At 43.3% G+C, this 59034-nt stretch overlaps 1 protein-coding gene across 1 annotated transcript; it reads left to right on the top strand.

Moving 5' to 3' along the window:
• The first annotated feature begins 8817 nt into the window (after positions 1–8817).
• Positions 8818–58711, top strand: ITK (IL2 inducible T cell kinase). Its single transcript, XM_059699042.1, has 17 exons — positions 8818–9097; positions 25598–25702; positions 27225–27306; positions 28471–28599; positions 32252–32292; positions 35224–35375; positions 37969–38034; positions 40416–40470; positions 46144–46226; positions 48117–48250; positions 48679–48753; positions 49126–49297; positions 49685–49901; positions 50816–50880; positions 50971–51089; positions 52984–53141; positions 56195–58711. Exons 1-17 carry the CDS (start codon positions 8951–8953, stop codon positions 56264–56266), a joined length of 1872 nt encoding a protein of 623 aa, XP_059555025.1. The 5' UTR covers positions 8818–8950; the 3' UTR covers positions 56267–58711.
• The last annotated feature ends 323 nt before the right edge of the window (positions 58712–59034 follow it).

The raw sequence follows: 59034 nt of genomic DNA on the forward strand, positions 1-59034 counted from the left end.
CTGTTCCCCAACTATTATTTTGAAAAACAAGGCAAGCAGACAGCTATAAATAGCCTTTTCAGTGAATATGCCTCCTGAGAGGGCACTGTGAGCTAGGCAGGATGTGAGGGTGGGGAGATTTCCATACTGTACACAATATGTATGTGCTGGGTAAGTCCCCGGGCCCAAAATACAATCCACAGTCCTTTTATGTTGATGCTGCTAAGCCGAGGTGGCGTGGGATGAGCTGCGGTTAGCCTTGGGCACCTAAGGACTTCAGGAAGCCAGTCTGATTTCTGCCTTACCTTTGGCTGTCAGAAAAAGACCACAGTCACCTAGACTCTTCCCCTGAGAGCCATTATGCAAATCAATTTGCTTCTGCCTTGGGTTTCAAAAGAAAATGGGCTGGAAAGAAAAAGAAAGAAGATGGGCTGGGATACATCAAAGAAGTCAGACAGGTGATCAAAATAATTGTATTTCTCAATTTGCTGGTCTGAGTAGCGGGGCCCCTCTTCACCTCCTACTCTCTTTCTGCCCCCTTGTTTGTGTTCTGCTCAGCCATATCTAGCCCGACTCAGAGCCAAAATTCTGCCCTGCTCATCAGTCCAAGGACTATTTCCTTCTCTCTGGTTCCAATTTTGCTATGTTTCTAAGCCATGAGATGTCCCGCCTCAGTTTATATATTTATTTCTTTGATGTTGTACTGAAGAAGCTGGAACTGGAAAAGTTGACGTTGGTGCTACCCGTCACCACCAGGACCACTAAGTAGAGACAAGGATTGAATCTAAATGGACACTTTATTCAGAGGGCTGGTGGGCTGAGAACAAGGCAGGTTATGTGCTTTAAAAGGTGGTCATCTTACATCTCATCTCAAGCCAACCCTTCTTATAAGGATAAGAGAAGTGCAGGTAAAGGGTTTGGAACTCAGGAGAAAGTAGGTTAATCAGATAAAAAGTGCAGCCTGGTGACTTTCTGAGTATCCCTTCGTCTGCTGACTGGTGATTCTTCATCTGCATCCTGGGTGGCGGACACTCTCTCCCTGGAGCACAATGGTTCAGGTACTGCCTTGGCCACTCGTGGTCCTCCACAAAGGTCGAATTGCTTGCAAGTCTTCTGAAGTCAGGACAGGTCCAGTCATACACTCCAGTCCCTGGACCAATAGCTTTTCACATGCATTAGCTACCAAGCCTATTAACCATATAGCTAAAGCTACAAAAATTTTAACTTCTTGAGTTTCCCATGAAAGCTTGTAATGGCCCAGCCAGTGTGGCTCAATGGTTGAGTGTTGACCTATAAACCAAGAGGTCACAGTTCAGTTCCTGTCTGGGCACATGCCCGGTATTGCGGGCTCGATCCCCAGTGGGACATGCAGAAGGCAACCGATTAGTGATTTTTCTCTCATCATTAATGTTTCTTTCTCTCTCTCCCTCTCCCTTCCTCTTGGAAATCAATAAAAAAATATTTTTAAAAAAAAGCTTGCGAGAAAATAGGCACACAAGTAATAATACAGTTAACATCGAAGTTCAAAATAAAGATGAAAACCTCTATACAGGTAGAAGGGAGTAAATGATCCAGAAGCTGGGATAAGATGATAATTGCAATTAAATATTAAATTTAACTCTAAAAATATACTGGAAGAATGCAAAATAAATGTTCACATTGGTTTTCTTTGATGGGTGAGACTGGAAATGATTATTATTTTTGTCTATTTGCTGGTGTGCTTCTCCAACAAGAATATATTTCACTTTTATAACCAGGAAGATATATATTTCAAAAAAATAGCTCTAAGCTTCTGGCCACCTCAGTGATCACTGTCTTCTACTAATCAAACCAATGATTTCTGACAAAAGACTTATTTTTATTTTTTTATCTTTTTAAATTTCTTTATTGATGAAGGTGTTCTGTCCTTTCAAAGGTATTACATATGTGTCCTTATCCCCTAACTACCCCTCGACATATTTTTATTTTAAATTGGAAAGTAAAAATATTCTCCCACAATATTACCTTTTTGAATTATATAAATTTGGAAATGCAACATTGCTCCGGCTGGTGTGGCTCAGTCAGGAGGAGCGTCAGCCCATACACTGAAAAGCTGTAGGTTCTATTCCTGGTCAGGCAAGTGCAGGAGGCAAATAATTGATATTTCACTCTCACATCGATTTTTCTCTCCCTCTCCATTCCTCTCTCTCTCAAATCAATAAAAGCATATCCTCTGGTGAGGATTAAAAACTTAAAAATAATGAACCAACTTTAAAAAAAAGTGAAACATCTCTCTACCTCTCCAGTTCCACTTGCTAGAAGTTTGATATGTAACCTTCCTGACATTGCCCTATGCATATACATTAATATAAACACAAAATGCTTTTATGTAAAAATGGATCATACCTATTTGGAAAAATGTAATGGTGAAGGCTTATGGAAGAGCTGTTTACTTGGTGCCAAAAGGAGAAGGGGCTATCCTGGGGCAAGAGGTGCATCTATTAACCGCAGGCCAAGGATGCCTGAGATGGGCCAAGGGATGCCAACAGAGATGGGGGAGCAGGAGGCACCCTGGAGGTGGACAAGCAGAAGGCCAAGGGCTGAGGGTTGGGCTCATCGGCCAGTCAGAGCGGCATCTTCCAGGCCAAGAGAAGTACTGGCAGGCCACTCTGAAAATAATGACAACGACAAATCTTTCCCGTGAAAGAAAAAGCAGCAACGATGCATCTACATTCAGGAGGCATCAACCGAGATTACACCTCTTGCCTCATTAAATGCTGTGCCTTTTCCCTTCTTCCTCCCCTCACCTGAGCCTGAAGGGGTAGGTTGGGAGCCTGGCTAGGATGTGTGAAGAAGGAAGAGTTCGGACTCAGTGGAAAAGACAACATGCTTCAAAGCCTGAAGCAGAACCATACTTAGCTTAAGGGAAAAAGCATTAAATTGAATGCAAGTTTGGAGTTTTGATTTACACTGAATGGACCGGCCTTTTTCCCCCTTAACTTTTCATTATGGAAAATTTCAAACATATAGCAATGTAAAAAGAATAGAATAAAGTACTCCCACCTACCCACCACTCAGCTTCAATTGTCAACTCATGGCCAAACAGTGTTCATCTCTTACCCTACCTATTTCTCCCTCTCTACTGGACTATAGCAAAGCAAATCTCAAACATTTTACTACTGGATCAATAGTTATTTCAGTATGTTTCTGTGCAAAATAAAGACTCCTTTATCATAACAACAGTGCTATTACCACACCTTTAAAAATGAATTAAAAAAATTTGATTAATGAATGATTCATTAATAACCAAATATGCAGTGTCCTGATTTCTAATTGTCTCATCATATTTTTCTACAATTAATTTGTTTGTTTGACTCTACATCCAAACAAAATAATCACATGCTTGGCATGTCTCTTAAAGTCTCTTTCAGTCTATAGCAGTGGTTCTCAACCTGTGGGTCGCGACTCCTTTGGGGGTCAAACGACCCTTTCACAGGGGTCGCCTAAGACCATCAGAAATATATAATTACATATTGTTTTTGTGATTAATCGCTATGCTTTACTTATGTTCAATTTGTAACAATGAAATTGGGGTTCACCACATGAGGAACTGTATTAAAGGGTCCTGGCATTAGGAAGGTTGAGAACCACTGGTCTATAGGTTCTCCTTAACCTATTTGCTGTAGACACCGGTCACTTGTCTTTAATGTTTTGTGTATTTTGGACTTACCCAATTACATCTCCATGCTTTTGACATGTTCCTCTATTTCCTGTATTTCCTGCAAACTTGGATATAGATCTAGAGATTTAATGCAAATTCGTGTTTGATTTTTTTTTTTTTTTTGCAAGACCTCTGTGTAGGTGGTTTTGTGCGCTTCCTATAGCATCAAATCAGGAAACAGAATGTCTAGTTGTCTCTCTTTTTGTGATGTTAAAGTTGATGAATGTATTATAGTATTATCTGATATATAAATTATAAACTTTCCTGATGGCTTTTTACCTAATGATTTTATTTTTTAAAATATATTTTTATTGATTTCAGAGAGGAAGGTAGAAGGAGAGAGAGATGGAAACATCAATGATGAGAGAGAATCATTGATCGTCTGCCTCCTGCATCCCCTCTACTGGGGATCAAGCCCACAACCTGGGCATATGCTCTAGACCGGAATCAAACCTGGGACCATTCAGTCCTCAGGTCAACACTCTATACACTGAGCCAAACCAGCTAGGGCTCACATAATGATTTTAGCAGTCATTGATGATGATTGCACAGGCCCATTATGTTATTGGGATTGCAAAGTGGTGATATTCTATCACTTTTTCATGTATTAGCTGGAATTCTTCTCTAAAGGACTTTCCCTTATTAAATATTTGATTACTAAACTGAGAGTTCCTCAGGAAATTTCCAGAATAATAAATTGGTTCTCCAGCATCTTTCAAAAATGATCAATAAGTTGGGATTTTTCTTCAAATATCTTATGAACTTGTGATTTTAACATTTTGGTTGTTCTTCAGTTTGTTTACATTATTGTTCTTTTTGATGCCCAAATTCTTCCATCTTTGATGAGCAGGAGCTTCTTGAAGTTGGCTCCTGTGAATTGAACTTTGTAAACAAAAGCAAAGGGACTATTCATCTTCACGTACATGTTCCTGAAAGTAAGAGGGAAAATATTGGGACCTTAAGGTTACAAAGACAAATCCCAGTGAGTGAGTTTGAAGGTGCTATGAGAGAGGAAATAAAATTACTTATGACTGTACTCCATGGAGACTTGGCAAATGAAAGGTTCCTATCACAATCCTATATAATAAAAGCCTAATATGCTAAGTGTCCGGTCATCTGGTCAACCATTCAACCAGTCAAAGTGTAATATGCTAATGATATGCTAAGGCTGCTCAACCACTCGCTGTGATGTGCACTGACCACCAGGGGATAGACAGTTGATTGGTCAACCAGTTGCTATGACATGTGCTGACCACCAGGGAGCAGATGCTCTGACCGGTAGATTAGCTTGCTACTAGGGTCCAGCTGATTGGGACTGAGACGGGCTGCACACTCCCTAGAGTCCTCCCGCAGTTCCTCCCCAGCCCTGATGGTGCACCAGTGGGGCCCCTCGGCCTGCCTGTGCCCTCCTGCAATCTGGGCTGAGGGATTCCCCCCAAGTGCACAAATTTCGTGCACCGGGCCTCTAGCCTCTAGTACCTACATAAGATACTTTGTGAAGCCTGTACATCTTTTAACTTGAATAAACCAGGTATAAATCTCTCCTTCTCAAAGGAGTTTACAGTCTAGTTTGGAATAGAGCAGTGTATTAGTTAGAATTGGGTTTGTGTTTATGACAGTATGTCAAAATAACAAGGGCCTAAAATTTTATTTCTTTTTGTTAAAAAAAAAAAAAAGTGCTCCCAGGCTGGCATGGAGGACCCAAGGTCACCAGGTCCCAGGCTCCCTCTATTTTATGTGTCATTGTCCTCAACATAGAATTTCTACCTCATAATATAATGCAGCTGCTCTAGCTCCAACCACATCCACATTCTAGTCAGCAAGAAGAAGGAAAAAGAGAATGAATATGGTCTGATGATTGCCCTTAAGGACATTCCTTAAAAGTCATGCTCATCACTTAGGCTATGTTCCATTAGCTAGAAACCAGTTACATGACTGAAAAATGTAATCTTTTTAAATAATCCTCACCCGAGGATATTTCCATTGACTTTTAGAGAGAAAATATTGATGTGAGAGAAACACTTCAATTGGTTGCCTCCTGCATGTGCCCTGACTTGGGCCCAGGCCAGGGAGGAGCCTGCAACCTAGGTACATGCCCTTCATCAGAATCAAACTGGGGACCCTTAGGTTTGCAGACTGACACTCTATCCACTAAACCAAACAGACTAGGTCTGAAAAATGTAATCTTTATTCTGGCTAGCCAGAGGTCCAGGTAACCTTTAGAGAATCAGTTACCTGGGAAGAAAGGGAGAGTAGATACTTGTAGAAAATAGAAATCACTGTCTCAAACACATTTCAAAAGATATATATATATATATATATATATATATATATATATATATATATATTTCATTTCTTCTTCTGAGAATATGTCTTAAAACCTCAGAATGGGGGAGGGGGGTCATTTAAAGTGCCCCCTTCCCCACCATTCTGAGCGCCTTGATTATGCAGGGCAGCCAATATATGAAATAACATTAAGCTGTAATCTTATAATTTACATTTTAAAATTAATTTTTTTACATTTTAAAATTAATTTAGATAATTGCATTTCTATACAGCAATAATGATCATCTTGTTTCATTATTTATCTCTGTACAGTATATGCCATCTCTGTCTACACTGCGATTTCTTGTCTATTCATGCTAGACAAGGGCTCACGTATTATACTTCAAATATGTACTAATTCTAAGGCGAGATACATAGCATCCACCATTCACAGATTCAGTTCTCAAAAGGCCCCTCACAAGGAAACTAAAGAGCAGACAAGGTAAGGGGCTCACTGAGATATAATCAGCTCAGTAAATGACAGAACTGGGATTCCAACACACCTTTGTCTACCTTCAGAGCCAATGCAGGCCTTGTTCATTATGCCATATTGAGAGATTTACTTATTTTCTGTTTTTCCACTAAATTTTGGAACAGAAAAGTAATTATCTACCTGCAGTGTAGAGAGATTTCAATGGGTTTTTATTTAAATTATTTAAAATAAAAAATTTCAATATGTTTTTCTTAAGTGTTTTATGCTTCATGTCTCTTTTAATTGTCTGACCCAGTTTGGTGATTATTCACTCAACACATCCTTTTTTATGTGCTAAGCACTGTGATGGTTGCTGAGTATATAATGATGAGCAAAACTACACATAATCCTGACCATGATGGACCTTTTAGACTTGGGGAACACAGGCATTAACCCAAAAATCACCCTCCAAAATGTACAATTGCAACAGTCACAAAGAGGTAAAAGACAAATGTATAAGGTGTCATCTGGGTATAATTGGTGGATCTGAGTTAGGAAAGCCAGGAAGGCTTCTCTGAGGAGGTGACATGCAGGCTGAGGCTTGCAGTATAATTTAGAGTTAACCAGGCAAAGTAGGGAGAGAAGGTGTTTTCAGGCAAGATGAACAGATGTTCAAAGCAGCATAAGGAGCATGCATGAGGGCTGGAGTGAGAATGTGTGAGCGAGGTGTGAGATGAGACTGGCAAGGAAGCCGGAGGGGAGCCCTGCGGTACCTTATGTAGGGGCACTGTTATTCCCTTTTACAGATTAGAAAAAATGAGACTCAGAGCTCTTGAGTAATTTGTCTCATCTCACAGCTAGTTAAGTGGTGGAGCCAGATTTCAAGCTGTGGTAGGTAGAATAATGGCTCCCCTACAGATACTCATGTTCCGGGAACCTGTGAATATGTAAGGTTACATGGCAATGGGGAATTAAGATATGAAATGAAATTAAGGTTACTAATATTTGACCTTAAAATATGGGGGTTATTTTATTTTATTTTTTATTGATTTCAGAGAGGAAGGAAGAGGGAAAGACAGGAACATCCATGATGAGAGAGAATCATTGATCGCCTGCCTCTTGCACAACCCCTATTAGAGCTCGAGCCCACAATCCAGGCATGTGCCCTGACCTGGAATCTAACTGGTGACCTCCTGGTTCCTAGGTTGATGCTCAACCACTGAGCCACACCGGTCAGGCAGGGGGGTTATTTTAGATGATTCAGGCAGTACCAAGGCAATCTCAAGGGTACTTAAGTATGAAAGAGGGAGGCAGAAAAAGGGCTTACAGTTGTGTAACAGGAGTTTTTAGGGGTGAAAAAGACAGGTTTTAGGGAATTTTAGAAATTAAGGGGACCATGGAAGAAACACAGGGCTGCAGAGCAGCAGAAGGTATATTTCCATAGAATAGGGGAGCTGAAAAGCTGCAACAAGTATATTTCCATAGAATGAGGGAGCTGGGAACAGCAAAATGTCTATATTTACAAAATAAAGAGAAGGAAGCCCTTCATCCAGAAGGAGAAGAAGAAAGCCCAAAGGGACTAGGAAAACAATAAGGAAGGAGGGGGGAGAGAACCTCACATGTCCCATGTCCCATGTGAGGTTCCACCTTTGAGCCCAGGAGTTACTCTAGTAACCAGTGAGGGACTAGTGACCAATCAGAGGGGATATCAAGGCACAAGGATCTGCAGTCTTTATAAGCCATAGGGAAAAGGAACTCAGTGGGACCCTTTCCCCCTACCCAGGTGGGTCTCCGTTCTGTGAGACTCTTCCCCCTCCCTACATGGGAGTCTGTACTTATTCTTTAACAAATTTCCACCTTTGCTATACCATCTTCTGTCCGTGGATTCATTCTTCGACTCCAGCAGACAAAGAATCTGGGTTCCAGTCCAAAAATTCTGCATCACTAGAAGCTGGAAAGGGCGAAGAAACAGATTCTACCCTAGAGATCCTTCCTGGCTGACATCTTGATTTTAGCCCAGTGAGACCCATTTTGGACTTCTGAAGAACAGAATGCTAAAACAATAAATCTGTGAGTCACTGAGTTTGTGAAAATTTGTTACAGCAGCAATAGTAAACTAATACACAAACTATGCCTATTGACTATGTTCCTACCCTTTGTGCTACATGCCTTAACTGTTGGATAGGCTAAACCAAGAACTCTAAAGATTAAACTCTAATCTTTCATGTCATTGAGTCTAAAGTTTTTCAGATATCATTTTCAAACCATACAGCAAAGAGTGTGAGTATTTTATTTACATATGCCTCTTAGTTTTGTGAATTTCGAAAGGATGTGGTTATGGCCTTTGACATCAGAGGGGAAGCTCAGCGATGTTGACTGAACACTGATAGAAAGATAACGCTGGAGGCAAGTTGCCTCTGAACAACTCTCTCAAGATCAACTGCCTCCCCATTGCATTCCTTGCCCTGAAGCTGTTTCCTCTGGTTGTGCTGAGGGCTGATGCCCAAGGTGCATCACTTTTCAAGAACTGGATCATGAACAACTCAAACAACTCTATCCTCCTAGAAGAACAGCTCATCAAGAAATCCCAACAAAAGAGAAGAACTTCTCCCTCGAACTTTAAAGTCCGCTTCTTTGTTTTAACCAAAACCAGCTTGGCGTATTTTGAGGACCGTCATGGGGTATGTGAGAACTTTGTGTTTTGGGGTTGTTTTTTGTCTTTTTTAAAACAGTATTTTCTACTTAGACTGGGCTGAATGAAGATATACATGGAATAAAATAAGGACACAGGGGACATGCTCATTATAACAGCCTAAAAAGTACAATAAGAGTAATCAGAAGAAAATATGGAAAAAAGTCAAGAGATGAGGTGGTTGTATTAGGTGATTTTAGTCCTAAAATCTATACAAGAGTAAATTTAACATTCATTAGCTTTTTCCCCCCTTCAAGTTAGAGTTCAGTGTTTAAATTCTAATATTTCATGTGGCAAATGTTATGATTGGGTAGAATTTAAACTTCATTTGAAATAATTACTTTTATGGAATGTAGATTAATAAAATATTAGCAGTCACTGTGACCTAAGTGATGATCTTGCTCAGTTTCCTTAATGTATACTGGATGAAATTAGTACTTGGAATGGCTAAGTGATGGGTTCAGCGTCAACATTTTTATGAATTCAAATCAATTTTGTTTCAATGGTCATCGCTAATCTGATATCTTGGAAAAATATTCTCTGGGCATTTAATTGTCTCAAATTTGCAAGGCACAATGGTCAACCTTTTCATCCCTTATAAACTTTTAGGAGACTAGGATTACCATGCAGTGTTAAGTGTTAAGCAGTACAGACGGGCGATTCTTATCCAGAAGATTACAGCTGCTTAGCTAAGTTAGTCTTTTCATATCTAAAGACATTCTTATATTCCATAACAATAATAATAATAAGAGCAACATAAATTATCAAAACTATGTAGTTTGCCATTTTTAGCAAATTGCAGCATGTTATAAGCTTGGCACTAGATTTATGACATCCTGTGAAAAATAGTCCTTCTACCTTTTCAGGAACAAATTCTATAATTCTGTATGTTAAATATGTTTTTATAACTTTAAATATCCATTGTCATATAATGCTGGTTAAGCCTTTTATTTTAACATGGATTTAGCTCATGGATTCATGTCTGTTTCCCTTATTGAGATGTGCAAATGTTTTCAGCAGAACTCTGTCTCCCTGCTGGAGCAGTGGGCCAGAAAGAAGCATAGAGTTGGCTCACCGGTAGACATGATTTCAGATGCTCCCCTGTGCTTGCAGAATTTCTTTGCTAAGTAGTCACTGATGCCTGACATTTACTGAGCACTTACCACATATCGGACGCTGTGCTTAACAGAAGACAATGAAAGATTAGGGGGCCTGGTGGTATGTTGGTAAATGTTTAACAGCCATTGTAGTGGTAGTGACAGTAGAGTATTGGGGAGCTCTACTTCAGAGTGTTTGCTGCTTCCTCTGGTGTAAATACTCCCGTTGTGGCCAATTTCAAACTACTGATGTAATGTCTACTGGCTCACAAAATTCCTGAAAATTTAACAGTCAGGCCCTAGCTGGTTTGGCTCAGTGATTAAGCATTAGCCTGTGGACTGAAGGGTTAAGGGTTCAATTCCAGGCAAGGGCAGGTAGCTTGGTTGCAGGCTCAATTCCTGGCCTCCTTTGGGGCACGTGTGGGAGGCAACCAATCGATGTGTTTCTCTTTCTGGCTCTCCCCCTCCCTTCTACTCTCTCTAAAAATCAATGGAAAAATATCTGCTGAGGATTAACAACAACAAATTTAACAGTCAGCTTTCATGAGCCAGTATAAGCCATTTCTAGCACACTGGCAGCTACCTACAAATAATCTCTGGAGAGGTAGACATCACTAAGCAAAATGTTTAGTTGCACGTGACTGACATCAGATCCTGTTCAGGAGCGAAAGAGAGGGCCTCAGGGACTGTGTATAAGCATGGGCTGGAAGGGGCAGCATAGACGAACAAGCCTCACAGCTTGGGGAGGCCAGGGTAGCCAACTAGAGTTGAGTTCGTATCCTCCCTCTATCACTTGCTTGATGCGGGTGAAATATTTAACCTCTTTAAGCCTCTGTTTCCTATTTGTAAAGTAAGAGCCCCAATACTACCTACCTCAAGGGATCTAGAATATTTCATGAGAAAAGTATGTTATAAGCTTGGCATGATAATAGTACCATCTTCTGAAAGGCCCTCAGGGGAAATGGAAAAGTTTCCCTATTTTTATGACTCTGCACCTTAGGAATCAAGCTTACTGTGCTCACTATGGCATGGAAGCCATTACCATTTACGTGGGATGGGATGAATCCTCAAGTTCATCATTCTAGTCACTTTCTGGAAAGGGTCATCACTCCTCATGGATGCTTCCCTTTAGCCTACAGCTGATCTAGCAACAGAGCCAGCTCTTGTAACATGCGTCCATCCTAAATGAAAAATGGCAGGTGGGGGAGGTGGTCCCCTTTTCTTGCTTTTCTGGCTTTGACCACTGCATAGTGGTCAAAACCACTTCTGGTGCTAGACAGATCTGTGTCAAAGACCAGCTCCCCACTTAAGAGCTGTGAGTCTATGTAAATTGTTTAATGCTGTATGACCCTCAAGAAAGCTATTTATGTCTTTTAAAATGATTAAACAGTTCTTCTTGATCTTGTTTTCTTTTAATGAAATGGAGGTCACAATTATTTTAATAATAGTAGTAACTAATATTTACTGAGCACTTACCACGTGTCAGTCACTGTGCTAAATGTGGGTTGTTTCACCTAATCCTTACAATCACCCTGTAAATTAGGACCTATTATTACCCCAGTTTACAGATCAGGAAACTGAGGCAAAGAGAGTTTAAGTAACCTGCCTGAGGTTTCCTATGTCTCCGGAGCCTACACAGACTCCCTGATGAATGGCGCTTATACTATTAGCAGTTGTTACCGTAGGTAGTTTGGGACTCCACTGGGTTATTACAAAGTGCAATGCCTTCTTGTTCTGAAGTCCTCCAAGTAAGGGCAGTCCTGAAAGTCAGAAACCCATGCCAAATGGTTCTTCTGCAACGAAGTGTATTCTGAGCGCTATCATTTCCACATAGACTGCGGAACAAATCCTTGTCTTCACTTACTTCAAGGAGCCCTACTATGTGCCCATAAAGAAATGAGATCCTTGGTAAACGTTGCCTCCTAAGTGCCTCTAGAATCTGTTCACTTCTCTCCATTTCCTAAGGTCCCCTTCCTCGTGAAAGCTGTCAGCATCTCTTACCTGGGACTGCTGCCACCTCCTAGCTGTGTCTTTGCACCCACTCTACCTCCCCTAACACACTCCATTCTCCACACAGGAGCCAGTGTGAGCATTTAACATGGTGACAGTGATCATGTCCTGATGCCTCTCATCAGAAACTGACTTGTGCCTTCAGCGGTTCTCTCCTTTGCCCTGAATGTGGACACCAGAATCCACAACATGGGTTCTCTTGTCTCAGCTCATGCCCCTCTTTCTCCCATCTTTCAAGATTTTCTTCAGCTTTAGGCCTCCGCTCTAAGTGGCACTTATTTGGGACACCCTCCTTGATTGCCCTAGACTAAGTCATCTCCTTTTGTTAGGCTCTGCCACAGCAACACATATGCATTATTCAGAGCACATGCCAAAGTTGTAGTTGCCCACTTATTAATCTGGTTATTGTACCAATGTCATCCCTCACCCATCTTCTGTTAGATAATAAGTGTCATGAGAGCTGGCACCCAATTGGCTAAAGATGGCACCACCAATGTCTAGGACAGTGCCTGACACATATTATCTTATCCATTAATTATGTGTGGAAGGAAGAAAAGGAAGGAGAGAAGGAGGAAAGGTGTGAGGTATAGATACATTTGAAGAGGCTAGAGTTACACAGATGAACCCTAACAGAACCAGGTTCAAGGACAAAAGTGTAGAAAACAAAGCAAGTGATATAGGACTTTAAACAGGAAATTCCTGCGTGTCTGAGTAAGTAAACAAGACTCCCTGCAGATAGAGTTTATGGCTTAGCCTTGAACTGAGGAAGAGGAGGGTCAGGAGGTTGGACTTTTAAGAGTTGGGTGGGAGAGACACATGTAAGAACCAAGAGGTGGGCCAGCCTCCCCCACCACAACTCCTTTTAAAAGAACCAAGCAACTCTGCTCTCTTTTTCCCTCCATCTTGTCTTCCCCTTCCTCCCTTGCTTCCTTCCAGGTAAAGCTTTGTGGGTAATATTCTTAAAGCTGCCTGAGCATGTTTGCTTGAGACCTTCATCAGTCAAGCACTCTCTCCACCTCATTCTTCCATGATTGAGTTGCCTTCTAGCTGGGCTCTCGCTGATACTTGATGCTCCACACAATCTATTATCCACGAAAAACCTGGAATAAACGTTTCCAACAATGAAGCAGATATTCTTTCTCCTGTGGCTGTTTTCAACTCTTCATCTTGCGGTCCCTCACTGTCCCTCCGATTTCATTTCACACCACACTTCCCTGTACCCATCATGCTCCTACCCCAACTGCCTTCTTTCTGAGCCTTGAACGCCCCAAGGTAACGCTCCCCCTGGGGCCTTTAGACAGGGTCAGAACTGGGGTGAGCAACGGAGAAGCACACTGAAGCGCACCCCCCCACACTCCCACTCACCCTCGGGGTCCCACAAGTGCAGGGTCTGCATTCGCTGTTCTCACTGTCAGGAACACCACAGCTTTTTTTTTTTTTTCTTTGCAAGGTTCTTCATTATTTCCCATCTCTTTAAATATTTCCCCAGGATTCTCTTCCTTTTTTCCTTCTGAAGCAATGGATGCTTCAATGCATCAGTATCTGCACTTACGTACTGGGCCCACTGATGCGCTTCCTTGTTTACTTTGTGTCTGTACATCCGTCAGAGGTGTTCCACGAGACCAGAAATCTTGATTGCCTTGCTCATCACTGTAGCATCAACACAAGCTGCTGGGGTGTCAGTAAATACTCAGTGAGTGAATGAAGGTCACATAACTCCACTTGAATTCAGAAGAACAACCGGGAGCTAAAACTGTGGGCCTTGTCTAATCAGGCAAAAAAAAAAAATAAAATAAATAAAAAATAAAGAATCCAAAGCAGAGTGCTTTGCAATTCAAGCCCCTCAAGCCCAAATATATGCAGTTTCTATGTCTGCCTTAATGGACTTTCTCCGTGAATTGATTTTTGCCTGTGTGTTGATGTTTTGTGGAGATAGCGTCTGGCGACAGCACTTTTGTTTTGGAAGCAAATACTCCCACATTAAAATTAGATGTGATTCCTGCTGCTCAGGGACTGGTGCATCCATTAATGAGTTTCTGCAGGAAAACTAGGTCACAGCGCAATACTAAAATGTGAGGGCTTCGTTACTGACTCAGTCTGGAAGAAAGGTGTAAGTAGAAAGCATAAGAGTCTCTTGTAGTATGAGGTCCATGGAATACAAGACATCTTCATAACTAACGTAGTAATGGACCCCACAGAACATAACTCTAAAGTTCTTAACTTTTCATTGACCAAAAAAAAAAAAATTCTCCCATTTCCTTAACCAACCAGTAATAACCATGAGTTATTACTTCCACTTGTCCATGAGTTATTAGGCCTGCTGAAGAAGGGAGATCTTTCAAGATCTCATTTCCAGCTAGATGTCAGTCTGGGTTTGCCGTCATGACTGGGGACCTCACTTAAAGTGATCCAGAGGAGGAAACAGAAGCTCCAAAATGGTACCATGCATATAAAATTTCCCTTTTAGATCAAATGTCTGCTTGGGTCCTTGAAATTCAGTAAAAATTGTCAGTATGTTAATAGAATAAAAACCTTATCCCAAGTCTTATGTTGTCACATAATCCCCATTAACCTAACGTATTTATAAGCAGGCTTCTTACTATATAGTAATATTTTTAAATTTATAACTTAATATAAACTTATGTATACATTTTATATATTAAAAGTCACAGGAATTACACCTACTTTTTATAAAAAACTCAAATCGTATAGCACTTTTTCCCCTCCAAAATTACATATATGGTACCAAAGCTATTTCATTTTTCTTTATTTATGTATTTTCACTTAACACTGTATCAAGGAAGTTTTTCTGTTTTGGTGGGTTTAGATTTATTTATTTGTTCAGCAAACCTTTCTTGAGCACCTACTATGTGCCAGGCTCTGTGGTAGATGCTAGGATTACAGTGGTTAATAATCGAGACAAGGTATCTGCCCATATAAGCTCACATGCTAGTGGAGGAGACAGACAATACGCAAGCATAAATACATGATATAGACTGCGGTAGGTTCTGTGGAAAAACTAAGCAGTGGCTGGGGCTGCTTGGGAAGAGGGTAGTCAGAGAAGGAATTTATATCTGATGTCCGTGGGGATGACAGATTATACAAGGGGCAGGAGTAGAAGCCAGGAAGCCAGCTGACACACGATGTGGTCTAGATTGGTTAATTTTTCTGATGTATTGTGTAGTATGCGATGGGCAACTCTGTTTTAACTTTCTTATAGCATCCCTCTCCCTGAGAGTACTTGATACAGAATCATTCTACTCCACATTTTGGTGGAAATGTAGCTGGTGTCTAACCTGCTTCATGACCAACACTGAGCTCAGACAGTCTCTAGAAGCAAGGACTGATGAAAAGTTAGAATCAGGTTAAACTCACTGATTAACCTCAAAACACAGAGCAGCAAGCCTTAATATATTGTTTTAAAAAATGAACAAAAAACGACGCAAAATGTTCTTCGTAATTCTTTTGTCTGAAGACATCAACTTTAATAATTGAATTGGTTCATTTCAGAGATATACTTATCTATTTCATGTGTCTAAACAAACTGATAAATTTTTCTATCATCTATTGTTTGACATTTATTTCAGGTAGTCAGTGAAAACACTGAAAAATAATAATATACCTAAAACAGTGCTGTCTCCTTTTTAAAATCAGTCCCTTAAGATAGAGTACCATGTGTGAGATAACAGTGTCACAGGCTGAGAACACTGATGGCCTCCATCATTTGTTGCTACATCCCCTTCCAAAGACACTGGAGCAATGCATGGGGCCACCAAATTTACCAGAACTAATAAAAAACAGAAGAATACACCCTGGCTGGTGTGCCTCAGTGGTTGAGTGTCAACCTATGAACCCGGAGGTCATGGTTCGATTCCCAGTCAGGGCACATGCCCAGGGTTGTGAGCGTGATCCCCAGTGGGGGGCGTGCAGGAGGCAGCTGATCAGTATTCTCTCTCATCATTGATGTTTCTATCTCTCCCTCTCCCTTCCTCTCTGAAATCAATTAAAAAATATATGTGTATATTTTTTAAAAATCCATTGTTGTGGCCATTTTCAAGTACACTGTTTTTATCGGTTTTTAATGTTATGGTAAGAGAGCAGGGGAATACATTTTATACATGGGTAAGATGATTTGATTTAAAGTCAGTATAGATGTGTATAGATGAACCCACCACCTATATAGTAGGATTTAAGGGGTGCCAAAAGACCTCCTACTCTGCAAAATATCAGTCTCCCTACTTGATCACCTTAGAGGATCTGGAAGGTTTGCAGGAATGAGCTCTTTGGGTTAGATCCGTGGTCGGCAAACTGGGGCTCGCGAGCCACATGAGGCTCTTTGGCCCCTTGAGTGTGGCTCTTCCTAAGCCTTAGGAGTACCCTAATTAAGTTAATAACAGTGTACCTACCTATATAGTTTAAGTTTAAAAAATTTGGCTCTCAAAAGAAATTTCAATCATTGTACTGTTGATATTTGGCTCTGTTGACTAATGAGTTTGCCGACCACTGGGTTAGATCATCAAGTGTCTTCATTAAGAAGCAAATAATGTGTACTTCATTAAGAAGTACACATAAACCATTTTTGACTGCTCCATAGAGGTCAGCTCTAATTTTAGACAGGGCCTAAAGGACCGAAAGCCTCAGACGCACTGCAGTTCTGTAATTCCAGAAAAGGGAAAGGAGATGAGGAAGCAGCAACCTGGCAGTTTAATAGGATGAAGATCTGGCACCAATTAGCCTGGGTGACCTTGGTAATTCCTTATTCTACCTGGAATTTCATTTTCTTGTCCATAATACCAAGGGATTGGACTAGATGAGTGGTTTTCAAACTTCCTATAGCATGGAACCCTCTCTCAGTACAAAATTATACATGGCACTCCCACCCCCACATATGAAACAGGTAAAAGTGGAGAGGCTCTGCTGGAACACCAGGACCCTACCCTCTGGGCTGCCCCTTGACCTGCAATAATCACCAAGCTGCCTTCCAAGTCTATGTCCTCAGTCTGCTCAGAGTGTAAATTGAATAGTAGAAATGGAAAGATAAGAGCCAATTTAGAAAGTTGTTTCACCTTGAGGTTAAATATTTAACATAAACAGTTAGATACTGCCCTAGCTGGTTTGGCTCAGTGGATAGAACATCGGCCTGTGAACTGAAGGGTCACAGGTTCAATTCCAGTTGGGCACATGCCCGTGTTGTGGGCTTGACCTGTGTAGGGGGGGCGTGCAGAAGGCAGCCAATCAATGATTCTCTCTCATCATTGATGTTTCTCTCTCTCTCTCTCTCTCTCTCTCTCTCTCTCTCTCTCTCTCTCTCTTTCTTTCTCTCTCTCTCCCTTCCTCTCTGAAATCAATAAAAAATATATTTTTTAAAAAATAAATACTGATGGAAAAATTAGATATTGATTTCTAAAGACCCTTTAAGCTCAAAAAAGTGGAAACTATGTGATTACAGCTCTCTCCAATGATATCATGAGTTCACAAATAGAAATGGAGATTATCTAAACATGGATATCTTTCCATTTATATTAAGAGTGTTATCTTAGCCCTACAAAGAACATTTTCTGCTGCACACTTGGTCTTATCTGCTGCTCCCTCACTCAACCGATTGACAAATATTAATTGAACATCACCTCTGTGCAAGGAGTTATTTCCTGAAATGCAATGAAGTTGTTATTAATTTTCTATTCTCTGGTTACCAACTCTCCAGTGCTTCAAAAGTACATGTAAAAAATGTACTCTTTCAAACTAATTAAAAATCTCATATCACCATTCTGGAAAGAAGGAGGGCTTTGAAAGAGCGTTCACGGACCAGAGACAATGAGATACAAAAGGTGCAGGACACCGTGACGGTCTCCTTTGTACGGCTTATAGCACTTAGTTCTTAGTTTCCGCAGAAGCCCTTTTCTCTCTGCCCAATTTGTAAGCGCATTTAAACAAACACACTTTTTAAAGGCTAGGATCACTAATGTCTTTATCAAATATGAATAAGGGTTGGAACTTATTCCTGAATTATTGCTTCGCTTCTAAGATAAATACACATAAAAGCACACAGAGTTGCTTCTTTTGAATCTCTGGAGAAAGTAGCTATCACTCAAGAAGAACATGAGAGGGCCCATCATGAACTTGAACCTACATGGATACAGAGGAGCAGGTGTCAGGTGCTGCCTGGCTGCTGTTTGCTGCTAATGAGGTCATGAGGTTCCAAGGCAGAGCTGCATCACTTTGCTCACCCAGCATTTGATGTGCAGCCCTCACCCTTCTCCCCTCGTCATCTGACAAACCCGTATTACAATATGGTGTTTTGAAATTTTCTGACTGCTTTAAAGTATTATTTTAATTTTTCTGCTTAGTAAACTTACATCCTCACTGTAAAAAAAAAACCCCAAAACTTCAGATATTATAGAAGTCCTAGAGGCCTGGTGCACAAAATTCGGGCATGGGTGGGGTCCCCTCAGTCCGGCCGCCTGCACCCTCTTGCAAACCGGGACCCTGCAGGGGATGTCCGACTGCCAATTTAGGCCTGATCCTGCAGGGGTCGCCTGGCTGCCTGCTTGCCTCATCACCTCTAACCACTCTGCCTGCCTGCCTCATAGCCCCTAACCACTCTGCCTGCCTGCCTCATTGCCCCTAACCACTCTGCCTGCCTACTTGATCACCCCTAACTGCTCGCTTGCCTGCCTGGTCATTCCTAACTGCCTCTGCCTCGGGCCCCTGTCACCACGGCTTCATCCAGAAGGACGTCTGGAATGATGTCCGGAAGGTCGTTCAGCTGTCCAGTCTAATTAGCATATTATGCTTTTATTCTTATAGATGTCACTTGCACTGCAAAAGTCTGCCCAGAAGGGAGAGCCAGTGTTAGCAGTGTTCCTTCTTATATTATCTCTTTGAATTTTGCATAAACTGATCTACAGGGTATCCCAAAATGAACGCACACTTTGAATAATTATGAATTCCAATGGGTTAAATCTGAAAAGAAAGAAACATCAATTGAGCTACCAGCTGTTAAGTGTGTACACATTTTTCTGTGTCATCCTGTATATTAGATTATTTTTTCCAGAAGTGAGATGAATGCTTCATCTTTTGCTCTAAACCTGCTTTTTACATGTAATATAAACACTTTTGTCCCTCCATATGCACCAATGTTATGGCTACAGAGCAGAACGCAGAATGGATGGATCATAACTAAGTTAACCATTTGTCTTTGGTGGATATTTAAGTTGCTCCAGGTATTTCTTTAGTTTCTATGACTCAAAGGTCTTGTGGAAAAGATGAAGGAAAAGTCAGTGTGGGATGGATCATAGTCTCCAGGCTTTTAAGTCAGCCCAGGAGCCTCGGAACCAACTACCTTGACTCCAGATCTTCCCAGAACTTTACATTGTAGTGGAGGTAGGTTCAGATGAAGCTGGGTGGGAGGGAAGGAACCAGCAACAGCTAATTACCAATTGTACTTGTGGATGCTACTTTTTCCCCAGAGACGGTAATAATCACATCTTCACTGGGTATCAAGCAGCGTGTTAGGTGCCTTCTTTGGGTGCAGGTCATAATAACGCCAAGCTGCAGCCGTCAGCACCCCCTACTCCTGAAAAACTAAAAGAAATAAGAAGCGCTAAGAAAACTAAGCTCAGAGAACCGAGACAACTTGCTCCATGTCACCTGCCATAGGGATTCAAACCTGTCCTTTCTCCCTTCTGAACCTCTGCTTTTCTCCCCTGCGGTACAAGGGTTGCCTTTGTCTTAAAAGACGGAAGGCTGAGTGAGTTGGGAGACTGGCAGGGAATTTGTGGATTGCCTCTAGCATATTTTTGCAGAAGGGATGAAACTGGAATCCGGGAAGACCCCTAAAACTAATTTTAGAACTGATATTGTGCATTCGGCTAGGAGCATGGCAAACAACCCCCACGTCAATCACTTAGGTTTCATCTCACACATCAGTTTTTATTTCAATTGTGTCATTGTGGGATTTCAGATTGGTACCATGGCTATGCTACATCCCAGAAGAGGCTATGAGCAAAATATTTGACATGTCTGGTTAAAATCATCATCAGAGCCCGGCTAGGTAACTCAGTTGGTTGGAGCATCATCCTGTACACCAAAAGGTTGAGGGTTCAATTCCCAGTCAGGGCACATATGGGAGGCAACCAATCAATGTGTCTCTCTCACATCAATGTTTCTCTCTCTCTCTCACTCTCCCCTCCTCTCTCTCTAAAATCAATAAACATATCCTCGGGTGAGAATTTAAAAAATCATCAGAAAGATTTCCTAATTTTAAAGAAACTGATAAAGGAAGACAGCATGTGACTACATTTACCAGTACAGTGTGATCCAGGAAAGTCTTAAATGCATCACTCCCCTTTGAGAAATATTCTCAGCTGATGCCTGGAATTCCATTATCCAAGTTTCCTCTTGGCTTAAGTCCTCTAATACCTGTCCTAATCCAAAATCCTCCAAAACAAGTGAAGCATTAAGTTATAAGTAAGTCAAGCCTCTGGTGAATGTCTATTTGAGGAAGGTTTGGACCAGAGACTTGAGAGGAAATAGAAAGCTAAAGTCCTCACATGGTGACAAAGTCGGGAAGACCAGGAAGCAGGTCCCTTTCATGGTTTTGCTCTATGTTTACAAATAATTGACAAAGTAAAAAAAATGACTCCAGTTAAAAATTAATGCTATCTTCCCAAATGGTGGTTCTTGGTTACGTGTTTGCCCAGAAAAAAACAATCCCCAAGGAAAAGTGGGCACCTAAAGACGAGAGAAGAGCCTTGTCTTATGGGCAGCAATTGGAGAAGGCAAGGAGAGTAACATTTGAATTATATCATTTGAATGATTTTATTTTGCTGGTAAGTTTATGTCATTCTTTTCAGTCCTCTAAATTAACCCATGATTCCAGGATCGTTATTATTCCCACTTACAAAACAAACAAAACATAAAGCAACTGAGAAGTTAAGACACTTGTCTCAGGTTGCACAGCTGGTCAGGCAGATGTGGGTCTTCCTGACATGAGAGTTCTGTTTCTGTCCCATTCTGCCTCACCAGAGCAGAAAGCTCAAATTCTGCTGTTTTCAAGAAGCGTAGAGATGTCCTCTCGCATGGGTCCCAGACATATAACTTCTCACTAATGTATCTACTGGGCTAGCTGAGCAGCCAAGGAGCAAATGTTATGGAGCAAAGAGGAGCTATTATGCTGAGGAGCCAGGGAAAACACTCCCCTTTGAAATCCACAGGAGCATTGCATGACCAAATGTGCAGGAACAAATCTCTATTGGCTCATGGCTTGGAGAAATCGGTCATGCCATTGGCTGTTCAGTGTTGGGGTTGGGGAATAAAAGCCTTCTGTGGAAAGCCAGGGTGAGTGGAAAGCCAGGGTGAGTGCAAAGCCATGAAGCCTAGTCATGAAGGCGCTGGAGTCTTCGAGTTAAGCTTGTGTGCTTCTCTTCCACTTACGAAGAGACTTGACCCCTCTGAACCTCAACTTCCTCGCCTGTAAAATGGGGATCGTGATTAAATAAGATGGCGCATCAAATGCCTGAAGTATAGGAAATGCTCAAAAACATTATCATTTTTTTATTTTGCCCCCCCCCCCCCCGCCTCTCTCTTTGAAAGTCACAATCCAAAAATCTATTTTATACAAAAGTTAACATAAAGAGAAAGGAGATATCAAAGCCACTCACACAAGCTTGCCTTTTCACATGTATATGGGCACCTGTTGGATTGTGTTGGACACATGTCAGATGTCCCGGAGGAAGCTTTGGAATGTGAGGACAGCTTTGAACATGGCCAAGCAGGGAGATAAGGCCAAGTGAAATTCTGTGCCTTTTACCCTGAGCAACGCAGACAGAATAACAAGGAAGAACAAAGTCATGTTTTACTTGGTGTCTCTCTTCCTGGTGGCTTTTGTGTGGTTTCCTTGGAAGGTTTTACCCTGGTATTTCTCAGAAATAGCACTGTTATTTGGGATGATTACAGGCAATCACCAGTTCCCAGAGAAGGAACTATGTTTGGCTCGCTGACCGGCTGCTCCCCAGGGCCCGGCTGGGGAAAGGTACAGCTGACCTGTTGTTTACCATGTATCAGGTCTTGTAAGATCCAGGAAGAATGGCCCGGGGGCCTTTGGAGAGACTGACCAAGAAGGATGGCTTGTGAGGGGGAACCCACGCTCTCATTTGAGAATCAGAGTGAGTTTTGACAGTGGAACCTCAACCCATCCAATAGAAGAGCAAAGCTGATAGCAGGCTCACCTGACAGAGGGTGAAGGCACAAATGTCTCTTAAAATCCATCTTTGAAATCAATGAGCATTAAGAAATCAAAGGAGATCATCTGAGTTCAGAGGAGAAGTCTTTCTTGGAAATCTTGAAGCCACACTGTCCCGTAAAGTAGCCACCAGCCATGTGTGACTACTGGGCACCGGAAATGTGACAGGTCCGAGTTGAGATGTGTTATAAAATGCATGATTTCACAGACTTAGTATAAAAAAGTGACATATCTCATTAATTTTTTGTGGTGATTCCATATGGAAGTGATAATATTTTAAGTATATGGGTTAAACAGAATATATTCTTAAAATTAATTGTACTTGGTTATTTGTTTTTTGCCTTTTTTAGTGTGGTTACTAGAAATTTTAAATACATATTTGGCTCACATTAAGTTCCTGTCAAACAGTGGGACTTTAGAATTTCATGTATAATTTGTATCCCTATTCATAACTCCAGTTACCATTTACCTCTGCTCATACCATAGTTATGATGATCTCAGGCTACTGAGAACAACACTTATCCAGAACTTTTCCATCCCAGGGCTTTCTGCTCTGACCACTCACTCTCCCGAGGCTGCTCACTCCCCAGATCTTCTCATGTCTGACTCCTTTCTCAGCTTTCTGATCTTTTCTCAAATGCCCTCCCTCTAGAAAGGCCTGCCCTGACCACACGTTGATCACATCGATCTGTTCTTATAGCACTTGTTGGTATTGATTGCCTTCCCAACTAGACTGTGAGCTCCATGAGAAAGTCTACTGTGTTCGTCTCTTTGTTACTGCCTTCAGAACAGTGCCCAGCTCATTGCTGGCCTGCAATAAATATTTCCTGAATGGCTAAATGCATTAGCCTTAAATCTGATGGAGACTGGCTTCTATTCTCAGAAAACACAGGACTAAGTGAGTTCCAAGGACAAAAATGTCTGCAAATGGAGCCGTCATATTACTGCCATGAGCCCTTTGTTGCATTTCACTGTGTGTACTGCTAAGGAAATAACCCAACAGAGATAGAAAAAACAAGATAACCTCAAAGCTGAGACACAATGTTTACTGGTAGCAAAATGGCTGTTGAAAGGACTGCTCCTTTGTACTCTTCTGTTTTGTTTTGTTTTTTTTTAAAAAAAAACATTCTAAAGACTGTGATTATGGGTAGGATCAGGGCATATATTTCTAGCTGTGGAAGACCCTAAGTGAAAAGATAGTATGAGTCCAGGGCACATGTTTACAGAGGCTTTTAAAGGGAGACTGACCTTTTCATACAATGCTAGATTACAACGTGGCTGTAGACCACTGCGTGGAGCAGATGCTCGGTTTTGTTTGTATATATCCTATAAATGTGTGTGGGAAAGACAAATGCATTCCAAATGGTTAACCTTGACTGCTTCAGGATTGTGGAGAGGGTAGGATAATAAGACACTATAAATAGTTTCTTCATAGACCTCCAGGTTGTTTTATTTCTTGAAATGACCATGGAGAAATTTTTGTACTTTCAAAAATAAATAAAGTAGATTTTAGAAAGAAAATTTAAACAGAAATACCAGAAAGCTTCCCTGTACTTGATAGGAGGCACTTCTCACATTTTGAAGTTTTTTTTAATTAGTCCTGTGCCCAGCTACTAAACAAAGTACAGGCCAGCAAACAATCTGGTTATCAAAAAATGAGAGGTAAAGACTGATCTCACTTCTGGCCAATTTGATGACGCCATGGCTCTCTGAATACCACCAGCCAAGTGCACTCATATATCACAACTCTCTTGTCATAGGACTTCTGAACCTCTTTAATTGAGAGGGTATCCTTTATTGAGGGCAACTATTATAAACAATGTAATTACACCTTTTTTTCCTAATCAACCCTTAAAAGGTAGGCGTTATTATTCTCACTTATCAGATATGGAGATTGAAGTTTAGGGAGGTTGGTAAATTGTCCAAGATCATGAACCTAGTTAGAATCAGAGCTCAACTTTGAACCTAGTCCTTTCCAAGCTTTTGCCTAGTTCATCACCACTTGTGTCTTTGTAAGGGATGAGGTGTAATGAAATGTTTGTCCACTGGTTCCACAGATGAATTAAACTTTAATTTCAACAGAAGACTAATTCTAGGCTCCTGTGAAAGGTTTCTGATCTCAAAAAGCTTTTCCCTAACTGGCCTTCCATGAGCCCAATAGTCCATTAATAGAATCAGTCCTATTGGGTACCATCCCCTGGGATCCACTCTCCAAGGACAAGGACCCTCACAAACAGGTAACATGTAACATCATTATAAATCATGAAGACCATCATGTGAATTAGTTTTCAAGGAAATATATCTAACAAGCTTCTAAATGAAAGAGACAAATGGGCCGGTAAGATTTTCTGGGGATGTGGTGAAGGGAGAGTTATAGAGCAGATTCAGGAACATGCCACAGGGCTGTCATTGTGGGACTGTGGACAACTAAGGGACATGGAGAAGCCAGATGTAGAGCAGAAAGATACCACTAAAGGTATACATCACCATCCAGATCAGGCCTGAGCTAATTACTGACTTAATAAGGCTATGGATAGACACAAAGCAGAGAAAGCTGGCGCATGTGTGACTGGTTTCCCATAGACTTTGCTACCCATCCCAGGTTCAAGTTCTGCAAATGCTGCCATTTGTCACAAGCTCACAGAAATGTAAGACACCATGCTCCATGAGTGGAAATCAGTCACCTCATCAAGAAGACGATTCAAAGACCATGTTCTCCTAGGACTCTGCTCAGTGTCCTTCTCAGACAATGAGGCCAAGGAGTCGCTTCTGGATATTTGGAGGGTTGGTTTACAAACCTAATGGATCTTACCTAGTAATGGATTTCCGGAAGTAACCTGGATAAAAATATTGTCTCCTCTTTTTTTTTTTTTTTTTTTTTTTTTAAATATATTTTATTGATTTTTTACAGAGAGGAAGGGAGAGAGATAGAGAGTTAGAAACATCGATGAGAGAGAAACATCGATCAGCCGCCTCCTGCACATCTCCTACTGGGGTTGTGCCCACAACCCAGGTACATGCCCTTGACCGGAATCGAACCTGGGACCTTTCAGTCCGCAGGCTGACGCTCTATCCACTGAGCCAAACCGGTTTTGGCTCTCCTCTTTTTTTAAATGGGGTGTGCTTTCTCCTCCCACAGAAAAAGCGCACCTTGAAGGGATCTATTGAACTCTCCAGGATCAAATGTGTCGAGATTGTGAAAAGTGACATTAGCATCCCTTGCCACTACAAGTATCCTTTTCAGGTAAGTCATCGTGCCTGAGGGCACCAGTTCCTCATACCTTATATATGATGGTTGAAAGTCTCAGTCATTGTAACAGAAGATGAGACAGGGATGACTCTGGTCTAGCATTAGAACGTAGACAAACGGAAGGAAACAGCTGCTGTGTTCTGTCGATCAATTACACTTTCATTCATTCATTCATTCATTCATTCAACAAAGATGACAAATGATAAAATCTTGAAAAAATTGTCATTCCTCATTCTCCTTTTCCTTATGTCTTTCCTACCTCAAGGAAAGTCGTGGGGGAGGGGAAAAAAACTAGCAAGGGCCCCAAGCCTAATGCTCTTTAAAAGTGTAGTTTAGTCATGACTTGGGGTGACCAATTGCAACTCTTGGTTAGCAATTGCTTGGGGGTGCTGAGGTTAAAAGGGATCAGATTTTACCATCTGAGAACTAGCCGGCATTATGCTGTCCAATACAGTAGCCACTAGCCACATCTGATTGTTTACATTTAAATGTGAATTTGTTTAAATTAAACTATTAAAAATTCAGCCCTGAGTCACATTGGACACATTGAATGAATGAACATTTTACATGTTCAATAGCCACACATGTCTAGAAGCCACAGATGATAGAATATTGCAATCACTGCAGAAAGTTCTATTGGAAGAGCTTTCTGTCCAGGTGATAGAAAGTTCTATAGGGCAGAGCAGGTGGAGGGTATCTTTAGGCTTTAGGTCATGATATTGCCTACATATTATTACCACTCTTGGCATTTGTAGCTCTCCAGGAGTGGATAAGTCCTTGAACATCCTTGGGTATCTTTCTTGTTTGACAATCTGGGTGGCATAAGAAAGGACTTCTATCATACTAGAAAGGTGACTTCCATGGGGTTAGAATTTTTAGGGCTAAAAGTAAAAGGGATAACGTGTATTTTCCTGTCATTAAAATTCCAATTACAAGTGAGTGCAAGACAAAAACTGGTAAAATTCAAAGCAGTTCTATAGTTTACTTAATAGTTTTGTACCAGGGTCAATTTCCTGGTTTTGAAAATGTGCTGTGATTACATAAAAGGTTATCACTGGGGAAAGGTGGGTGCAAGGTACACAGGAACTCTGTACTATTTTTGGAACTTCTTGGGTGTCTTACATTGTTTCAGAACGAGAAGTTCTTAAAATCCCAATTAAACATTTGTCATCTACTAAGGTAATATCTTACTCTTTCATATGCCAGAAAGACTTTCTTTCCTGAAAAATTAACATGAGAAATAAAGGTGCTGTCAAGAGAACTCTTTCTTCAGCTGTTTTAATTTAGTGATGGCTTAACTGGTGACAAGCAGCCTAAGCTGTGGAGGTAAACTCTGTGTCTGGACAGCACCCCAAAGTCTGAATGAAAAGGACACTGGTCCCCCGATCATCCAGAGTTTGCTTTTTGGACAACAAACACTGAGACCCCACTCTTAGCCCAGGAAGCCAGATGGGCCTGCTGTCAGTCATCCATCTCCAGGCACACCACTCACCTTGAACTCTGTGTGTGTCTCCAGGTTGTGCATGACAACTACCTCCTGTATGTGTTTGCTCCAGACCGTGAGAGCCGGCAGCGCTGGGTGTTGGCCCTTAAAGAAGGTAATTAACCTCCTGTTTGGCCGGGCCCTGAGATCCCTTGATCCTCTAGCAGGCTTGGGTTCCACAGTAGAGTAAAGGGCAGCTGAGGGTCAAACATTTCTTCCTTTTGGTGTTGCTGGAAGGTCCGAACCTTTCACTCTGGGCCCAAATGGTAACAACCAGTATAGTGCAGGGTCAGAAAATCCAGCCCACCACTGGTTTTTGGTTTAAGGTTCCAAGCTAAGGATGATTTTTTTTTAATGGTTTCATTTTAAAGGGTTATATGAGTACCTACATAATATATCAAATCTGCCTGCTCATGAGCAACCTAAAGTATTTACTATCTGTCTCTTTAAGAAAAAAGTTTGCTGCCTCCTGGTTCGGGGTGAAGAATAAGAGCATGGACCCTCCAGTTAGATGACCTGGACTTGAGTCCTGGCTCTGCCACTTGCTAGCCATGTGTGTCTGAGCAACTTCCTCCACTGCTCTGTGCTTCAGTTTCCCCATCTATTTTTAAAAGAGGGTGTAGGAGGGAATAATAATAGTGCCCGCCTTCAGAACTGCTGTGAGTAAAGCCCTTGAAGCTAGCTGGCCCAGAGTCAACGCCCAATAAATGTTAACTAGCTTTAAACGCTGTCAGGCCAGCAGCGAGGGTATTTCTTAAGGCTCACCTTTCTGAAAGCATAATTAGAACCAGCACAGCGTTTGGGTCCATGCGATGTAGAGCCAGGCTGCTAAGGTGAAAATCCCACCTCACCGTAACCTTACTTTAAAGCCACAAATCTAGAAGGGATAAAAGCAAAGTTGCTGTGGTTGGAAGTGGGGGAGATAGAAAGGGGGAATCCCAACTACTCGGTCTTCCCATTACCCTAAGACACTTTGTGGGGCCCACTGAACCAGTCTAACAACCTCATTGTACACTGGGGAAACTGAGGCTCGGACAAGGGTTTTGCCCAACCTAAGGACATACAACTAACCCAAGGCAGAGCCAGAGATCTGCTGATACAACATGCACTCCTGCATACATGTATATGCCTGGGAAAAGGGCCATTTCTCTGACTATTCTGAGTACTAGTCACTCAGTTCACACAGGTGGGCCCAATCTCAATCAAGGTATTATCGAGTTAGTAGTCCTCCATAGACTGATCTGGAAATAACTCTTCTGCTGGTGCCAACCCCTTTCAGAAACGAGGAATAATAACAGTTTGGTGTCCAAGTATCATCCTAATTTCTGGATGGATGGGAGGTGGAGGTGCTGTGCTCAGCTGGAGAAGCTTGCAGTGGGCTGCACCCAGTACGATCCAACCAAAAATGGTAAGACACTGGGAATTCCCTTTCTTCTTTGTAAAATGCATGACCTCGCTATTGGTAGAAAGTAAAAGCTCTCAGCTTCTCCGACTTCAGGGGTGTCAGAGACTGGATGCAAAATTCTACATTTTTAGAAATTTCAGAGGAAAATCACCAGCCTTTACTATTGGGTCTATTGATTTTTTTCCATCTCTGTACCTCCTCCTACTCAAAGGGTGGTCCTTGGATCAGCAGCATCAACATCACCTGAGAGCTAGTTAGAAATGCAAATTCTCTGGCCCCATCCCAGGTCTTCTGGATCAGAATTTGTATTTTAACAAAATCCCCAGGAGATTACTATGCACAGTAATGTTTGAGAAGCACGGCTATAACTTTCAAGTTAGCAAATTTGAATGGCATGGTCTACTTAAATCTTAAATTTTAGGAACACCTTAAGAGGTATATAATATTTTTTTTATTATTGTTTAAAGTATTACATATGTCTCCTTTTTCCCACATTGACCCCTCCCAGGCCACTCTCACCTCCCCCAGGACACGCCCCCACCGCCCCAGTGTCCGTGACCATTGGTTATGCTAATATGTATGCATACAAATCCTTTGGTTGATCTCTTACCTCCCCCCATTATATTTATTTTTTATAGAGTCATCACATCACACAAGTATTAATTACACAAGTTCAACTCTATACACTTGGAGAGGGAAGAAAGTAAAAACAAAACAACAGCTCTCTGGCTCCGCCCCACTTCCCCTTCAAACTTGCCCTGGCCCTGCGCAATGTCAGAGAAAAGGAGGCCACAGCTTACATGCAAAGTGAAAACAAAAGAAACTGTTGTTTGGCCTGCAAGGTCAAGGGCTCAGATCCTGGGGAGGGGGGTGCAACTCGATTTTACTTTATGTGATGATTTGGAGACCTGAACCCCCAATAAAGTGCAGCTCCACTCTGATGCACTTTTATATGCAATATGCTCCCGTTTCTGGGGTAGAGGATGTGATGTTAAAGAAAGAGGGGACTGAGGGTTCAGGATGCTCAAGGTCACACAGCGAGGAAGTGTTCTGCAAAGCCACTGTTGAATAGGAATGATGGAATTTTTTGCTCCCATTCCCCTCACCTCTCAACCTCTTAGCCCAATTACCTTTTCTCATCTGTCAAATTTTTTTTTTTTGCACTAAAACCTAATACCTCAGATTGACAACTCAAGGCGGATGTGTTAAATGTGACACATGGCTGGATTTTCCGTGGCTTCCTGAGTCATAGCCCATTTTAGTACCAGTTTAGAAAACACTGCTTCTCACCCTCCACCTTGGAAGAGAAAGTTCAAGGTTACCAGTCCCTTGGCCCAGAAGAATACTGTTTATCTAATTTTAGAAATCAATGATCCTCTGCATTAGCCCTGTTGACCATACTCATGAAGATGATGAGTATTTAATGAAAAGGAAATGGAAGGTTTTATATGGGTGGAATTGACCACAATGACAGGGTGGCATGGGCTGGCCTCAGGGAGTGAAAACCCTTCCCAAAGCCAGAAATCTGGTGTCCAAATTCCTGCCAGCACCTTGCTGTGGGCCCCCAGGTGAGTCACTTGGCCATTGAAGGACCCTAACATCTTTATCTCTGAAATGGTCAGGGAAGCTTTAGGGGGCTTAAGCTGAAATATTCTCTAAGCCCCTTTCCATTTTTGAAATTCTTTGCAATCTGTGTTTCCATTTGCTGTTTCCACCATGCATGTCACAGCTGTATCGGTTCAGGGTGAGCAGTATTTCCCTCCGCTGAGTGGTGGACACATGACTGAGGTGTGAGAACCATCAGAATGACTCACCAGATGACACCTGGGAGGCTGGTCATGCTGAGCTTCTCCCCACATGAACCCAGGGCAGTCACTTTGCCAATGGTCCTGCTTCTGCATTGCCACCTAGATCATGTCCCCACCTGACCATGCTTTCTTTATACTCTTTTAGACTTGTTTTAAATAGCTATGCACCACGGCTTTGACAGAGCTAAGGGAAGAGTCTGAGAACATACCACGCTGTGCACACAGCACATGATCGTTAGCTTTAGGCGAAGTCTCATAGGATTCCTGTGTTGGGCACACGTACAGGGAAGGGTCCAATTCCACAGACCTCTGGGGTGAAAAACACTTGGGGGGGGGGTGAGTCCCAGCCCCATCACTTCCTTGCTATGTGACTTCACATATGTTACTTAACCTATCTGCATCTCTGTGAGTCAGTTTTCTCATCTATCAAATGGGGACAATGATTATAAGTAGCTACTTTGTGGGGTTGTTGGGAGACTTGGGTTATGCAAAGCTCTTAGCACAGCTTCTGGCACTTACTGAGCTCTCCATAAATAGCCATTGTGTCTATTAATCTTTCTTATCTGTGGACAGAAGAATGAAGCTGAGATATAGCAGTATGTGTGTGTATGTCTGGGAAGCAGGAGAGGTGACCGAGTAAAAATGGACCCTGCTGTACCTAACCCACAGCAACACTTATTTTTGCAACCAGAACTGGCCTTGGTCTCACCACATACCAACTTCACACAGAGGGCAAGGAAGGAAGGGAAGAACAAGGCCAGAGGAAGAACGCGATCAGTCACAGAATGTTCAGGGCCAGAAGGGCCCAAGGCCACACAGCTGGCATGTGGTGGAGCTGGGGTGAGAATGCCAGTCTCTTGGCTCCAAGTTCAATGCTGAGTAAGAAGCATGCTTCCTATTATGTCAGTTTTCCCTCTTCTCTGTGAATTGCATACCCAATACCCAACCCTGCCCGTGCTCAAGGAGTTAGCACAAAAGGAGGTGAACCTCCTCTTACCACATCCCTGACACAGGCTGCCCAACATCAAGTTAGCCTCATGCAGAGATGAGGAACTCACCACCTACTTATGCAGCCCAGTCCCCTCTTATCTCTGATTGTTAGAGAAGTCTTTGAATTGAGCAGAAGCCTGTGAACGGCCTCTTATATGCCACCCATACACGCTCACTTGGTCCATGGATTCCAGGCCTGACTTTCCAGGGTCTCAAAAGAGAAATACTGAGAGATGGGGAAAGAGATGAAAAGAAAGAGAGAGGAAGAAAGAGAGAGAAGAAAGAAGGACAGAAGGAATGGAGAGAGGAGAGATCAAGAAAGGTGTTGGTGTGTGCTGTGTGGAGGAGGCAGCAAAAGCACATACTCAGAGGCCCTAAGGTAACTAAAAGTGGATTTCAGCCTTGGTGGCCGCCCCCTCTCCCACCTCCTCCTCTAGCCCACAACAGCATCAGGAAGCCAGTGAGTCACTGCCCCCCTGAGTCAGCCATTCCCACTCCTGGGCTTAGCAGGTGCCATCGTGGAAGTCTCCAGGAAGGACACAAGCCTAACCCCTGTCACAACCTTGGGGTTAGGCTTTGCCTGGGAACACAGAAAAAGAGGCCTGGAATATTGGCTTCCAGAAGTTCCTGGTGTCTCCTAGAACAACACGGAGAACCAACAGGCTGAAGGAGATACAACAGAGGTTCTACCAGGGTCGGTCTTTGTATTTCTGTGTCTCACCGGCTCTTTCTGCCCCTTTCTCCTGCTGTTCTCCTCAAAGAGGGCCCCTTTTCTCTGAAAAGCCCCCGACGGCTCACCTCCGGTTGGGGATGTTCAGTTTTAGGCTCATTTTCTTTTTCTGTTTTTCTCGTTTCAGCTTCAAAGAAGCCTCTTCCTCCTACTCCTGAAGACAACAGGGTGAGTGAAACCTTTAGCGCCGAGTGAGGGTGGGCCCACTGCTGCGGGCTGCTTGACTGGCATGCTCCCACCTGCATTTTTCCTGCGTGCCCGGATTCCTCAGACCCTCTGTGAAGGCAATCAATACCAGTAGAGTGTCGTGCTTCAGCTGAACTCAGCACACTGGGCCTGACAGTTGGGCCTGAACTGTCTCGTGGGTCTGTCCATGTAAATGGGCCACTGAGCTGCTAAAGCTTCACCTCACTTTGTCCACTCAACAAACACTGTATTAAATGGTGTGTCCAGCCACCTGACCACTTTGGAGTATAATAGCCGCTCACATCTACGTAAACTTGCATATTTACTCTATGTAAAATTGCATATTTGTTCTACATAGAGGCACTTTGGAAGCATATATTTGATATTACTTTATATTCTTCAAAGCACTCTGCACTTTTACTAGTTCAAAACTCACTAGGAGTTCTAGCTGCTCAAGAGAAGTAGCGCTTCATTCTCTTCCTAACGCTTGGGAAATCAAGTCACAAGAGACGTGTTGGGACTCTCCCAAGGCCATTCAGACACTTGGGAGTCAAACCAGTAGGCTGCAGAGTTTCTGGTGGGGTGGTCTCTAGTTTGAGTGGTGGTTCTCAAAGTCTGGTCCATGGACCAGCGGCATCAACATCACTTGGGAGCTTGTTAGAAATTCAGTGCGGACTCTCAGGCCCCTCCCCAGACCTCCTTCATCAAAACCCTGGGGAAGAGGGCCAGCAATCTGCATTTTAACAAAGCTCCAGATGAGTCTGAGGCACACTGAAGTTTGAGAAACACTGGCCAAGATTTCAGTGATATTGAGTCAACTCTGGGGAAGCTATTTAGTCAAGAAGACAAAAAAAAAAAAAAAAAGGAGAAAGATCAGCCTGCCCCTTATGATCATATCAATACCAAACACCACATTTTAGTACTTGCCCTTTAATTCCAGAACCTACTGATTCTGCTTCCTCACTGCTCTTCCCAAAGGATCAGCTCTGCTGCTTCCCTCCACACGGTGACATTTCAGAAACTGGCAGCGTCCTCATAAGAGAAGTTTTAAATCGCTCAAAACCTCAGGCTGGTTTTTAGATCTGTGCCATCGGCCTCACCCCTCACAACAGGAAAGCAGTGTGTTAAGTTGTAGCAGAAAATGAGCTCTTCTCCCTCTTTTTTTCATTGATCTTCTAAAAATATTTCACCACATCTCTTGAAGACATGGGTCGGAATCTCACCACCCTGGCACGCAGATGGTTTCCCCCCACAGTCTCCTCTAAACCCACACACCTCTACGCCTTAAGCTGGTTTGCCCTTGTCTGATTTTCACTATCCATGAAGGTGAAGGCCAGAAAACACCGCCCACCCCGCTCTCCTTGGATTCTGCCACTTGGCTCTTGAAGACTTTTCAGAGCACATGGCCTTTGCAGTCGTTGTTCTACTTTCAACCACAGGTTTAAATCCATTGCAACATTTCTTACCTTGAACCACTTGAATTTATTTCTCCCTTCACTTTTGTGCTCTGTCCCCTAATGGGTGACAGCATCTTGAATGGGCATCTAGAGGTGCTGTATGTATTTTTAATCCAGTCTGAGCTAACAGGCCTGATGCTCTGTGTGAGAGAGACTGTGGTGTGGAATAGTCATATCCTGCCTTTACCTTCAGGTGCCCTTGACACAACTCCTTCTTCTTAGTTCAAAAGCCTCAGGCCCATCAACTCTACTTCAAGGAACCCAATGTACCACCTCACAAGCTTCATAAATAGCTAGGCTTCAAATTCCATTCTGGACACAGCTGGGATCACACACACACACAAAAATTCTTTTTTTTCTCTCTTTTAAGCGCTAGTATTTTTATGCTATCAAATACTTCAAGGACTCAGAGAATTTTTGACTTTTATAACAACAAATCTCATTCTAGCCAGTCATCGCAATCTCTTCCCTAATTTACTCTCTCACTAAATCTGCCAGCCCGCAGCATGTGTGCCCATCCTGGACTTGTCAGCCTTACAGTCTCTTCTTCATGTCCTCAATCTCTCATCCTAAGAAAGGTATTAAAAAGTAGAGACAGACCTGACTGGTTTGGCTCAGTGGATAGAGTGTCGGCCTGCAGACTGAAGGGTCCCAGGTTCGACTCCGGTCAAGGGCATGTACCTTGGTTGTGGGCACATTCCCAGTAGCGGGTGTGCAGGAGGCAGCTGATCAATGCTTCTCTCTCATCGATGTTTCTAATTCTCCATCCCTCTCCCTTCCTCTCTGTAAAAAATCAACAATATATATATATTTTTTTTAAAAAAGTAGAGACATAGGCAACAGAGCCCATAAGAAGGGAGCCCATGTACTATAGTGGAAAGAGCATTAAGACTAATTCAAGTGCTAAACTGAGTACATCCATTACTCCATCTGGGCCTCAGTTTCCCCATTCTAAACAAAAGAGTGAATTGCATGACCTCTAAGAGGAATTCCAGCTTATGATTCTATGGATCTGGACAAACCCACAAATCAAATCAGAGAAGCATGGACTAAACGATTTAGTGTTGGCTGTATCACCTTCACCAAGAATGTCATGCTTCCAGCAGAGGAGCTGCAACATGTGACATGGTACAAATGGAGAAATCAGCAGGCTTTTGTGAAATGTGAGTGGCTACTTGGAATTCACTGTGGTCGGAATTCACCTCGTAGAATGGGAGGGGTGATGAATTCCAGGTATTGAATGTCCTTGTGTCATATTCAGTACGGTGATCCTAACACATAAAGAGAGACAACGAGAGAAAGGCAATTGTCTCAGAGAATACCCCAGTGGATTGTAGGTACTGGTGTTTGACCTGGCACCCTCCCAGGAGCAAGTTATAGCTCAGGGACTTGCTGACCTCGCTCTGCAGTTTACCTCCTTCCTACATCTTTGTTTGATTTTGTCTTCTTCCTCCAGCGATCACTTCAGGAGCATGAAGAAACCCTGGTCATTGCCTTGTATGACTACCAAACGAACGACCCTCAGGAACTCGCGCTACAGCGCAATGACGAGTACTACCTGCTGGACAGCTCTGAGATTCACTGGTGGAGAGTTCAAGACAAGAATGGGTGAGGCCTCTCTGTGGTTGCTGTCCAGCGTTTGAGGTGCGGTAGTTCGTCCTGCCCCTCAACATGACCACGGCACTGAGTTAGGAGAGGAGAGCAGAAGCAGAGGAAGTGGAAGGAAGAAGTCATTGAGGGGTGTCTTTCCATTTCTCAGAAGTGGCTGGGAGGCAGTCACTTGCTATGCTTGCTCCCTGCACCCCATCAAGCACTCCAGGGCCCCCAAACCCATCTCACAATCTCCTGGGTTTTTCTATTAACATCCACCATTTGGGAGACTGACAATTTATTCCACAAAGAAGCACTATTGTGCCTATATGGGAAGGCTGTACTAGACACAGGTTCAAGACTGCCTGGCTCTCCAAACAGCAGTGGAACCTACTCAGAAACCCATCCCTTCAACCAACTGACATTTCATTAGCGCCTGAAGTGCCAGGAAATTTCTTCTCCTAGGTCTCACTTTCCCAAATGACAGTTTACCCTTTGTTCGGGGGCCTGTGGAAAGGCTCAACTCTGCACTTCAAAGGGATATGAAGAGGACACCCCAGAGGCCAATAGGCATATGGGAATTTCCCCGTTTGCTCTGTAATAGTGCGATATCATGGAAAGTACGCAAGGTGGCAAGACAGAAGAGTTGCACTTTAATGTCAGCTGCTCTTGTTGCACAGGACTTTGGAAAAAGTCCCTTAACCTTTGTGAATGTATTTCCTCATCTGCAAAATGCAGACTATAATATCAGCTTTATTTATTGATGGGAGGGAGAGAGGGAGGGAGGGAGGGGGAGAGAGAGAGAGAGAGAGAGAGAGAGAGAGAGAGAGAGAGAGAGAGAGAGAGAGACTTGTTGTTCCAGTTATTAATGCATTCTTTGGTTGATTTTTGAATGTTCTCTGATCAGGGGATTGAACCCACAACCTCAGAATGTCAGGACAGTATTCTAACCAACTGAGCTACCCGGCCAGGCCTGATAATATCAGCTTTGGCTATCTCAGAATTTTGAGAAAAATCAGCGAGATGATGAAAGTGAAAGGTCTTTGTAAATTCTATATCCACAGACGAGTGAAGATAATTATCATCATAGTGTAGAGAACTCCACTTTGATTGGCATGTTAAAACTCAGTCATTCTACTTGAAAGCAAAAACAGTATTTGACCTATTATTATAATTGTAAACATATGGTGTGGCAGGAACAGATATTAAGAGAGATATAAAAGAAATAGCAAATTTCAGAACAAGCTGACTCCTACCACTTGGCACTGACTACCATGAGCACGGTGTTAAGGAGGCTTCTGTGGCTGGAAGTCCAATTCTCCAAAGAAAGCACATCATGACTGACTAGCTCTGTCAGCCATGGGCACAGGCCATGAGATCATCATCCCACGATGGACATCCCCATTCTTGCTTTCTTCAAACCCCAAAGCAATTCTGTGAAATAGATTACACATTCCCCATAAACATCATCCCTCGATTGAAAAATGGCAAAACACTTTACGAAGTGAAAAGCAAGAAACTGTCAGCCATCTTTTGATAGACTGGCAGAGTCTGGAGGGATTGTATGTGTAATCTAGTTTAGGTCCCTTATTGCAGGTACAGAGTCAGAGGCCGAGAGAGTGAAGGCACGCTGTTCTCACCTTGTGGTATTAAAGGCAATCGCGAATGTGAATGTAAAAGTGCTTTGGAAAGCACAAAGCCACACACAAATGTGAAGTATTTGGATGCGCTTATTCGTCCCTTAACCTGCATGTCTTTGTTTATGCAAAATTATTTAGTCCTGCTCAAAAGGGACGCCCGCCCCCAAGTCCAACATGACTTTTTCCTTTTTTCTCATGTTTTACCACTAATGTCTGAAGGAGCTCAATTAACAAAGAATATTAGGGAGGCTTTGAATTAAAACTTACAATGCTGACTGGCAGTATTTTTTGACACCTGTGGTTGGATAGTAATTTTTTAATATTTTAATTATTTTGGTTTCCTGACTGTAGCATAATAGCATTAAAGTGGAAAAGATACTGATTATCAAATGCAGAAAAAGTTTCCTTATAGAAAATAGAGACTACACATTGACCTTTTTTTTCCAGTAGAGGAACTTTCACGCTGAGGAGAGAACAGCAAGCAGCACGTTTTAACTAAAATAGAGGTGTTTTATTTAGTATGGTTCATGTTTCAGTAGTGAATCTAGTGCCTTTAACAGATAGATTGTTGTTATTTTTGAGCAATGCTTTTATTCTCAAACTTCAAAATCTCTTGTCAGGAATGCCAAATAATGTGAGACTCTCCCAACTCTAAGGGACTTTTAGCAAATTAAACTTATAAAATGGAGATGTGAAAATTAGTCCTCTATTAGTCTAAACCAGCAGTTCTCAGCCTGTGGGTCGCGACCCCTTGGGGGTCGAACGACCCTTTCATGGGGTCGCCTAAATACATCCTGCATATCAGATATTTATATTACCATTCATAACAGTAGCAAAATTACAGTTATGAAGTAGCAACGAAAAGAATTTTATGGTTGGGGGTCACCACAACATGAGGAACTGTATTAAAGGGTCGCGGCGTTAGGAAGGTTGAGAACCACTGGCCTAAACACTGATTTCCCCTTTTACAGACACGAAGGATACGTACCAAGCAGCTATCTGGTGGAAAAATCTGCAAATAACCTGGAAACCTACGAGTAAGATATTTTATTTATTTTACAAAAATATGGTACTAAGGAGTCCTCCTTAGTTGAGAAACAAATTGTTGGTTGATGATAAAATCACCAGGCATTTTCTCTTCTTGACCTGCTTTCTTCTCCTCATACTCTGATCCCTAAATAGCAGCAGAAGGACACTTTATACAGGAGAAGGGGAGGGGGGCGTGTACTCACCTGCCCTTTTACCAAGAGGATGCTTCTCAGAAGCCTATGCAGATTGTAGGAAGGGAAAAGGTTCTGAGAGTCCGGGAATATTGGTCTTAACTGAGAACGAAAAAAATGCTATGAACACTGGTTCAAATACAAACTGATTCAAAACATGGTTTAATACATCCAATACCAAAATAGCAGACACATAGGTATTAAATATCTGCTTAGCTTGTGTTGTTTGTTCCAAGCTATCATGTAGAAGAGCCCACATGGGTATTATTTTAGTGGAACTACTTAGAGTTTAGTACAATCAAATTGCAGCGTCCAGAGTACTCACCATACGTACATAGATTTCCTGGCTCAGCTGCTGAAAGGCCCAGAAGCAACAACACCAAAGTAGCAGTGTGCACAGCGGATCTTGTTTTCTAAACCACACTTCCCCCTCTACAGACCAGGAGTTCTTGGAGGAACGAATTGTGGATTCAGAGGTGGGGCACTAGTAATCCTGGATTGGCTCTTGAATCATTAAAAAATCAGCTGCAATACACATTATTGGGACAACTGATGAACGTTGAATAAAGTCTGATATTAAATAATAGCATTGTATCACTGTTAAATTTCCTGATTTGGACAATTGTATTATCAACACTAATAAAAGAGAAAAATGGTAATTGGCGTACGAGCTACCCTTTTCATTGGCTAATCAGGGCTATATGCAAATTAACTGCCAACTAAGATTGGCAGTTAACTGGCAACTAAGATTGCCTGTTAACTGCCAACAAGATGGCGGCTAATTTGCATATGTAGGCACAATGCAGGGAGGCGAAAGGGAAAGCAGGACGAAGCCCCCTGCCACTGACAATGATCAGAAACCCAGGGGGGAGCTAAGAGCTGGGGGGCAGGACAAAGGCAGCCCTGGGGCCGCCTTTGCCCTGCCCCCCAGCTATGATAGGAGAATCAGGCGCCTTTTCCGCCCTGGCCAGTGATAGCAGGAAGTAGGGGTGGAGCCAGCGATGGGAGCTGGACACCATTGAAGCTGGCAGTCCCTGGAGCTAGGGGTCCCTTGCCTGGGCCTAAAGCGAAGCCCACGATCCTGGGGCCGCTGCAGCTGCGGGTCCCTGCTGCCCGGGCCGGACGCCCCAGCCAGAGGCTTCCTGCAGGGGTAGGGGCGGAGCCCGCGCAATCGCGGCGCCCCCCGCTGCCACTGCAGGTCCCTGCTGCCCGGGCCGGATGCCTAGGCCAGAGGCGTCAGGCCTGGGCAAGGGGCCGATCCTGCGATTGGAGGGTGATGGGGGTTAACGCCTGAGGGCTCCCAGTATGTGAGAGGGGGCAGGCTGGGCTAAGGGACACTCCCCCGCCCCCCCCCCCCCCCCACACCCAGTGCACGAATTTCGTGCACCGGGCCCCTAGTGGTTATATAAATGTATACTCTATTTCTTTGAAATACATACTGAAGTCATTAGGAATAAAAGTCTATTTTCAAATGGTTCAGAAAAATATGTATTTATCTATCCAGAGACACTGGTAAAGAAAATGTAAACAATTGGTTTCTCTGGGGGAAGTGTATATGGGAGTTCTTTTATAGTGTCTTACAACTTTTCTATACCCTTGAAATTATTTAAAAATAAAAAATTTTTTAAGTCCTCACCAAATATGCAATACCAAGGTTGAAGAATGCTAGCTGTGAAGACTTCTATTAACTTCTGTGAGTTCTTAGTAGTTCAAATGCGGTCAAGTCATTTGTTGCCGAAATTTGAATAAATTCTACAGGGAAGAGCTGGCATTTATTTTCTGAAGAGTCTCTCAATATGAGATTCATTTTGATGACGTACACAAATAACCTCACCCCTCAGCTAAAAGAGTCATCAGTTCCAAGAATCCTTGAGCTACAATGAAACACATAAAACATGCTTAAATAGAATTCTTTTTTTAAATAATCAATGCCTGTAGAAAGAAATATGCGTTTATTCCAAATGCTCACCAGGCTTGGAAGTTTTGTTTTTGCTTTTAATTCAAATCTCCTAATTTATGATGGAGGAGACAAACCCAAAATTCCAACCGACTGTACAGCAATATAGAATGGTGAAGCCTGGGTCAAATAAAAATGTATATTCCCCCTCCTGGAGGTATTTCTGGCATTAATTATCTTTCACAAGGAAATCATCAAAAATTTTAAATGTCATTGATATATGGCTTTTTCCTTCTTTCAGGTGGTACAATAAGAGTATCAGCCGAGACAAAGCTGAAAAACTTCTTTTGGACACAGTAAGTCTCCTTCACCCGCCTTTTGACTTAAAATAAATTGTGCTGGCATTAGCCATTTAAAGAAAAATCTCTCCATCCGAGTCTAATATTCAGATGATGCTCTGACTAGTGCCCAACCCTAACCTTCCCAGTGAGACCAGTAGGCAGTAGGCATGAGTTAATGAAGGCATCAGTCTCCTGATGCCAAATATCAACACTATTCCTGCCATGTCATCATATACCGTTTTCCAGCTGTGGTTTGAAAGTATTTCCTATCTTTAAGAATCAAATGCAAATCTTTCCTGAATGGAATGAAGCTGGAATGGCCAACTCATCTTGGCTTGCCTGGGATTGTTCTACTTGTAAAACGGAGATTCCTGTGTCCCAGAGGCACCCCTATCCCCCACCAGTCCCAGGCAAATGGATAATTGGCCACCCAAACCATCCATGATTTTGGACAGTGGTTAGGAGTTTAGAGAAGGAACCTGGGAAGATGTCAGGAAAGGTGTGAAAGGCTGTGATGGGAAGGTAGAAGGATGATGAATATTTTCAAAGAATAATTTAAAGACACAGAGTTTATTAATGTCTGTTTACTTTTGCGCAAGAGAAACTGAGAATAGATTGATTCATTCTATCAGAGGAAGGAAATATAATATCTGTAAGAGGAAAATGGGAGGGGAGAAGGAAAGTCCACAGTCATATTGGGGATAGCGAACTTGGGTTTTTCTTCTTTGGGTAAGTTGCTCTTAGCAGGCAGCTAACAAGAGGACAAGGTAAGCTGTTCTGCCCTTGGGCAACTTGTCCTCACCAAAAAGGGAAGGTTTAGGTGTCTGTGGATTCTCCAAAAGACTCTGTGTGTTTACCAGTGATGAATGTGACACAGTCTATTACACCGGCTGTCTCAATGATCACCTGTCTCAGTTATGGTATGCTTGCACCATTTCCTTTATTAGGACTTCTTAATATAAACTCCAGGACCTCACCATTTTGCTGAGCACAGGACTAAATACTTAGGATTTTTGAGCTCAGTGAGCTTTGGGGCCACCCCAGACCTATAGGTCAGAATCTCTAGCCTGAGGTCCTGGGGATCTGTATTTTTCCAGTCAAACTTGGGATCCATATGTAGCCACCCTGGCACCTGGTTTCCCCAACCTATGTTATTGGATAACATAGTGAAACTCAGCTAGTTGAGAGGAGTGCAAAATTATTGAAAACTTGGATTATACTGAGTTTAAACAAGTGCGGTTTTGTTATTTTCAATCACACACATTGGTTGGTGAAGTATTGCCTATGGCCTCATGAATGACTAGCTAAAAATGACTCCTATTTTACAGCAGTTCTTTGAAGGAATTTAAATACAGTCTGCTTGCCTTGGATGTTGAAACATTCCTCCTTACTAATACTCTGAGCTATTTTATCAAGTCCTTTTTGCCTCCTTAGGTAACACAAGTGTTATATGCTGTTTGAATTGTTTCATGGGTTTATTAGTGCCTCCTTATCTAACAAGTATAGGGACCATTATGACATGCATTGACTCATTTTCATTAACCAATAATGGATTTCTTTCATTTTTAAACTAAGTCTCCTGATGTAGTGCCCTATACATATTTCTCCACTAGATTAGAGATCCTTTACCATATCGTGTACCTACTGTACCTAGGAACCCAGACCTGTACCAAGTAGTTGCTCAATAAATGAATGAATGAATACATAAAATGTTTAACAAATGCTTTCAAATGAACAACTGTGCTTAAGGAAAATCTGGCTAATATGAGCATTATTGGGGGAGGTTTTTAAAAAATACAAATTCTAAGACTGTAGCCCTCACCAATCAGAAACTCTGGAGGTGGCTCCAGGTGGTTCTGGAACTTACCCAAGTTTGGGAACCACAGAAAAGCATCTCCTATGGTGTCCTATCAACTCTTCAGGTAACACATCCTTGGCATGATTTTTTGTCTATTGTTATCAGTTTAATTATTTTTTAAAATATTTTTTTATTAATTTCAGAGAGGAAGGGAGCGGGAGAGAGAGAAACATCAATGATAAGAATCATTGATTGGCTGCCTCCTACACGCCACCCACTGTGGATTAAGCTGCAACCCGGGCATGTGCCCTGACCCAGAATTGAACTGGGACCTCCTGGTTCATATGCTCAACTTCTGAGCCACACCAGCTAGGTATTTTTCCTTCTTTCTTTTTTTAAAACTATATTTTTATTGATTTCATAGAGGAAAGGAGAAGGAGAGAGAGATAGAAACATCAATGATGAGAGAGATACTTTTTTTTTCTAGATAAAATATAAAAGGTAGCCCTGACCAGTTTGGCTCAGTGGATAGAGCGTCGGTCTGCAGACTGAAGGGTCCCAGGTTCGATTCCGGTCAAGGGCATGTACCTTGGTTGCGGGCACATCCCCAGTGGGTGGTGTGCAGGAGGCAGCTGATTGATGTTTCTCTCTCATTGATGTTTCTAACTCTCTATCCCCCTCCCTTCCTCTCTGTGAAAAATCAATAAAATAATTTTAAAAATAAAAATAAAATAAAATATAAAAGGTAAATAGAGACCTTGACAATGTCCCTTTGGAGTGAGGTTCCCCTGCCCTGGGCTGCATCGCTCAGGCCAGTGCCCCAGTGTATCGCAGTGATATGAGCAAGACCCTTCAGCCTCCCCTGTTCTTGGTGGTTGTGACTTCCTCTGAGCCCTTTTCAGGAAGTAGGTGGTGTGGCATGTGCTGGATGCCTCATTTTCCCCAGAACTCTAGGCCCCCTCAGCCCCAAACCAGAGTTTCCTGTCACCATCGCTGCCTGTCGCCTAGAGCAACTGCAGGGGAGGAGGAGCTCAGGGCCTCCTGCACCGCAGAGCTGACTGCAAACCTGGCCTCGCAGGCTCCTTATGCTTGCCATGACTCTTGTTAACAGCTGGGCCCGGCTCTGATTACAAATCTCTGTCCAAAAAAAACACCAATAAGAAGAAGAAGAAGAAGAAGAAGAAGAAGAAGAAGAAGAAGAAGAAGAAGAAGAAGAAGAAGAAGAAGAAGAAGAAGAAGAAGAAGAAGAAGAAGAAGAAGAAGAAGAAGAAGAAGAAGAAGAAGAAGAAGAAGAAGAAGAAGAAGAAGAAGAAGAAGAAGAAGAAGAAGAAGAAGAAGAAGAAGAAGAAGAAGAAGAAGAAGAAGAAGAAGAAGAAGAAGAAGAAGAAGAAGAAGAAGAAGAAGAAGAAGAAGAAGAAGAAGAAGAAGAAGAAGAAGAAGAAGAAGAAGAAGAATGGCTTCTTGGAAGGAATAGCAACAACAAAATGCTCTTCATTCAATAGAAGAGATGTACCCACTCCCCTCTTCACAAGACAGTTGTTAAACTTCTGGGCTTTTGGTCTATGTTTCTTCCCCTTTAGGATAACTTACACATGCGGATAAAGCTGGCCTCTGTTGAAGTTCTGTTTCTTCCTGCCTTGCGTTTAACCCATCCCATTTCCATGAGGCAAGAGCAAATGCTTCGCTATTTAGCAAAAGGGGAGACATTTGGAAGACGATCTATGCTACACCTAATGGGTGGATGAATATCACAAACATGACGTTGAGAGACAAAACTGACATACAACATTGCATAAGTTCAGGGTGTACAACATGATGATTTCCTACATGTGTATATTGCAAACTGATCGCCACAATTAGTTAACAGCCATCACTACACAGTTACAAGGTTTTTTTTTCCTTATGATGATTTTTAAGACCTACTCTCTCAGCAACTTTCAAATATACAATTCAGTATCGTTAACTATCGTCGCCATGCTGTACATTACATCCCTGAGACTTATTTATGTTATACCTGGAAGTTTGTACCTTTTGACCACCTTCATCCAATTCCCCCATTCTCCACCCCCCGCCCCCCTCCCTAATGTCAAAATAGACTCTTGAAACTCCCAGCAGAGATAAGAAGAGTTTGGGGAGTTTCACAAAGTTTATGTGGTAAACTCTATGTTTGGCAACAATGCACAGCATTTGTAAGAGCCAATTGTCCCCAATCTCCTCCCCCGCCCTGCCCCCCCCCCCCCAGCACCACCCCCCACACACATCCTGCATGTTTAGGGCCAAGTGAGAGGAAGCAGATTGTGCTTCTGTGCAGGATAAGCCATTAACTCTCAGTGCTTTGTGAAACAGAGACCATTCATCAGGACTGTTATAAGTTAGAGCTGCCTGTTTAGCTGGGTCCGTGGACATCAAACCTGAATGTCTATAAGGATCACATGGCAAGCTTTGGAAAAGTTCAGGTACCAGGGTCCCCGTCTTGAAGATTCTAGAGTGTAGATAAGGGGCAGAGCATGGTCAGTTGTTTGCTGTTGCTATTTTGTTTCGTCTCAGGGACTTGTGATAATCAACGAAGTTTGGGACGCAGGGTTTAGGGAGTTAGGCCAGATCAGCGGTTCTCAGCCAGAGGTGGTTTTGTCCACCAGGGGACGCTTGCTAATGCCTGTCATCCAGTGGTTCGAGGCCAGGGATGCTGCTATAAACAGGAAAGGCTCCTACCACATAGAATTACGGGGCCCAAGATGTCAATGGTACTGAGGTTGGGATAACCTTGAACTAGATAGCCTTTATAGGGTCCTTTCTAACCCTGAGGCTCTAGGATTCACACAATTAGCTTGGCCATCTGTGGGTATTACTTTTATGTGTAAACAGCCCACCGTTGGGGTTGGGGAATGGAGGGGCCTGTGTTGTTCTAAACTGTGAATGCTTTGCTCCACATGCTACAAGTGTATGCCCCCCGCACAAGGTTCCTGTCTCTTTCTGGCCTTCCCTTGACCACACTATGTCTGCGTTAAGTAAATCATAATAATAGGTTTTGCAGATATTACCAGCAGAGATTTACGGGTGGGTGGGAACAGAACATTAGGCATGAAGTACTCAAACAAAGCTAAGATTTTAAAGTTGCCACCAGGAAGAAATAAACTGGAATATCCACGTGCTTATACTGATTTTATCAGCGCTAGCAATATTGTCGGAGGAGTGAAGGGGACATACTTGGGTCTTCCCCTTCTCTCCACTTCCCTCATGCGCCCAGGAGCTTCACATTTTTTCTCCTTTTGCCCGATAGCAAAATCGGCACTTTGGAAAGGGCCTGAAAGATTTTTTTTTCCCATTAAGGGACTGGTAAAGTTTCCAGGACAGAAAGCTTATGCCCTTGTCGGGGGATGCAGATGTGGCTTCTAACATTTGATGAATGGAGGCACCACGGAGCAGTAGAACGAGCACCGGCTTTGCTCACAGGCCATGTTCAAGGTTCAAATGCCAGGTCTGCCACTTACTGGTTGTAGGTCATGAGAAAGCCACTTAAACTCTCTGGCGCTCGGTACCCTCATCAGGAAATCGAAGATGATAACTTCTAGATTGCAGTGTTGTGGTGAGGCTTGGACAATATCTGCAAGGAATCTGGCATGTGGCCAGCTCCAAGAGGGCTGTTTGTCTTCATTACTACTTGGATCCTCACTAGAATAGTCTCTGACCCATGGCCCATGGTAAGAGCCCGAGAGGTATCTGTTGAATGAATATGTAAAATGGCAGCCATTGTTGCTGAAAGTCTGCTCTGTGCCTAGCTGGCCTACAGAATCGCCCCGTCCCCTCGTTCACAAGCAAGAAAGCGGAGCTGCGTGCATGAGCCTGGCTTTCTGGGATCACTAACCTTCCATTCTTTCTAACCATTCCAGGGCAAAGAAGGAGCTTTTATGGTACGGGATTCCAGGACTCCAGGCACGTACACCCTGTCTGTCTTCACCAAGGCCATCGTAAGGTAGGGCGCCACCTCACTTCGCAGAGTGGGGAGAGGCCGTCCTGAAGGGGATGAGGGGGGCAGCCCACAGCAATGTCAGAGCAAGAGGTCAAAGGGTCGCTAGGAATGATGTGTGTTCCCTGTCTCCCCTTCCCCCCCGGCCCCCCAAGACGTCCAAAGCCAGAGAGATTAGGGACATAACTGCAGTCACTTAGGAACATGGCAGAGCTGGGGCTGGGTGCCAGGTTCCTTTCCTGGTGAGCATCCCTGAGTGCAGAGCTCCAGAGAAAGAAAATACCTGGCCCTGTATTTGATGAGTTTGTAATTAATTACACTGAATAATAAAAAAGATACCTCTGGCTGGCAGCGAGGAGATATGAATGCTAGTTCTGGCTCTGCTAATGAAGCTGCCTGCCATTTCCCGAGTCCTTACTATGTGCCAGAATATCGTAGACCATGTCCAATCCTAATGAGCCCTGAAGGCAGGTGTTACTATGCTTCCTTCACAAAGGAGAAACTGAGGCTCGGGGAGCTGCCTGCACTTTCCTGAGGCAACGGAGTGCGAGCGGCCAAGCCCCGTCATGTCTCCGCTGACTGCCTGCAAGACCCTCACTACTTACTTGTCTGCCCCTCTCCGGGCCTCAGTTTCCATCTCTGTAAAATGATGTCAAATTCTCTTCTAATCAGAAAATCAGGAAGAGTAAGCAGTTTGGCAATTACCAAAAATAAAGAAGAGAAGAGGGAAAATGAATTATGAAGGGGTCCTCGTGGAATACTTGTTGGAGGACAGAGGATGTGAGCAAGACTCAGAGCAAGAGCAGGGTTTAGAGAGGCGACAGAGAGGAAGGGCGCTGTCCAGGGGTGGGAAAGATGGGGTGCACGTCACAGAGGGGCCCACCTCTGCCCTGCCTGGGGGACAGTGGCGAGAGTGACACGCAACTGCGTAAGGCAGAATGGAGGAGAGCCAACCAAAGCGGCGTGGAAGTCTCCGAGACCACCCCCAGGTTCAGTGATTCACTAGGAAGACTTCCCGGGCTCAGCGTGTAGTGGTACTCGAGGCTGAGACTTATCACAGCCAAAGGATGCAAAGCAAAATCAGCAAAAGGCACTTGGGGCCTAATCCAGAGAAAACCAAACACAAGCGACCAGAGTCCTCTCCCAGTGGAGTCACACAGGGCATGCGGAACTTCTCCAGCAGCAAGTTGGGACAGCAGGGTGAGGGGCAGGGGGCACGGGGGTGGAGGGGTGGGGTGTGGGGGAGTGGCATCTACGAGAGAAGCTCAGGAGAGACTCAGTGCCGATGGTTTTCACTGGGGGCTGGCCACGTAGGCAGCCTCTGCCTAGCACATAGCAACATTCCAGGCTCCCAGAAGAAAAGCAGGCATTGGGCATCACCACATTGTTTATACAAACCATTTAGGCCCAGGGAGCCACCCCTATTAGTTAGAGAATGGTGAGAATCCTCCCGAAATCCAAGGTCTCAGATGCCAGCCCAGGGCCAACCTTGCAAGGGGGTCTTTCTAAGGACATGAGTCAGGGCTGCTAGGTTAACACTGCTGCACACATCCAACTGGTACGAAGGGCCCGGCCTGCTTCCCTAGCAGATGCTGACAACTAGTTAACCCTTAGAGCAGGGAAGGCCAACAGATGGCATATATGAGGCCACTCCCATTTTGTGGCTGTGGGAGAAACATCACGGCACTGACTCTAACTGGGTCCAGGTGCAGACTCCCGTCCTTCAAACAGCACCCAGGGCCAACCTGTCCAGACGGACACAGGCTGACATATACCTGTCGTCTTTGTGAGCGAGGGAAAAAACACACAGAAGCTAGTAGGAACCTGATGCCAGTTGGCATTTTTGTGTCAAAGCATTGCCTCTTAATTATTGCATTTCTGTTTCGTTTGTTTAAGTGAGAGCAACCCCTGCATAAAGCACTATCACATCAAAGAAACAAATGACAACCCCAAGCGATACTATGTGGCTGAAAAGTATGTGTTCGATTCCATCCCTCTGCTCATCAACTATCACCAGCACAACGGAGGAGGTGAGTCCTGCAGGACAAGGGCAGGGAGGGGGGGGGGGGGAGAGGGGGGGAGGGGTGGCCGCTCCCACAGGCACTTACAGAAAAGTGACGAACGACGAGCCTGGTTTCTTCATGTCAGACACGCTGACCTTAAATGATAAGTAAATAGACAAATAGAAAAGGGTGCCAAACACTGTATTATATTACATATTTTCCATTAGCCAATTCTGCTGCCAGCAGAAATCCTGGGATTTCGCCACCTGCCCACCTGTGTTTCTGACTCCTCTCAGAGAGGGTGGAATGTCAATGACTGGGCTTTGGGATCTGTTTTCCAGAATAAAAGTAGCGTTTGCACTGCGTTATATTTCTTCCTGGTGATTTAACTGGGATGGTTGTTGGTACAGCAAAGCTCTAACTAACCACAGCCTTTTGCTTTTTAATCAACCCAGGCCTGGTCACGCGCCTTCGCTACCCTGTTTGCTCCTGGAGGCAGAAAGCCCCCATCACAGCTGGGCTGAGATACGGTGAGCAGTGCATTTAGAAATGTTATACTTTTGCCTAAAACTCATGTCCCTAAAGGTCTGGGGGCAAATCTGCATGGACGTTCCATGAACCTCAGTTTTCCCCAGACTTAGAATGGCCATTAGAACAGGTACATCTGGAGATGTGTGTACAAATAAAGCATGTATGTGTGTGAGTAAGAGAGTTTTATATATGAGACCATTTATCTTGGCCAAATCAATGTCCATTGGTTTTAGCTGAGCGTTCATCGATGAAGTGCTTATTGAACCCCTACTTTGTACAGAGCACTCTACTAAAAGCTATTAGAAACATATTAGCAAACAATGCCTGAGTACCGCTGGCCAGCCCTGGAAAACCCTCTCTGTCGCCTCCAGGGAAATGGGTGATCCATCCCTCGGAGCTCACTTTCGTGCAGGAGATCGGCAGCGGGCAGTTCGGACTGGTGCATCTTGGCTACTGGCTCAACAAGGACAAGGTGGCCATCAAAACCATTCAGGAAGGAGCTATGTCCGAAGAGGACTTCCTAGAGGAGGCTGAAGTCATGATGTGAGTGGTCCGAACCAGGGCAGACAGAGGTGCCATGGGGAGGGTGTTCTCGGCTGTGTTCTTTAAATAGCACTCTGATGCCGGGTTGTGCCAGCTCCCTGCTCAGATCCAGCGATGGCTTTCTATGGCATGGAGAATAAAGCCACACTCTCACCCTGGTCCCCAGGCTTGGCATGGTCTGGCCCTGCCAGCTGGTGAATCTCACCTCCTACCCATCTCTCCTCCCGTTCACAACATGCCAGCCCCACAGGCCTCCACTCATCCTCATACCCCGTTGCCATCCTTCAGGTCTAGGCTCGAGTGACACGCTTTTTTTTGGGGGGGGGGGGGTGGTCTTTTTCAGGAAACTAAATGTGGACCATCTCACCCCTTGCCTTTTTCCTCCAGGAAACTCTCTCACCCCAAACTGGTCCAGCTGTACGGGGTGTGCCTGGAGCAGGCCCCCATCTGCCTCGTGTTCGAGTTCATGGAGCATGGCTGCCTGTCGGATTACCTGCGCAGCCAGCGGGGGCTCTTGGCTGCAGAGACCCTGCTGGGCATGTGCCTGGACGTGTGTGAGGGCATGGCCTACCTGGAAGAGGCGTGTGTCATCCACAGAGACCTGGTAAGACGGTGTAGGGCATCCACCTTCAGGTCCAGGAGGAAGGGCCCCTCAAATGTAGAGCTACTGGGATGCATTAATCAATATCAAGTCACACACCCACTCCCCTCCCATCTCCTCCCTTCCCAACCTTACTTCCTCTACCCACTTCGGGACGTCCCAGTGGGAAAGCGTTTCATGAGGACTTTGAGTGGGGCTCTAATCGCAGCCCCACCTCTAACTTTAACCCTCTGAGATTCAGTTTACATTCTACCAAAATGCAACGTAGCCTCTCTGTGTCCTCCTGGTAAGACAAGGGACGTGGACAAGTCGTTTTTCTCAAAGTGTTATCCCAGGATCTATGAGAATCCCACCTAGAACTGTCCTCGGAACCTCTGGGGCTTGGGGCTCCGGAATCCTTATTTTAACACGCTCCGCCACGGGATTGTAGGCACATTAACATTTGAGGCTCCCTGGAGTCTCTTCCGATGCCACATTCTGGGATACTGATTGGGGAATAGGTACCCTTCCTACTGAGAAATAGTTCCAAGGGGATTAGCAACCTGAAAACATTCTTATTTTAGTCAAATGGGCGACAGACTCTTCCCAGCAGCCCTAATGTTAACGTTTTTATCACATACGGTTGCATTAGAGCATATCATTGGTTAGACCACACATGGATTTCTCTTCTAATTAGGATCCCAGAAATGAAGATAAAAAGCCCAACTTCCTCATCCTGATAAAGCACCTCACGCATTCCTCTTTCTAGCTACCTTTCATCAGGCGTTTGTGAAGCTCAGTTAACGTTTGTCGGGCTCCTCAAGGCCTCCGACAGCAGCACCTAGAAAAGCAAAGGACCTGATTATAGGAGACGCCTTCATTATTGATTATCCACTAACAGTTTCTCTTTCCCTTCTGTTGGCCTGCCCCCTGTCCAGGCTGCCAGGAATTGCCTAGTGGGAGAAAACCAAGTCATCAAGGTGTCGGACTTTGGGATGACAAGGTAACTCGGGGACATGGTGCCGGCACGGCCTCAGGAGGGGGACTCAGGCCCCCAGAACATGCCGACATGCTCTCTCCGCTCTCTCCCCAGGTTTGTCCTTGACGATCAGTACACCAGCTCCACGGGCACCAAGTTCCCGGTGAAGTGGGCATCCCCGGAAGTCTTCTCCTTCAGCCGCTACAGCAGCAAGTCGGATGTGTGGTCATTTGGTGGGTGTCGCCTAGCCCAGAGCCACGTGATCTGAGTCTGCTTGCCCTTAAATTCTGGATGGGAGGGAGTCTGGTAGTCTGTGTGTAATAATGGCTCTAAAAAGCATGAATCGTATTTATTCTAGAGATCTTTGAAACTAGGGTAAAAATGAGAGTGGGAACAGGATTCTGGTGACAGCTGCTGTGAGATCCAAAGCTGGAGGAGTCAGGAGACTAGAATATGAGTTCCTTGAGGATCAGAACCAGATTTTGTCCAATATTATATTCCCTCATTTAATCCTCAATAACTACTTATTCATTCAGCAACAATTTATAGAGCATCTGCTATATGCCTGGGCCTAATGTAGGAGGTCACAGCACAGTAACGGATAGTACAGCTCACAGTACAGGAAAGACTGCTCTTGAAGCTGAAGTTGAGAGGAGACAGATAACAATTATGTAAACAAGCTAATCCACAAAGTCAGGTAGTGATAAGTAAGTGCTATGAATAAGACAAAGTAATGGGGTGGAGAGTGACAGGGATGGAGAGAGGGTCTGTTTTAAGTACATGATCTGGCAAGGTCTCTGAGGAGGTAGCTCTTGGTCACCTGAATGCTGAGAGGGAGCTGTCTCCACCCGCAAGGTTTTGTCCTAATTAGCTGTAGTGTTTTAAGCAGTCCGGTTTGGGCCTTCCTGAAGTTTCTCATCAATGCCTTACAAGGTCTGCATGGAAGCAATTGTTTTCAAACCAGCATTGAGTCTCAGACCCCAATTTTCCAAAAAAAATCTTACTAGAAATCCTGGCATCTTGGGATACTGAGCAGTCTTCTTTACAAATAGATTCTGAATTTCCAAAATGCCTGAGGCATTCCTAAGGATCCTTTGGAATCCTGATCCAGAGGCCTGGGCGGGGGCCAGGATCTAGCATTTGAGCCAACTTCTGGGGTGATATTTATTCAGACGTTTTGGAGATGATGCTTTGAAAAAATCTGCCCTAAGGTTCTCTAGAATATGCTCTGAAAACACCTGGGCCGCCAGCTGTCTTCCCACTCTGTCCCTGAGGAATGTATTAGCACATGATAAAGCTGGGTGTAACATTTATACTTTGGGCGGAAGAGGAAAAGGAATTAAATCAGGTGGTCGAAAGGGACAACCTGAAGATGTCTTTGGCTTGGTCTACATCAGCCGTGGGCAAACTATGGCCCGCGGGCCAGATCCTGCCCATTTGAAATGAATAAAACTAAAAAAAAAAAAAAAAGACCGTACCCTTTTATGTAATGATGTTTACTTTGAATTTATATTAGTTCACACAAACACTCCATCCATGCTTTTGTTCCGGCCCTCCGGTCCAGTTTAAGAACCCATTGTGGCCCTCGAGTCAAAAAGTTTGCCCACCCCTGGACTACACAGTATTCTTAAAAATCAAATGGAGTTGATATTTTAAAACTCTCAGTATATGACATCTTTTGGAAAATCAGAAAATGTGATAATCCTGAACCCTCATGTGCTCTGTTTTGCTGGGGCTAAATCACAGCTGTCTTGATAAGACAGAACTTTTGCTCCCCAGTTTTCCACAGTCCTCACTAGTCCCTATTACACACCTCACCCGCTTCACTCATTTATGTCATGTGTAGACATTTGAGTTTATGTCCCCTGCAAGTTTTAGTAGTAGCATTTGAGTTAGATGTAACAGGGGGCTGAGCCTGACAATTCTTCACCACTAAGAAGGTTGGGAAATCTCTGTTCTTTAGAAATAGTACAGGCCTAATACGCCTCAGGTGGCTTGATATTTTACTTCTTGGAGGCAGGGACTTGAATCTTAATGTCAAGGAGTCTGTGATTTCTAGATGTATGTTTGTTTGTTTGCTATTTGTGAGCTTTCTCATTAGTTGTGCTGCGCTCCCCATTTTTATAGGTGTGCTAATGTGGGAAGTCTTCAGCGAAGGCAAAATCCCATATGAAAACCGAAGCAACTCAGAGGTGGTGGAAGACATCAGTACCGGATTTCGGTTGTACAAGCCCCGGCTGGCCTCTTCTCATATCTACCAGATCATGAATCATTGCTGGAAAGAGGTCAGTAAAGGAAGTGGGTTCCGCTGCATTACAACCTACAGCTTCAGTGTCTGCCCCCTTCCCCAGAGAGAAAGACCCCTTTAGAGGATAAGTCAGCAGGGATGAATGAAATAGATGAGCAGGAAAGTGACTTTGAGTGTCTATTAACTAGAGAGATCTGGCAGTGACCTGAAATATCATTTGATTTTCTACATAATGTCACAAGCCATCGGCACATTGTCAGAGAGAACGAGGGAGTGAAGTGTATGTCGGTATTTCAGTTTCCTGAGGGGGGGGAAAGCATTTGTGTAACATTGTAAAACCGTTGCATGTACATAAAGTTAGCTCTATAAATTGGGGATCAGAAGTTCACGTGTGCTGAGAAAATATTAAAATGACTTAGAGTTCATTTTACTCATGCAGCAATTCAGAAAGGGAATCCAATTACTCTGCACCCTCCCAGATATCTCAGTGATCCACGTTTGGGTTACAGGCTGTGCCTTGAACCACATCAGCATGAGTCTTAGATGTCCTTTGGTGAGCTAGGAAATTGTAAATTTCAACCAAAGTTGAAAGTTGCTGAAATAGGGAGTTAATACAAATTCAGATCATTGAAGGGGAACAAGGTAGAATTTAAAAACTATAGAATACTTGGGTTTTGTCTCAGCATTGCCCTGTCTTAGTCATTAATCTTAGACAATTCTCTAAACCTGCTCTTTCTTGCTGGTAGAGAATTACATAATACTTGATTTGTAAATTGATAGAGCTAAGTTCATAGATCTTTTATAATCAGAAACAAAGAAACAAACAAGGGCACAAAACAAATCTAGTCCATTTCACAAGGGCTAAATGCTATAATAATTATGACAGATGACATTTATTTAGCACTTTTTTTCTCTTCTTTAACCTGATAAACATTATTGTTACGAAGTTTTACATTTACAGAAAAATTGAGCAAATAACAGTTCCCACATACCTTTTCCCCTGTGAATAACATTTTGCATTAGTGTAGTGTATTTATTATAATTGATCAACCACTATTGGTACATTATTAACTGACATCCATCATTTACATTAAGGTTCACTCTGTATGTTGTGCAGCCCTATTGGTTTTAAAAAATGTATAATATGTTTCTACCATTATAGTATCATACAGAATAGTTTCACTGCCCTGAAATCCACAATGCTTCACCTTTACTTACTTATCTTTTCTCCCCTTCTCCCCAAATCCCTTACATCTACTGATCTTTTTATTATCCAAGTTTTGCCTTTTATAGAAGGTCATCTAGTTGGAATCATACAGTGGGTAGCCTTTCCATATTGAATTATTTTGCTTAACAATATGCATTTAAGGTTCTTCCATGTCTTTTTGTGGCTTGTTCACTCATTTATTTTTATCCCTGAATACTATTCCATTGTATGGATATTCCACAGTTTGTTTACCTATCCACCTACTGAAGGACAACTCGATTGCTTCCAGTTTTTGGTAACCATGAATAAAGGTGTTATAAACATTTGTGTGTAGGTTTATGTATGGACATAAATGTCAGCTCAATTGGGTAAATATCTAGAACTGTGATTACTGGATCTTTACGATAACAACGCCATGTGAAGCTTTGTGAGAATCTGCCAGACTGTCTTCCAACGTAGCTGTACCATTCTGCATTCTCACCAGCAGTGAGCACTCCTGTTGCTCCACCTCCTCACCAGCATTTGGGATTGTCAGTGTTCGTGTTGTGGATTTTAGCCATTCTAATAGGTATATAGTGGTATCTCTAAAACAAGTGGTATCTTGTTTTAATTTGCAATTTCCTAATGACATATGATGTTGAGCATCTTTTCATACTCACTTGCTATTTGTATATCTTCTTTAACAAGGTGTCTGTTTAGATCTTTTGCCCATTTTGTTTTTTTTATTTTTATTTTTTTAATATATTTTATTGATTTTTTACAGAGAGGACGGGAGAGGGATAGAGAATTAGAAACATCGATGAGAGAGAAACATCAATTCAGCTGCCTCCTGCACACTCCCTACTGGGGATGTGCCCGCAACCAAGGTACATGCCCTTGACCGGAATCGAACCTGGGACCCTTCAGTCCACAGGCCGATGCTCCACAGAGCCAAACCGGTCAGGGCGATCTTTTGCCCATTTTAAAATCAGGTAATTTGTTTCTTGTTTTTAAGCTTTTGGTTTTTTTGAAGCTATTACTTTTTTTATTTTTTTAATTCTTTATTATTGAATTACATATATCTCCTTTTCCCCCCATTGACCTCTCCCAGCCCACCTCCCAGCACAGGCCCTCACCTCTCCACCCCCCATTGTCTGTGTCCATTGGTTATGGTTATATGTATGCATACAAGGCTTTTAAGTTTTAAGCGGTCTTTGTATATTTCAGATATAAGTCCTTTATCAGATGTGTGTTTTGAAAATATTGTCTCTCAGCCTATGGCTTGTCTTCTCATTCTTTTAACAGTGTCTTTTACAGAGTGGAAGTTTTTAAATTATAACAAAGTTCAACATCAATTTTTTTCCCTTTATGAATCACGCTTTTGGTGTTGTAGCTAAAAAGTCATTGCCAAACCCAAGGTCACCCTATGTTATCTTCTAGAATTTTTATAAGTTTTACATTTAGGTTTATGATCCTTTTGAGTTAATTTATTTTTTAATATATTTTTATTGATTTCAGAGAGGAAGGGAGAGGGAGAGAAAGATAGAAACATCAATGATGAGAGAGTCATTGCTCAGCTGCCTCCTGCACACCCCACACTGGGGATTAAGCCCACAACCCAGGCATGTGCCCTGACCAGGAATCAAACCTCGACTTCCTGATTCACAGGTTGATGCTCAACCACTGAGACACAACAGCTGAGCTTGAGTTAATTTTTGTTAAGGATATATGTATGCGTCTAAAATCATTGTATCGAATATGGATGTCTAATTGGTCTGGCACCATTTTAAAAGCATATTTTAAAATCAGCAGAGGGTATTGCTGGTGAAGTCTAGTTTGCTTTTGGAATTAGCTATGGCACACAAGTACAAGGAACTCACAGAGTTCTTTTCTTCCTTCTCTAGAAACCTGAAGACCGGCCACCCTTCTCCAGACTCTTCAGTCAACTGGGTGAAATTGCAGAATTGGGACTTTAGCAGAGACTCAGCTGCAGATCCTGAGCCAAAAGAAGTCCTCCCTCCACAGAGCATTAAAAGCTGCCACCAGCCCAGGACTCCCCAGGGGCAGCTGGCCTCTGGTGCCAGTCCCTGAGCTGCCAGGAAGGCAGCACCTTGACAGAGGCTGGCACTCCGCCACCAGCAGGAGCCTCAGCCAATGAACTGGTAGCCAGGCCAGGCAGCGGCCATGTCTCCACCCTCCCTCCAGCCTCTTATCTCGGGTGGTGCACAAACCTCAATCTGACAGCTTTCAGGCAACCTTTCTTGCACTTTTTCTTAGAGAAAGAGAGTGGGTAGGACCCTGGATTGTTGTTTTATTATTATTATTTTAAGCATGGATCTAAGGTTAGTGGTCAGGGACTTTTCATTTGACTTGACAACACAAAATCCCAGGGATGGGGCAAGAAGAAGAGCAGCATGACTCCTGATCAAGGAGAACTGTGAGTTAATTCAGGTCAGAAAGGGTGAGCTCCCTCGCACGATGCTGTCAGCCACAGCTTCCTGCCAATGTGGAGGGAGGAGCAGCTGCTCACATCAGAGGCCAGATATTCTGAGAAGCAGCTATGTGAGGTTTTACTCGGAGCACACCGCCACCTTTCTCCTTGAAGGCAGCCTTATGGATTTGGGTGGACAATTCTGATCCACGGTTGGAGCATTGGGTATCTGGTGTCTGCGCAGAAAGAGGGCATCTGATGGTAGGGAACCCGCTGAGAAAGACCTTATATTGTTACCACACCAAATGTTCACCTTTAGTACCGAGCCAGGCGGGTGACTATGCCTCCCTCCCCTCTGCACAGAACGCCCGCAGGCATCCTAGGAGGAAATGGCTGCTTCTGAACACAGACTCTGAGGACTCTGTCACCTGCCACCCCCGCCTCCAGGAGTCAGGCCCCTGTCTGCACTCTTCCATCAACGACAGAGGGCAGCCTTGCGTTGTGCAGCATGGCCTTGTAGAGAAATAGAAGCCTGTTTAAGCCCTAGAAATTCACAGCTTTACAGTTGAGACTTGAAGTATCCCAAAGTTCTGGGAGAGGAACAAGGGGACTGTTCTTTCCCAAACCATATGGATGTAAACTGAGTCAGGCACTAAGTGGGGTGCTCCTGTAGCAATGGCTACTGTGGATTGAGCACCTAAATAGGCAAAGTGAAAATGTACTGAGCTATAAGCTTTCTCTGCAATTCACCCTGAGTTCACCCCAATCTTGTGCGATAGTATTATTATTCCCATTCTACAGACAGTAAAACTGAGGCTTTAAAAAGCCAGGACACCTGCCAGAAGCAACAGAGCTAGGAAATATAAAGGCCAGGATTCTAGCCCACATCTGTCTGACTCCCATGCACAGTTTCTTTCTTCCTATTCAACACTGTCTTTTACAGAGGATGAAAGGGATTGCAGAGGAGACAAATACAGCAGAGGGGAAAGGCAGAGAAAGCCAATGAAGACATAAACAAAGCACCACCAGAAAAAAGGTTGCTTCTGTGGTTGGCACTGTAGCCCTCCCACTCGGAATAGGATCTTCTCTTTCCTCATCTGTAGCCTCCCTTTCGTCAAAATTAATGAGTTTGGACTTACTTAATTAACTCTTTGATTCACGCAACCCACCAGAGCCATGTTGCATGCAGCCATTTATAGGTGAGCTTCAAAGCAGCTTAGAAAGACTCTCCTGCAGAAGTGTAGAGGCTCTTTAATTATTCCAGTGTTGAGCTGGCTGTGGTCTTCTAGGACACTTTGTGGGGAAAGGTATTCCCTGATGTAAGAGAGTGCAATTTTCCTACAGTGTTTAGACAAAACTCTTGGCGTGATTGTTGGATGGTGTTGCAATCAGCTCTTTCTAACCCATGTGACATTTTGACTGGCTGGAGATTCAGATGTTAACTATCATGATTGTGAAACTGGGAGCCCCAAGATAAACGCTGTCATTCAGAAGGTGATCTTACTCAAGTTATCCAGAATCACCCCTGTGTACTTGTTTGTACATTTTCTTTGGGAAACCTTCATTAGAGAGGATTTCTCATCCAGCCTAGAAGGAAGACGTCAGAGGTGACAGATTTCTGTGGTCTGGTTTAGAAAACTCCCCCTTGCATGGTATTATCTTGTCCAGGCTCAGAGTCATTGGGGCCTTAACCGAAGGTGTGCAGAGAGTTCACCTCCCACTGCCCTATCCTGCAAAATGGGCTTCCGGCCTGTTTTTATTTTTAGTTTTCTAACATTTTGAAAATGGTGCCATGTGTTCCCTGGAACGCCCTCATACAAGGTTTGGGTTCTGGGTGCATTTTGCCTTTTGTATCTTTGGAGACTATGTATTTATATATGCATAGGTTGGATATTTATTAGTGTACAGTCGTTGCTAGTGTTCACAGTAAAAATATTACCAATATCTCTTACCCGTCATAAAGCACACAGAGTTAAAGGTGGAATAAAGCTGTCGTTTTAATAACTAGAGTATGTATGGCCTGGGTTTCATATTTGTCCAAATGTCAAACAGTCACAGGTTCTCCTTAAATAAACATGGTTAAATGATTTCATGTTCCACAGACAAGTAAAAACTATATGTCAGTCAACATTTGTTCAACAGGTAAATATCAAATGCTTCCTATGTTCCTATGACATGCTGTGCTGAGAGCTGCAGAAAAGGCACAGTCTTTACCTTTAAGAAATGGTAGGTGGGTGGCAGGGGAAGGGAGTCCTAATATATGGTGACAGGAGATTTGACTTTGAGTGGTGGTCACATCGTGCAATATACAGA

The sequence above is a fragment of the Myotis daubentonii genome, chromosome 5, assembly GCF_963259705.1.
Source record: "Myotis daubentonii chromosome 5, mMyoDau2.1, whole genome shotgun sequence".
Taxonomy (NCBI): domain Eukaryota; kingdom Metazoa; phylum Chordata; class Mammalia; order Chiroptera; family Vespertilionidae; genus Myotis; species Myotis daubentonii.

Coding starts and splice junctions, on each gene's coding strand:
- ITK (XM_059699042.1), top strand. CDS start 8,951: ATGAACAACTCAAACAACTCTATCCTCCTAGAAGAACAGCTCATCAAG. Junction 49,902..50,815: donor GTGTCATCCACAGAGACCTG/GTAAGACGGTGT, acceptor CCCCCTGTCCAG/GCTGCCAGGAATTGCCTAGT. Junction 51,090..52,983: donor GTCGGATGTGTGGTCATTTG/GTGGGTGTCGCC, acceptor CCATTTTTATAG/GTGTGCTAATGTGGGAAGTC.